This window comes from Ictalurus furcatus, chromosome 13 (assembly GCF_023375685.1).
Source record: "Ictalurus furcatus strain D&B chromosome 13, Billie_1.0, whole genome shotgun sequence".
NCBI classification, from domain to species: domain Eukaryota; kingdom Metazoa; phylum Chordata; class Actinopteri; order Siluriformes; family Ictaluridae; genus Ictalurus; species Ictalurus furcatus.
This window is the reverse complement of record NC_071267.1, coordinates 20,561,468-20,633,556: the sequence shown is the minus strand read 5'-3', so window position 1 is coordinate 20,633,556 and position 72,089 is coordinate 20,561,468. Positions and strand designations below refer to the sequence as shown.

The following is a 72,089-nucleotide window of genomic DNA, read 5'->3' as shown; positions in this document are numbered from 1 at the left end:
ACAGTATGTTAGTGAACTAGAGTTGCTGACAGAAGGGATGGGAGACTGGTTTCAGTATTGACAGAGTTCGTAAGTGAATAATCAATATATGGCCTGTTATGTCCAAGCCCTCCAGGATCCCATGATCACATGGATCCTCTCCTGCTCTCTTCTGCTTGTTAAGTAGGTCATGTACTTTCTTAAATTCACTGAGGGTTACATCAACACTGCATGAAAGAGCCTCCAGAAAAGAACTGACTTTGACTTCTGTTCATGAAGCTTGAACTCATGTCCACACAGACTGGAAATAAGCTTTACACTGCATGCCAGCACACTCTACACTTTTAATTCATCTGCAAATTAGTTTTTGTTGAGACTTATTTGAAATGATTTATTATTGGCCTAATAGTACATTAAAACAGGGCAAACTGCAGCGTTAACTTGCAGTGCACTTCATTCTTCTATATACCTGCAATATCATCTTTTAGTTCAGATTGTATACATCCTACAGGTCATAATTTACCTGTGCAGCGCAGCCAATATTGTAACCATGTTAGGATGCATTGTCCTTTTAGCCATTGTTTGCCAGCTGTATAGGAGGTGAAAGTCAATCATTGATCATCTATCCCACACCTTATCCTAAACTGCTGGGTTAAAAAAAAAAAAAACAAAACAAAAAAAAACAGACACTATATAAGCAAATATATAGACACATAGAAACTATATAGACACAAAATAAACAGACACTGGGTCCAATATGGAATACCCCACCAGGGCTGGGTTAGGATGTTAACCCCCACTTGTTGATTTTTTATTATACCTAACTTGTGAGTAAAAATCACTACACGGCTGGGTTGTATACACCTAGGTTGTTGTGGTTCAGTGTGCATGTCACATGAGCAGCCTTTTTTTCCCCATATCAAGCAGTTTCTTTTTTTCTCTACAAAAACACTTGACTAAAACATGATGATGCAATATCATATCTGTGGACATTTTGAAATCCTAAGCTATGAATATCAAATGCAGAATTAAAATAAATTTATCTCCAGTGCTAGCCAATAATCCAATATAACGCATCAGAGAAAACTACCCAACAACTAAACCCAGCAACTAACCCAGCGTTTTGTAAGTGTACACTAGTATTGTATGGAAATCTTGATGCATGGGGACTGATTGGCCTATTTGTTTTGCTTTCAAGTCATATGGTACATACAAATGGCTCATTTGCACAGGCTGACTGAAACTGAAAATTGAAGATTGGAGAAAGACAATGTTTTTTTTTTTGTTATTTTTTTTCAATATTTTAGCTGTACAGTTTTCCTGTTCTTGGCTGACAGGTGCAGAACCTGATGTGGTCTTCTGCTCTTGTAACCCATCCGCCTCAAGCATCCAAGATGCTTTTCAGTTCACCTTGGTTGTAAAGAGCAGCTATGTGAGTTACCATAGCCTTCCTATCAGCTTAAACCAGTCTGGCCTCTGAGCTCTCTCAACAACAACACGTTTCCAACTGCCTCTCACTGGATGTTCTTTGTTTTTCACACCATTACGTGTAAACTCTGGAGACATAATTCTAGAGAGTTGTGTGTGTGTGTGTGTGAAATATTCAAACCAGACCGTCTGGCACCAACAGCCATGCCACAGTCAAAGTCATTTTGCAAAAACTTGCAAAACCTTATGGGTGATTCCAATATTATTGTTTTGCTCCAAAATACTGTATACTGATTGTAAATGATGTTTAAGAAAAGAGGCTCAGAAATAGATTAGGACATTTATTCAGACACAAGGCTTTACTCAGCATTTTTTTTAATTTAAAATAGGTACAATGAAGTTAAAATTTAAAATCATACAATATATCGCATATATAAGGGAGCAGCTCTTCGAATATAGAGAGACAAATGTATCAGCTTACAGGGAGGATGAAATAAAAGCGGTAGTGACAGTGCTGTCTTAAGGCTACCACTACAACATTATTGCTTTTAAAGCTGCCTCCATGTGGCCTTCAAGCAAAACACATAACAGGGCTGAACATTGAGCCTGACAATAAACATAGAATCAATTGCAGTGTGTAGAAAATCTTAGTTTATCTCTACTTTCACGTCTGTATCCTGTGTTTCTGTTTTTTTTCTCAAGAATAAGATTTCAGGGAAGAGAGGACAAAGGAATGACCTCACCTCTGTGTTATTTACTACACTTAATGCAACGGTGTGTGGTTCATTGGCCAAGGGTTCTGACGTTATTTTTCATTTGACAGAAGAAGTCTGTGTTGAATAGAGTCATAAGACCACTTCTTCACTCAGAAAACAAACTAATCTACAAAGCTATCATTTTTTGACTTCATGTGTTACAATAAGAACATTACACTCCTTATGTAACCGCTTCTAATCCTTCATACAGTGAATTTAACATGCTACTTTTTTCATTAATGCATTGCTAGAGCTGTATAAGTGTTGGATATTTTGTCACATTTACTTCTGTTTAATTTTGTTATGGCTACAACATTACCCTCAGATTTAAAAAAAATCATTTCTGGCAGGGAAATCATTAATATATTTAATAATCACACAGTGTTAATAAATGTAGGATGCCATAAGTATGACACTCCTGTTTTACAGGTGGATTTATTTGTAAATCATTTGTAGGAGAATTTACACAGGAAATTTGGTATTCATGAAAATCTCTCGATTGATCGGTTTCAAATCATATAGTTTGCATAGGAGTTGCATTTTAAGATACATGTTCATGTTTAAGCCACTTATTTGTTTCAGTGTCACACACACACACACACACACAAAACACTGAACAATATACAGTGAATATATTTTTAATCCTGTCATTTCATAATGGGGGGGGGGGGGGTTCAGGTGTGTCTCTGCAAAGCAGGCAAAAAAAAGAGATGTTAAGCTTGTCTGTGTTTGTCTTGGTTGGCTTAAATGAGATTAAAGCCAAAAAAAAAGTTTATGATTATAATTATATGTACCTTATGGGAGTAATGCAATTGCTCTATGCACATTGGAAAATGCTGCGCAAAAATAAATAAATAAATAAATAAAGTAAAAATAATAAATAAAAAAACAGGGTTGCTGGAAGTAGTCATTTTTTTAAATTTTTTTTTTTGGTCACAAAACTTAACAGCAAATAGCAATTTGCATAACTATTTTATACTCCTAAAAGTCTACAGTTCTTCAACCTCAGCTACATCACTCAAGTTTATAATTGGTCTCAACTAGGCATCATGTGGCATTTTCTGAAAAGTTTTGTCTAACATGACTGAGTAAGCTCAGGAACCATTTTTCAAAACAACCTCATTCTCAAATCAGAGACCTTTTGCTTACAGTTCAATTCAATTTTATTTGTATAGCACTTTTTACAATGGACATTGTCTCAAAGCAGCTTTACAGAAACATATAGACACGGGATACAGATTTTAAATGTGTGAATTTATCCCAATTGTGCAAGCCGGTGGCGAAGGAAAACTCCCTAAGATGTTAAGAGGAAGAAACCTTGAGAGGAACCAGACTCAGAAGGAAACCCGTCCTCATCTGGAAAACAGAGTGTAAAATCCAACTTACCCAAGGCAAGATTTACAGTGGAGGAAATATTATTAATTATTGAACACGTCGACATTTTTTTCAGTAAATACATTTCCAATGAGGCTATCCATATGAAATTTTCACCAAACATCAGTATTAACTCAAGAAATCTGGAAATATAAAGAATTCACAACATTAAAGTCCATAAATGAAGTTATGTATAATCAAGTGGAAGGACACAGGAAAAAAGTATTGAACACAGTCATATCACAGCAAAACAGTGACTACATTTCCTATCCTGCACTGCGGCCTACAAACATGGCCGCCATGGACTGCAATTCCCAGAACACTCATTCATTCTAATCACGTACACCCGCATCCAATCTCACACACGCACTCCACAGTATAAAGAGACTGTTTTCTAACAATGTCTTTGTCATGTGAATGTCTGTGTCATGTGACTAGCCTCATAGGAAATATATTTACTGAAAAAAATGTTGATGTGTTCAATACTTATTTTCCCCACTGTATGTTGCCTGAAATACCCAGAGGTATAAACACTATAATCTCAGTTTTACTCTCGTTAAGATTTTAAAAAATTTAAAGACATCCATCCTTTAATATCTGATAGACAAGCAGGTAAAAACCTTAAACCATTATTGTCATTTTGCTTCGGGGGCAAATAAATTTGTGTGTCAATGGAACGACACTGCATATTTATCGAAAATTTATCCCAATGGAAGCATGTATAATGAAAATAACAGGGGGGCAAGAATGGAGCCTTGAGGGACCCCTCAATTTGGGATACTTTGATAGATATTGCGACTACATTTTGACAAGATAACATAACCTGTCATCTTCACCTGAAAGGAACATGTTCTTTCCCTAAGCCATCAATGTCATAGAATGTATCCAGATATGACACACGTCAGCACAATTATTGCTAATCAGGAACATGTTGGTTCAAAATATTTTTTTGTGGGTGTTCATCTGCTATTTTCGGCTGTTTTTGAGTATAATGGGTGAGTTCAACCCCTGTGAAGTGATGATTTCTTAAATCTCCACACACTTGTGATAAACAGATTGACCTCAAGTTCCCTTCACACAGCTTTCCTCTTGTGATTAACCTCAACATAACCAAGTTTTCTGGGCCGTTGTTTAGCCAAAAACACATGATAAAAAGGCATTAACAGTGATCTAAAATGTCTTTGTGCCACCATCTTCCCAATTAAATGTAATTTGCGCATGTTGTACCTACTTTGGCTAGATGCATGTGTGCTGTTTGGGTTTCCTGATCAATACAGTTGCATGTTCATTGATTTGCCTCATGGAAATTGGGAACCAGAGAATTATGTTAATTGGCTTTTTTGTCATTCATGTTGTGCTAACTGGTGCCTGCATCGATGAAATCTGTCACATCTGTCTGTGACAAGCCAGAACAAATAGGCAAAATGGGCTTGGCCTTGAACAACACTATCAATCACTGCTGTGTTTCCTACTGACAGCAGCTGGTTTAGCTCAAATCAATCACTTTTATGAGTAACTATGAAGTAAACATAAGCATAAATAAAAGTGCATCTCTGTATAATATAGCAGTTTATCAGCAGTTTATGGTTAATGAATTTCTGATAAGTCCACAATTAAACGGAGATGTACTATTGAAAACTGTGTGCAATATTTTTAAACAGAGCCTAGGAGCTGTTAAATAGCTGAGTTGTAGTGCATGGTGAGACCACACCCTAACAGGCTTATAATTTTTCCTATACTCTAGAATTTAGATCATTCTAATTCAAATATCAGCATTTAGCCTAATGTATTGAACCCATATATCAATACAAAAGTTTTTATTGTGATTTTACTTTAAAACATTCAAATAAGGAAATAGATGATTACATATGCACATTTTCAACTCTGCTGCTGAACTGTATTGTGATAGCATTTTCAATGGTTGTAATTTGCATTGTATTACATCTAACATAAACTACTCACTCGATATTAGGAATTATGAAATCAAGACAGATTCTAACAGTGTAGGAATTTATGTAGCTGTATCTCTTTTGAAGTTTGAGAAAAGTGACTTGGCTCAGGGGGGAAACAGATCATCTTGATTAAACGGCTAATGACCATAGTGACATATGCTCATTAGTAACCATAGAATCAAAGGAAACAACTTTGGCATGAATAATTAGGCTATACCATCTAAGGCCATGTCTGTACATATACTACACAACATTATGGCTTATTGGAGAAAGTTCAAGAAGCTATTAATTGTTTTTAAGTGTCAGTAATGGACCTAAGAGTGTAAAAAGCACAAATATGAATTATTTGCATCAAAAATTGGCAAGTTATTTTGACATATTGTAGAGGTGGTAGGATCTAATGAAAGTTATCCCTAATTCAGTCCTTCGTTTATCTTGTTTTTAAATCGTGATTCATTTTTAATTAGTTGCTGTGTAATTCATACTGTATGTATTAAGGGTGTAATGATACACCATATTGTTGCGTATTATTCGATACAAGGCTCTTGATTTGATATGGATGTATATCGAACGCATCATCCATCACAAAATTCCAAATATTACATGGGGTAAATATAATCAAGCCTACACTCCTTATTTGGAAAATGAAAAAGCAGCTTCTTCTGTCTCGAATCAGGAGTGGCCTTGAGATCTCTTTCCTTAATGATGCCGTTTTTCTCAAGCTCATAACATTCTAGCATGCTAATATACTAGCAAGCACTAATACCGTTGCATCTGTGCTGCCATTACCTAGATGAAAGCTTGAAGATGCACACAGTCTTGCTCTCTATCTGCTGGTTTAAGACAGTGTTTCCCAGATGATTCAATCCAGGTTAAAGAAATCAGCACAGGAATTAGGAAATTCATAGTAGTAGATGAGACTCGCTAGTGGAGAAGGCAAGATTCAAAAACACATTTGAGTTACAGAGAGTTGTCTGAATTCAGACACACCCCCTTGAGAGTCACAACAGCAGGATTGCCAGGGTCATGTTTTATTGTGATGATTGCCACATTTTAACAAGGTGGTGGGAGGAAATTTAAGCCAGTTACTGCATAGACTTAATACTTAGGAATAGAAGAAAATGTGTTTTCTTAAATGACTGGTTTGTAGTTTCAGGTTAGGGGTGGAAATTTTGCTGAGACCTGGCAACCGCACACCAACCAAAGCCTGGCCTGAGAGCTAATGATTCTAATGCACAGCTTTTGTTTTGTTATAAATTGTTGTATATAAAATGTACTTTTATAATGTTGAATGTTTTAATAAGTTGAAAATGGAAAACTAAGGCACATATTCAGACAATGCCTATTTTGGCTGTATTGAAAATGTATTCTAGCAAGACACCAACATATATCATATCATATCATATCAAATTTCCCAGTCTTTCCAGTCCTCCAGTCCAATATCTTGTACAGCACAATCCGGATGTGTGCACATCTCTGTTTGTGTCTAGGAGTTTGTGTGTGTGTGCCTGTGGGAGGGATGCTATGGGACAGGGTTATTTTGGGATTCATCTATATTAAAATCCCATCTCCCTGTTTTCATAATAATCCCCCATCACTATAAATCTCACATATTCAGAGGAGCTTTAGTGAATTGAAATCTCAGAGCCAACAGCAAGCTTAAGTGATGGTGCTTTCTTCTGCCTCTTAGGTGAAATCTATTTCATGCCTTTTCTAATCCAAATCAACAGAATACCTGTAAACACAAATAAACAGTGCAGAAAATTCCACTCTTAGAGAAAGTCGGGCCACTTGTTGATGCATGCCAAGGAATGCTGCTGGATTAAGAACAGGTATCTTGAAATGGGGTTGGTTTAAATAATTAGACCATAAACACTGAGTCAATAAAACCTAGAATGGACGCACCTAGAAAGTTGACCTATATTTATTTGGAATGTAAACCAACTTTTTGAATAAAGCATTGATAAGTTTATACCACAGTACTGTTGAATGATCAGGTCTGATTGGACAGAAGGTGTAACAACAGTTCTAACAATAGTGCCAGCTGCAAGGTTTATTTTAATGCACTTTTTCTAATTGATCAGGCTGGCATACATACAATTGTATGTAAAGTGTTGGGAAACCTTGCCAAAATTACATATTTTATGAAAAATGTAAACAGAACATATAGAGCTATTTTTTAAAAAGACTATTTTCTGAAATGTTTATGCGCAGATCATGTAAAAAAATATATATAATTATTTAGGCATCTGCAAAAGTTTGGACACCCTTCTTGTTGTATCTAGAAACGCCTGGGACATTTTGGAAAATTGGAAGTGTTGTGGACTGATGAAGTAAATGCAACTATTTGGCCAACTGTTAATCATGAGGATGGTATTATTATGCTTTGGGGTTGTGTGGCCGTTAATGGCACAGGATACATCGCAAGGGTAGATGAAAGAATGGATTCCAGTAAATATCAGGAAATTCTAGAAAGCAAATGTGATGCTGGAAAATGGACAATGATCCAAAACACATTTCAAAATCCACTTTGAACTTCTTCAAGAAATGCAAGCTGAAGCTTTTGGAATGGTCTTCACATACCCCTAAGTTAAACGTCTGTGGGTCGAACTTAAACATGCTGTGCATGGAAGACGGCTCAAGAAAGATTCTACAAGGGAGTGTGAATGAAAATTTATTAAACAAGAATAGATAGATACCTAGCAATTCCTAGCTAGTTTGTCAAAATAAAAAGTAACTCTGCATTAATATTTGCAAAAAAAACAAACCTTATATAGTTTGCTACAGATCTTGTGTTTACTTTAAAAAATGAACAAGATGTGTCATTTGGCCAGGGGTGGCCAAACATTTGCATATAACAGTAAAAACAATGGTGCTTGAAAGAATTTTTTATATATCTGCATAAATATGACCTAAAACATCATCAGATTTTCACACGAGTCTTAAAAGTAGACAAAGAGAACTCAATTAAACAAATGAGACAAAAATATTACACTTGCTTATTATACGTTTATTTATTGAGGAAAATGATCCAATATTACGTATCTGTGAGTGGCAAAAATATGTGAACCTCATTAGCAGTTAATTTGAAGGTGAAATTAGAGTCAGGTGTTTTCAATCAATGGGATGACAATCAGGTGTGAGTGAGCACCCTGTTTTATTTAAAGAACAGGGCTCTATCAGAGTCTGATCTACACAACACATATTTGTGGAAGTGTATCATGGCATGAAAAATTAGATTTTTGAGGACCCCCGAAAAAGACTTGTTGAAGTTCATGAGGCTGGGAAAGGTTACAAAACCAGAAAAGAGTTTGGATTCCACCAATCAACAGTCAGACAGATTGTGTACAAATGGAGGAAATTTAAGACCATTGTTACCCTCCACAGGAGTGGTCCACCAACAAAGATCACTCCAAGAGCAAGATGTGTAATAGTCCGCGAGGTCACAAAGGAACCAGGGTAAGTCTAAGCAACTAAAGGCCTCTCTCACATTGACTGATGTTAATTTTCATGAGTCCACTATCAGGAGAACACTGAACACCAATGGTGTGTAGGGCAAGGGTGCAAGGAGAAAACCCCTGCTCTCCAAAAAGAACATTGCTGCCCATCTGCAGTTTGCTAACAATCACGTGGACAAGCCAGAAAGCTATTGGAAAAATGTTTTGTGGATGGATGAGACCAAAAGAGAATTTTTTGTTTAAATGAGAAGGGTTATTTTTGGAAAGGACTACACTGCATTCCAGCATAATAACCTTATCCCATCTGTGAAACATGGTGGTGGTAGTATCATGATTTGGGCCTGTTTTGCTGCATCTGGGCCAGGACTACTTGTCATCATTGATGGAACATTGAAATCTGAATTATACCAGTGAATTCTAAAGGAAAATGTCAGGACATCTGTCCATGAACTGAATCTCAAGGGAAAGTGGGTCATGCAGCAAGACAACGACCCTAAGCTTACAAGATGTTCTACCAAAGAATGGTTAAAAATGAATAAAGGTAATGTTTTGGAATGGCCAAGTCAATGTCCTGACCTTAATCCAAATGTCATGGAAGAACCTGAAGCAAGCAGTTCATGTGAGGAAACCCACAAACATCCCAGAGTTGAAGCTGTTCTGTACTGAGGAATGAGCTAAAATTCCTCCAAGCCGATGTGCAGTACTGATCAATAGTTACCGGAAACGTTTAGTTGCAGTTATTGCTGCACAAGGCGGTCACACCAGATACTGAAAGCAAAGGTTCACATACTTTTGCCACTCACAGATATGTAATATTGGATCATTTTCCTCAATAAATAAATGACCAAGTATAATATATTTGTCTATTGTTTGTAAATTGGGTTCTCGTTATCTACTTTTAGGACTGAAAATTTGATGATGTTTTATGTCATATTTATGCAGAAATATAGAAATTTCACAAACTTTCAAACACCACTGTATATGGTATGAGAAGTATGGTAACTATCATATTTTACAGTAGCCAGTTGTTTTTTTTTTTTTTTACATTTGTTTTCCTAGCATATAAATTGGTGATTATTTAATCTGTTATACAAAATATGAAATATCTGATATTTATACAGACACAGGTGCCCCGTGGGTAGGCAGCTCCAATGAGTCCCTAAGAATGGCTTCCAGAAATGGCCAGCTCAGCTGATTCAACTGACTGTGGCTTTGAATGTTCACAATAAATATGCATAATCCTGATTTAGCCAATGTACTACTGGGTTAGCCAATGGTGATCTATTACATTTAGAGCCATCATATGTTGGATCTGGATCATTCTAATCAGAACTCAAGATTAAAAATTGGGATTCTTTTTCAAACCCTCTTTCTGGAACACACCCCTGGTAAATGTAAGGCAAATGGGTGCTCACAATGGCCTAAACATGTACTCTAATCTACTTTACTGTATTACAGTCTTTAATAGCAATGGAAAGCAATGGAATGCTTTAAACATATTGTGAGTCAGTTAATGAGCATCGTTTGTGCTACATTTAAACTAGTTTAAACACTGTCAAAAACATTAGTATTGAGAAGGAGACTTTAGTTCTTATTCTCTTTTAGGAAGCCACGCCACTTTCCCACAGAGGATTTATCAGTCCATAATCCTTTTGTTTTCCTCCACTGCATAACGAACACAAACTGTCATGTAATGAAGGTTGAGAAGGATGCAAGTGCAGATAAGAGCTTTATTAGAGGAGAAAGGCAGACAAATCCAAAACGTGAAACATGGGTGTGGTCAGAACAGGCAAAGGGTCAGACGAACGGCAAACGGACATAAAACAGGCAAGGCTAAGCACGAAACGAGAAACAAGAAATGAGATTCAAAACCAGACACGAGAACGATGATCAAAGGCTTGGTATGTTACAGAATGCAAACAATACTTTGCCCTGAACATAAACACATGAGGGGTTTAAATAACAAACGGAATCAAGGGTAAACACAAAACAGCTGAGACTAATGCTAACACATAAGGGAAACAACCAATGACAATACAGGGGTGGAGACAGGACATAAACCATAACAAAACACGTGTCAAAAGTAAACAAAGTCAATGTCACTGAAACCTGGAAGCGCACGCTCGCGCTTTGAGCTTCAGAGCACACTGCGTGCTCTAGCACTTTGCGCGAGGGGAAATCGTGACACAAACCAGCATTTAATGCAGAGTTATGACCTGAAGTTGTGCTATGTCATGTGGATGCCTTATCAAGGTCATGTGGGTCATTTAAATAAGTATTATATATATATACATACAATGATCAGTCCTAACATTAAAACCACTGACAGGTGACATGAATAACATTAATCTTGTTACAGTGGCACCTGTGAAGGGATAGGATATATTATAGGATATACCAGCCCAAGAGAACCCATGTCACACCTCTCTTCATCTCCCTCCACTGGCTTCCTTTAGCCGCCCGCATCAAATTCAAGGCCTTGATGCTCACCTACAAGACCTTGTCTGGATCAGCACCCTCCTACCTCAACTCTCCCCTGAAGGCTTACGTTCCCTCACGCAATCTGCGATCGATTAGCGACCAACGCTTAGTAGTTCCTACTCAGCATGGCTCAAGGTCCCTTTCAAAAACATTCAAACTAACTGTTCCTCAGTGGTGGAATGAACTTCCAACCTCAATCCGGACCGCAGAATCTCTCACTATCTTCAAAAATCAGCTAAAGACCCACCTCTTCCGTGAACACCTAACCAACTCATAAATAAATTTAAAAAAAATAAATAAAATGGCACTTACAGCTCTACTCTTCGCACTTTGCTTCTTCTGGAACTCAATTAATGGATCTTGTATGGTAGCACTACTTGTATTGTTCTCTGCTTGATATATCGTTTTGCTTGTATTTTCTCATTTGTAAGTCGCTTCGGATAAAAGCGTCTGCTAAATGAATAAATGTAAATGTAAGTATTAGGCAGCAAGTGAACAGTCTGTTCTTGAGGTCGATGTGTTGGAAGCAGGAAAAATGGGCAAGCGTAAGGATCTCAGTGACTTTGACAAGGGACAAATTGTGATGGCTAGACAACTGGGTCAGAGCATCTCCAAAACAGCAGGTCATGTGGGGTGTAACTGGTATGCTGTGGTTAGTACCTACCAAAATTCATCTAAGGAAGGACAACCAGTGAACTGGAGACAGGGCCATGGGCACACAAGGCTTATTGATGCATGTGGAGAGTGAAGTCTAGCCTGTTTGGTCTGATCCCACAGAAGAGCTACTGTAACAAAAATTGCTGAAAAGGTTAATGCTGGCTATGATAGAAAGGTGTCAGAACATGCTGACCCCTGTCCACCACCAAAAGCACCTACAATGGGAACATGAGCATCATAACTGGACTATGGAGCAATTGAAGAAGGTGGCCTGGTCTGATGAATCATGTTTTCTTTTACATCATGAGGACGGCCAGGTGTGCGTGTGTGTCGCTTACCTGGGGAAAAGATGTCACCAAGATGCACTATGGGAAGAAGGCAAACTGGCAGAGGCAGTGTAATGCTCTGAGCAATGTTCTGCTGGGAAACTTTGGGTTACTTTGACACGTACCACCTACCTAAACATTGCAGACCAAGTACACCCCTTCATGGCAAAGGTATTCACTAATGGCAGTGGCCTCTTTCAGCAGGATAATGCACTCTGCCACACTGCAAAAATTGTTCAGGAATGTTTTATGGAACATGACAAAGAATTCAAGGTGTTGACTCAGCCTTCAAATTCCCCAGATCTCAATCTGATCAAGCATCTGTGGGATGTGCTGGACAAACAAGTCCGATCCATGGAGGCCCCACCAGGCAGCTTACAATATGCTGCTAATGTCTTGGTGCCAGATACCAGAGCACACCTTCAGAGGTCTTCTGATGTCCATGCCTCAACCGGTCAGAGCACAAGGGGGACCTACACAATATTAGCAGGTTGGTGTAATATTATGGCTGATCGGTGTATATTTCAGAAGCCTAGTTAGCACCATCAGTTAAAGTCTGTCAGTGACTTTGACTTTTCTATCATCAGTGTGATGTGGTTGCTTGGTAACCATATTCACATGCTGTATGCTTTGCATGGTGAGTGACCTGCTTATTTCACGAGTTTAAATCCAACAGCAAACAAGTTATTAAGAGGAAATAAAGATCACAAAAACATATGATGTACGCAGCACTAACCGAACAGCGTTTTTCATGTCTGCTATTCTTTGACCTTTCGTTTCTTTGGAATTTTCAGAGCATAAAATCATGCAAATTGAGCCCTACCCACTTGTCAACATTTTCATAATGATGATTACTGACATCATTGGCATTTAAATGTGGATGGTTGGACACTGTAAACACTTGTGTCATGAGGTATCATATAGTATGAGCAGCTTTGTGATGCAATTTCCCCCTCTACATCAAGATTTCAAGTCACACAGTGTGAGCTTTGTCTTATGACAAGATTTCTCATTGTACAGTGAAAGTCCAGCTTAAAGGTCTGTGCACAGCCTTGATTCAGTTGGTTATTAGCAGCTATAATCATGCATTCTATAATATAGAAACAAATTTAACAGTTAATGGAGGTTCATATTTTTGATCACACACACACACACACACACACACACACACACACACACACACACACACACACACACGTCAGCTTTTGTGTCCATGCTTTTTAAATGTTTCTTATTTTAAATGAGTCATTCAAGTTATGAAATCATACTTCAAGGCTACATCAGGTATGTACTGTTGTGATCATCAGTTGACAAGGACAGGATTCAGAAGCAAGATCCGTGTGTGTGTGCGTGCTTGCGTGCGTGCTTGCATGTGTGTACATGAGATCCACTTCAGCCCTAACCCGGATAAAGCAGTTGCTGAAAATCAATTAATGAAATCAGGGTTGAGTCAAGTGAGTGAATGTGAACTGTTATTATCATTATTATTATTATTGCCATACTATTTCCCACAAGTTAGAAAGGGTCTTATATAAGGAATATATTTCTACATTGAGAGAGTAACTTTTCTCAGCTTGTGTGACACAAAAGGAAACCTGAATTATCAGCACTAACTCTGAGCAGTCACTTAGCTTGAGCAAGAAGAAATAAACTGAATATGTCATCATTGTGCCATCATGGTGTCTAGTCACAAGTATAGAAGTAATAGCCAATTTAATGCATTCAGTCACGGTAGTGAATACAAGGTGGACTTCGGCTCTAATGTTTCATTTAATTAACCCTTTCATGCAAGAATTATGAAATCCTGATCAAGGATTTTTTTCTCTGTGTGTTTTTACTCTTCTTTAGGCATAAAAAATAATTTTACTTTTACATCCATTTTTCAAAAAGTTATTGAAGTGTCCTTTCCAGTGGACTGCAAGCATTCAAACGAATAAAACTAGTGTCCACTCTAGTTATTATATTGAAAACTTTGCAATAGCCAGAAAACGGTTTTTGAATAGCTGTCCACTGTAGTGACCACTATGAATGAAAGGGTTAAATAAGACAAGTACAGTACTTGCATACAAGTACAGGTTTTATGATCTGGCAAAGCAGACAAATCCAAATGGTAGAGATGGTTCAAGCAATCAATAGACAGGCTAGAACAGGCAAGGCAAACTCGATAAATGAAATAGACAGGGTCAATTCCAGAACTGAATGCACTCAATAGTAAAGGCTTGATAACCTCACTAGTGATTAGCTAGAAGCAATACTTCGCAATGAACTGAGGTTTCTGGTGTGTATATGAGCAGTTATATGCATTATATGAGCAATTGTGGTTCAACGGTTAAGGCTCTGGGTTCCTTATCAGGTCAAGGGTTCAAGTGACGGCAAGCTGACACTGTTGGGCTCTTGAGCAAGGGGTGTTATATCACGGCTGACCCTGTGCTCTGACCCCAACTTCCTAACAAGCTGGGATATGCGAAGAAAATAATTTCACTGTGCTGTAGTGTATATGTGACAAATAAAAGCTTCTTCTTCTGTCTTTGTCAGTGGGATAATTAAAGCACTCTCATGGTGATTATGCATATTTTAAGACATTAGGTATTACCTTAACAGTTTTATAAGTGCTGTTCACAAAGTGGCTGGTTTACTAACAAGATTACTGAGCTCTGTAGCGCACAGCCTTGAGCAGAGTGGATTATTCGAAGCTTAACTTGATGTGGCACAGAGCATGAAGACTGGTGTCCTGGGAAACTTTGTGCTAATGTAACTACGTTTACTTTTACAGTATAATATTCACTTGGCAGAACCAGGATTCAAACCCACAGTAATCCTGAGCCCTACCAACTGAGCCCTCACAGCTTTATTATCATAGTCCCAATCAACTGACTTTTCCTGTGTTCTTTATGTGTTCTGTAACACTTGTCACATGTAAAACAGCAGGTTTTTCAGTGTTGTTCCAACAACATTATCCAGCCATAATCTCCTCTCTTCAATCTCTCTTCTCCAACAGAGACACACGACAATCCAAACCAATACCTTCAAGGACTTCCCCACTGCTTTCACACAGGTTCTAGAAAGTTCTCAGTTCTAACTGCAAATCCTTACATCACATTTCTAGTACCTTCTACAAAGACAGAAATCCAAACTAGCTTGACAATTTAGACATTTTTAAATACAAGTTTACACATTAACAGCAATCACGGGTGTTAATCAGGTAGCATTACCTCACAGGCTCACATCTTCAAGGTCTGTTTAACTATCTGCACTTGCATCTGCTTTTGCCTCCATAATGTGACAACAGTCCCACAGCATAAAGAGTGTGATTAGTAACACTGCAGAGACATTCGAGACATTTGAAACAGCTATGTCTGCCTGTGGTTATATTAACCTTGGTGCCACTGTTACCGCAACCTAAACATTTGCTTTTTTCACTGCCTTCATCCTACATAATAGTTGAGTGAAGTGCTAAAGATCTGCTTATTTATTGTTCACATTGTCATTATGCTCTTGACCTGGTAACCTCAGTCACTGCAGAAGACATTGTGATGGAACGATTGGCTAAAATAAATTTCCACTAGGTGGAATAAGCGTGAGAATGTGTGTGTGTGTGTGTGTGTGTGTGTGTGTGTGTGTGTGCATGGTGCCTTACAATGGACTCGTGTTCCATTTAGGGTGTATTTCTACCATTATGGATCCCAAAGCAGGTGTCTCGAGTGCTCGTGATGTAGTTTGACATGAAGAATACCAAACCCTGTGTTCACACTAACAGGCAACAGGTGAAAATAGATTTTCTATGGATTTTTCATGACACAGTGCCACGATTTCAATGACAGCAGCAAGTGAGAATGTGACAACACGACGAAGCACATACGAACTGAGATTTTCTCCAATCTATGCAATTAAGTATTGTCACGATTCCAAGGTGGAGACGGATGCAAGTGCAGAATTTCTTTAATTACTAGCACAACCAAACACAAATCAAGAACTGTGAATCAGCATCCAAAACACTATAGCTAAGAATAAACATACACCAAAGATCAAAACACAGTAACAGGGACAATGGCAAAGAAAGACAAACGTAAGACAAAGAATGCAGTGCAAACTGTGGCTATATACACAAGTCCGGTGCAGGTGGTCATGTGACTGTGATGGAGTGGCTGCTGGGAACTGCAGTTCAGAGTTCCTTCTCTGATTACATGACAGGTATGATATAGCAACATGAGCAATCCTATGGTATGTGAAGTTCAACTATCAGAAATTAGTTCCCATTTACTGTTTGTTGCATGAAAATGGAAAGAATGGAAAAATGGAAGAAAATCTTTGGTTTCTTTTCTTGTCATGTATGACCTCTATATGAGTAGTACAGTCAGCTTGCTTTGCTAATGAAGAGCTAGTATGAAGTCTAACATGTAACATGAAAATCCATCTTCAATACATTCTGAACAAAAATGGTGACTGTATATGTATGTAACATGTAGCTTATACATTTTAGTAAATACAGTTTCTTATCAGAACTAAGAAAAAATGCTGCATTAACATTAGTGGTTGCTACATGCACACAAGAAACAAACTACTAATGTGTAGGGTAGGGTAATACGGCTGAAGTGATCTGATAAGTAAATATCAAGAACAGAATTAGAAAATCAGTAATATACATTATTTTAAGTTATATAATAACATGAATCCAAAGGGCATGAAAAAACCCAGGGAATGGCAGCACAATGGTGCAACAGGTAGTGTTGATTCTTCACAGTGACAGGGTAAATGGTTTGTTCCTGAGCTCCTGTTACTGTTTGTACCTTGTTTTACCTGTTCTCCCCATGCCCACATACATTTCTGGTTGCTGGAATGGTAGCCACTTGCATCTATCTCAAACCAAACCCCAGATTGGGGACAGGAGCTGTTCCATCCCCTGTTCAGGATCACACTGCTGAGGCTCAGCATCCTATCCTACTGCCAACCTCTTAACTCGCAACCTGCAAACATTTACTACATCCACATTGGGCCATCTTCTGTAATGTATACACATGAACACTGAAAGGTTCTGTACAATTTAGTACTTTACATATGAATTTATATTTTGTTTGAGCAGCTAAGTCACTCTTAATAATTCTGTTCTCACCCCTCTGGGTTTTCCCACAGCTTTATCCTAATACTGTACTAATACTTTGTACTAATACTTATAACCTTATGACAGCTAAGGGGGAAAAAATGGGGGGGGGGGGGGGAGATAGAGGATACGTTTTGAGGAAACACTGAATAGCATCTGATTCTCCAATATCTTATGCTACATTTCAGAGTACACAAGACCAACAAAAGCCCTTCTGTGATTCGGCAGACTCTCACTCTACTTGTGTCATGTTCCCACATTCAGTACATAACCGCCTTCAAGCTCAGATGTTCCATCATATTTCTTATCTAGACAGACAGATAGATAAATAGTATGGGTGCACAATGCCACTATCTGTATCTGTTTCAGTTTAGGGTGCCAAATATCCATATCCACATTTGACTTTTAAACCCAAATTGGAAGTGTCCTAAATCTTTTATTTTTATTTTTATTAACCCTAGCTGGGCATGGAGGTATAGTGGTTAGCATGTTTGACTCACACCTATGGGGTTGGGGGTTCGAATCCTTCCTTCACCCTGTGTGCATGAAGATTACATGTTCTCCTTGTGCTTCAGGGGTTTCCTTTTGGTACTCTGGTTCCAAATTTTCCATTCTGTCCCCCGCCTTGTGCCCTGAGTTCCTTGGGATAGTCTTCAGGCTCCCCCGTGCCCCTGTGGAGGATAAGCGGTATGGAAAATGGATGGATGGATGGATATTAACCCTAACACTGTGTCTTTGGAAAATAAGTAGAAATGCCAACACTGTCAGCATGGTCTGTTCAATATAAGTCTCAAATAGCACTGTGCACAGGACTGTTTATTTATACTGTTATATATATTTTTGTACCTACCCTACATGATCTATTTACCCTATTTACACACAGATTTCTGCTTTACTGGGTAGAGTAGCAATTAGTGTAGAACATTTTAGGATGTTTGAGCTGAGACAGCTTTACCCCAAAGCAGTGAGGGTTTTGGAGAGTTACCCTGCATTGCCCTGTTACACATGATCTCTGTATTCATAATGTCCGTTTGTATTCAGTAAAAAGGCAACAATTCCAGGAATTCTGAGCCAGAAATAAATGAAGAGTTGAACCAAGGTGAAACAGTGAATCATTTATAAGGACAGGGTTAGAATGTGTAGCTTTTCTTAATTCTTTTCCGAATCTCCCTTGTTTTTGTTGTTGGAATTCATCAGCATGTCCTCACACTTGCAAATTCACAATAATTCTCACTACTCAAGTCAAATGACAAGTTAGGAAGGCATTGGGATTAGAGGTGGAATGTAGTGTGTGATTTAATCACTTTAAAACCCCCAAAGCACGGGGAGAACATGCAAACGCCACACACACACATAGCCATGGCAGGAATCGACCCCGCAACTCTGGAGGTGTGAGGCTAACCACTAAGCCTCTGTGCGCTCCTGAGACACACCACATGACACTTTTTCTTAAAGGAAAGACTTCAGTTGTCAGGTTTAATGTAAAATAATGTAAACACCCCACCCCCCAGGAAAACTGTTGTTTTATTCGTTGTTGTTGTTTTTATAAAGAAAATATCAATTTTATAAAGAAAATAAAAACTAAAAGTGCTAAAGTGTTTCTTTTTGGTTGCCGAGATGAACTTTAGGGTTAGATTTATGTGTAGTAGTGTAGAATTTACTGTATTAATAATTACGTCAGTGGAAGGTCCTTACAAAGATAGCAAGACAAACATGTATGTATGTATGTGTGTGTGTGTGTGTGAGAGAGAGAGAGAGAGAGAGAGAGAGAGAGAGAGCGAGCGAGCATGTGCAGCTTTCTAAGCTCTGTCCATGTACTGGTCCATGCACATAGAGTTTGCTGTCTGATTATACACTATTATATGAAGGATTCTGAAGTCCTGTTGTACTCTGCGCGTGCTCACTCTTACACCTGCTTTACACACCTTGCCTCCAGTAAACTTCCTGCTACAGGCAGAGAGGGATCTCTATTCCCCTTTTGCTTTATAGGGAACAACCCGTGATGCTCATCTCTCACTAAGCTACACAGTGACATTTTCTCCTCGCTGAACTTTTTTGTGCGGGGTTCCCCATCAGCATGGCGGGTAGCGGACACACCGACGAGCCTTGGAACTACAGCAGCGCGGAGCTGCTCGCGCGCACCACTTCGGTAAGACCGTGCTCATACTTGAATAACTTCTGCCTTAAAGTGAACTTGTCTTCGTGTGATTTCTTGAGTGTGGGGGTGAATAAACGTGCTATGTAACGGAATACCCAGCACTTTTAAAATAATAATAATAATAATAATAATAATAATAATAATAATAATAAATAAATCGGAAGAGTGTAAGATCTCAGAGCGCGCGCGTGAATGAACGAGCGCGGAGTTTGGGGAAATGCCTGCGGTCCGTCACGCGCTGTAATTCAAACTCATTCATGCTGATGAGGTGATGTTTAACAGGAGCACGTGTGTGGGTTCTACATAGTTTGCATAATAGATTTAATTTGATTTGATTGATGGTTGCACTTTTTAGTACCCTGTGCATTTCTGTTTAACTTTATGCGATTAAATCAGTGGTCCCCAACCCTGTTCCTGGAGATCTACCTCCCTGAAGACCTTAATCGTGCCCACCTAACCATCTAATCATTGCGTTAAGAAGTTCTTCTTAGATCAACTAAAACTAGAAGGTGTGTTAGATTTTGGTTGGAGATGAAAACTACAGGAAGGTAGATCTCAAAGAAGAGGGTTGGTGAACACTGGAATGAATTGTTCGTGTGTTAAATGTTGAGCAAATACAGTAGGGGGAAAACACTGCAATTACGCATAGATGTAGTGTCACATGGAGGTGATTTAACACGTGTCCCTTTGCTCCATCAAACCAATAAAAGAGCAGCTGGAAAAACAGTACTCTGTATGTGATGAAATGTGCATTCATTTTTCCCATAACAGCTGTTCTGCCTATAACTCTCTCTCTCTCTATACATTACCTACAGTACTGTACAAAAGTTTTAAGCACATGCAAAGAAATGCTGTAGAGCAAAGATGCCTTCAAAAATAATGAAATGAAATATTTATACATTTTTTAAAAAAAATACTGTGAAGAGTAGTAAACAGTAGTAAATGAAACAAAGTCAGTATTTGGTGTGACATAGAAATAAAAATAGTAGTCGCCAGAACAATTAATGCAGTTTTATAAGGAAATGAGATGTAAGTTTTATTGAGCGTCTTGCAGAACCAGACACGGTTCTTCTGGAGATTTTGACTGTCGCACTTGCTGCTTATATTTGCACAGTGAAACTAAAGGTTTTGCACAGTACTGTATATAACGTCTATGTGTACTAAAAATTCGCAATATTGTATTGTTCTACTGATTAATTACCTATAGATTGATCCATACCACTTTAGATCGTTCTAGGACATTGAGAGGAGTCACACATACAAACACAAACACAGCTCAAATCATAAGCGCAGTATAAGGATGTAATGTTATGCTGTATCAGAAGTTTATGCAGAATTTTGAAATAAATGTTAGAAACATTAGTTAAGCCACGTTGGAGAGATGACTTGCGCACAACATATGCAGCACGCCGCATCTGGATTAAGGAAGAGAATCTTTCTTAGTTTAATTATCTAAAAGAAAAACATTAAACTCTATTTGATGGTAAACTGCAGCATATAAACAGGACAGAGTCTTGTAATCTCATGTGCCCCGGTGCCGAGCCGACATTATGGATGATTTTCACTGTGGAGTTCTCTGTGGAGACACAGTATAATGATAAGAAACCGGTCGATATGAATCAATGCACTTTAGACCAGAGCTCTATAGATTCTGCCCCTAATGTTTTCTCACTCTCATCAGGTGGTGAGGAGGAAAGTCAGGGAAGTCTTGATGAAAACGTGTTGAATATGTACCCCGGCAGCTGTGTTGCAAGCCATTTTCAGGGAAAAGTCACTAATGCATGTTGAAAAAGTGGCTAAGTCACCCGACGACGTCATATACGTTTGCATATTCCATCAGATTTGGGCCAAGATGTGTCATGTGACGTCATCACAATGCGCATTCAGCCTAAGCCCTCTTCGATTCACGTTCGTCAAACATGATCACAGCTAAAAGGTCTCATTTACCAACACACATCACTGTGAAAGACAAAACAGTGCATTGCAAATTTAGAAAAAAAGCCACAGCAAAATCAAGCATTTTTGCCAGCAACAATCACGAAACACTCTGCGAAATCCTGTATGGACTACATAATATAGAAGAATTTAGGGGTTTTATCAGAATATAGAATAGATGAATAGAATTGACATATGTACAAAACAGACTCATACTAGCTATTTGTTTATTTATAAAATACTATAACTTCATATCAAGAATGCAGATGAGTAAGGAATAAGACTGTACTGTTACATGAAAATAATGCATGCCGGGATAATAATAATAATAAATATAGCTGCAAACAGCAATGGCAGATTCCTCCTCAAGATTGCAAACCCACAAATACAACATTTCAACGCATTTGGATCAATGGCAGATTTTAAGTTCATTTTTGTAGTTTTCCACAAATTATCATTGTAGAGAAAAATCAGGAGTCTTTGAGAATTTTGGAGAATTACTTTGTGCTGCTACAATGCTATTTTAACATTATTTTTAATTTATTCCTGCTGATATACCATTAATTTGATTTGATCTGTGCTGCTATAACATTAATCTGAATAATTTCCTGCTGCTATAATATTAATTAGATTTACTCTGTGCTGCTATAACATTATTTTGAATGACTTTATGCTGCTATAACCCTACCTTGCAACACTGAGAATGCATAATACAAATGCACTTTTTTTTCCTGAGCAGTGCTACAACCCTGTTTATATTTACTCAACTCTGCATTTAGCAGACTACTATACTTACACAAAAGACTAAACATTCAGGGGAGACAGCACATCAAAAGTCCCCCCTCCCCTCCACCACACACACACACACACACACACACACACACACACACACACACACACAGAGCAACTTTGCAACTGTCACTGTGACAGTTAAAGCGTTTACAACCGCGACTCTTTCCATAAATATCAAATAAACATCATTACATCAACGATTATAGGTTTTACTTTGTTACAACGCATTTTTAAAAAATCTGTTTATTATTAGTCTTACATTATGTGGAGCATCTGCCATACAAGTCCTTCTGTATGAGCTGTTACTATAGAAACAATATCATATTTGAACAAGCACATTAATATTAACCTATTGTTCATGTTCCAGACAGAACTTCATTCTGAGCTGTGTTGCTATACAAAAAAAATGCACAACTTCTGACCAATCAGATTCGAGCATATAAATAGATGTCGTAGTGACCAATCAGGAAATATACACAATGGAAACTTTTGGAATACTTCGCTTTTATTACTATTTATTATTTTACTTTATTATGTATTATTTTATTTTTATGATTATGTAAATCACTGTTCATTAGTGATTGGTCATTGGGAAGAGAGGTTTGTGCAAGCACTGATCAGTCAGATGTATCACTCTAGTAGTGAGAGACCAATCAGTAATTGGTCACTGGAACAATAGTCATCAGTGAAAGATTTTGGGAACAGTTGTGATTAGTGTTTGGACATTGAGAACAGATGTTCATGCAAGTGCAACTCAGTTAGATTTTACACACTGGTAGCAACAAAATTGCTAAGTTGTCAAAACTGGACAGCAGGTTGCTACAGGAAGTGATGTCTATGCCTCACAATAGGGTACACCAAGGTCAGACGCCAGCTGTATTTTACTTTTAATTATTTAATTAATTATTAATTATTTTTAAATGAAAATGCATTTGTTAAACAGATTCCTCTGAATCCTGCCCAACTATGTCTTCTAGGATTAATATGTTGTGACTATAGGCACATTTGTAAGCATGTTTAACTGTAAGGACACAAACACAACCCAAATGATTTTGACTTCTGCACTGCTTCACATTTACATTTACACATCATCTGTTCGTGCAAACTCAAGGGACAGTTCAGATTATTTGGGCATGTCTTTGTGGTCAGTAAAGCACACCAGTCTGAGCAGGTGTCCGTCTTCAGCCTAGGCATGATTCATCATCATCAAGGTGTGTGCTTTTCATTAGTGTTAGGAGTGTTTGAAATCAGCACATATATCCCACACTTCAATGGACGTCTGACCTGTACCTCATTGAAAGTGCTGCATTAATTCATCTAAGGTCACTGATTAGGTGGACAATCACAGTGCTAAAACACCTCATTGGCAAGATCTTTGGAAGACTTTGGAAGATGTGCTCTAGCTAGTTAAAGGAGAAGGGAGGGACAACAAGAGTGCGCGTTTATGAATACTCCTAGCTAGAACAGCTTAACTAAACAGTAAAAGGCTGAATGTAACACAGTCATGTGGGTACCATGAGACATCAGCACCCCTCCAGTCCACCTTTCAAAGATCCGGGTGCTTCCATAAGACTGGTATAATGACAGCCTCAACATCTCATTTTATCTCAATTCTCCACCAACTTCTCTAGAGTCTAAATACCAAAGTCCTGACTAAACATGGAAATTTTACCCTTTAAACTTTCTGTCTGCTTGTGTAGTGTTGGTAAAATACTGCTAATATGGTAAATCCTTTTTGTTTGTTTGTTTTGTTTTGTTTTGGGTCATTCTACAATTGTGGTGGTAAATACTGTCCTCCAGCTTCCAACTGTGCATGAGCAACACAGAAAAAATGTAATGACACTTAAAGATATTTTGACGGTACACATGTCACAGTATTAACATTTGCTGAAACATTAAAGTATTTAATTGGGAACAAGATTAAAATAATAATAATAATAATAATAATAATAATAATAATAATAAATGAAAAGAATGTGAATTGAAAAAGTGTATTGTTTATTGATACTTAAATTATTATAATATTGCAAACCATATCACCACATGCTTCTTTTTAAGGTGGCTTTATGCTTACTGTTTCTCCGGTTGTTACTACAATTTTCCCAAAACCTCATTTGACTGTACAATGGTGTAAGCTATTGCTAAAATATTTTATTAAAATTGTATGCAATATAATATAATATACGGGGCCACAGTGGCTTATTGGTTAGTGGCTTAGCGGTTGGGGGTTCGAATCCCATCTCCGCTCTGTGTGCGTGGAGTTTGCATGTTCTCCCCGTGCTACGGGGGTGTCCTCCGGGTACTCTGGTTTCCTCCACCAGTCCAAAGGCATAGGTGGTTGGATGATTGGCATTTCCAAATTGTCCGTAGTCTGTGAATGTGTGTGTGATTGTGCCCTGTGATGGGTTGGCACCCTGTCAAGCGTGTTATCCACCTTGTGTTGGAAAAGCGGTATGGAAAATTGATGGATGATATAATATAATATAATATAATATAATATAATATAATATAATAATATAACAGAAGTATGAAATCATTTAATGTTCTTTAATTTTGTGTCAGTTTTGTTTGAAATCTCGCCTTTTAAAAAATATGACTGTCTTTTTGAGCTTCTTCAAGTGTGCAAAGTTCAAGGCAATAATAATATCAAGAAGACAGTCAAACTTAAAAGCTTAAATTGAATGATTAAATTAAGTTAAACATTTGAGATGTCAAATGATTGGTTTATTATATTGCCAGTGCGGATACCATTGAGAGGCTATCAGTGGTGTTACTGGTAGACAGCATTATCACATCATAATTGGTATAAAACCATTGTTCCAGAAATCTGTGAGTAGCCTATATGTTTATGTCATGATGGACAGATATATTGATTGGGCTGCAGTAGGGGCCTTTTTTATAGATGGCTTTCTGTCCATGTAGTTATTAATAATACCAGTTAAATGCCATTCACATTCTAGCTTTTGAACTGAGCCTAAGGCACTGGTTTGAATAGTTTCTCTTCTGTTCTCGAGCACTTATATTAGTGCTTGTGTACAGTCAAAGCCTGGAGGTAGACTCAGTTAAAGTCAGTTATTCTTTGATGCTTACTTACATTTATGTGAAACATCAATACTCCAATAAAAAGAAAAGTAACCTACAGTAATGCGTTTTGATGTCAGGGCAAATTTAGCTGTCCTGGTTTCAGATCAGATATCCAGGCAGAAAAAAAGGAAAATCTAATTTAATATTAATTTGTTTGTTGGAACAGACACAGTCTCAACTGGATGGAATCAATGTGGTATTGTAGTCAGCTTCCAGGCCCACACTGATGATGTTAAAGACTGGCCTGACTTCAGTGTAGCCCAATGAGTGATTATAAGATTGACAGTTCATATTCTATGATGGCTCAATAATTTCATTGTTAGCCCTTTGTGTAAGGCCCTTAAACCTCAACTCAGAATTTTGCTCTCTTTGGCTAACATTCTTTTACAAATGAGAATGTAAAATCGAAATATTTTTATACAGGGTCACCTTCCACAGTCACAGAGCTCCACCCTTTATTTGATGTGAGCGCAGCAGCTCTCCTGGTGTGCTCAAAGATCTTTGGTTGTTTTATAGTATTGCAGGATAATAAAAAGATATCAAACAAAAGGGCTTCCTAACTGATTTTTTACTTCAATTTGGATCTGCAAAGTCAGATTTGCATGCTAATTATAGTATAGATATTTCTTAATCTCTGAACAGCAGGAATTACTGACTGAACACTAAGTGATTTGGAAAGACAAAGCAAGACAGAAGGAAAAAAGATTTGTGTTCCTAAGCCTGTTATATGGACACTCAGTGTCTGACTTCAATCTGGCAGAGAAAAAAAACAGCAGAACTGGGCAGGTCTGTCCCTCAAAAAGGAAAATAAATGAACAAACACATGATCGTACAAATAACCTGAATAATAACTGAATTTGTATTAGTGAAAATTGAAATTTGTATGTATCAAAGCAAAAGTAAAAGGGATAATAAATGTAGCTACTTCCTACTTGCCAGCTGCATCAAATGCTATTATTTGGACAACTTCGTACTACCTACTACATACATCAAAATCAACACACAAATGGTTTACTGACCACAAAATCAAGGTCCTGCCATGGTCATGACAGCCCCTTGACATGAAACCCATGTACCCAGGAGAGATTCTATATGGAGGAATGGTCTCGGATCCCTTGCCATGTATTCTCAACCTCATCAGGCATTATAGGAGAAAACTCAGAGCTGTTATCTTGGCAAAGGGAGGTAGCACAAAGTATTGACTAAAAGGGTGCCAATAATTGTTGCACACATATATGTAACAAAGATATTTATATTTTGGATAAAATTGTGTTTTGTTTGCAATTGTTTGATATCTATGAAGGCAGAGAATTTCTGTGAATTTTTTTTAACAAAAGATCAAAAGGTTGAACAATAAAGACCATTTTTCATAGCCTTCTTTGCTCATATTTACCAAGGGTGCCAATATTACTGGAGGGCATTGTAGAGAAAATCACTCAAAAAAAATTAGGAAAATTAAAAACAGTCGAGATGGAATTATCCTATTAATAATAGGATAATTCTTATTGATATTGGTTCTTATGGTTCATGTTGGTTCTAGTATGGCAAAGTAAAATCTGTTCTTTAAACCTTATCATTAGAAGTGGGCCAGTTAAATTATTGAATGATCTGGCCAAATTTCTTGGACTTGATCAGATTAGTTATACCCACAAGATTTAGACAGACAGTTATTATTTACCTCCATAAGACATCTTTCTGTAAGTAACCATCTGACATCTCTTACAGCAAGTACTGAAGCTGATCAGGCATTTCTCACAGTCACAATCTTACTACAGCACCCTTCACACCATAAGACTGGCAATTTGGTGACTTGAGCATTTAAAGTAGGTGCAACTTTCACCTACTTTGTAGACAAAGTCACAGTTAAACCTTCAGATGTTGGCAAAATGTTCCTAATTCGAAATCCAATCCTTTGTATTCGAGTGCACATTAAACAGTATGAGAGAGGCAATATAAATTCAAATGGAGGATTTTTTTAAAAACACATCCTGTATGTTATCACACCCATATGTTGGACTAAAGCCCAAACATTTTTCCTTGGTTATAATTGTTAGAGAAATAATATTAGTATTGTTTTATTATTATAATAGATAAGTCAGTTTATGTGTGAGTGCAGAATGGATAAACAGCTAGAGAAAGCAGGTAATCTGAGAAACTGATCGTGCTGCTTTTGAGCTGTGGTTATGTAGAGGAGCAACTTGGAGTCTACCTACAGAGATGGGCTTTTTACTAATAGTTGCCTCAAAGTCTTAAAAGCATTTGACCAGTCTGTGCATAAAGTCTGTCTCTTCAACACAAGTACTGTGTGCATGTTCCAGTAAAAAAAAAAATACAAATAAGCAAATCAGTTAATTAATAATTATAAACTAATAATAAAAATAAAACTAATAATATTTATTTTCTTTTACTTGCACCAGTTTTAGACTTATTACATGACACATTGTATGAGATGATCCCAGTAAAATGTTGGCCAAATCCTATAAAAGAATTTGTGATAACATTTTCTCCATGTCAGATTATACGATGAAGATCCTCTAAGGACCTGCGACTAAAGAAAACTTGTTCAGCTTATGTCATCAATCAGCGCGCATGTAAAACAAAGCAGCACGGATTTGTAACTGTTCAAATGGGAAGCATGAAATAGTTTGTATTGATGGTAAATAAAGTTGACGAAGCAACATCTGTCCATGCCGCATACCTTTTTGCACTGTCATGACTGAACTGTAATGAGACGTGTTTTGTTTACTGACTGCCTTTGCCATTACTGTATTTGTAGTTGTCCATGAATTTTTTGTAATCCTATGCCATCTTCCTATTGGTCGATTTTAGACAAGCATCGTAGCAGCGGTCACACATTGAGAGTTTAATTTTAAAAAATTTGACACTGCCAGAACTTTTGTCGCAGCTGCATTACATCAGTCACCATTGATTGGGTCCCATTATGCCAATTTTAATTCGCAACCAAAGAATTCTTTTATGTATGATTTTTGCCATACAAAAGCAAAATCAAGCCAAAAGTATGCAGAGTTTTCACATTCTTACAGGCTTTATTTATTTACTTACAATAGCATCTTCCCAAAGCTGCCTCTAAAAAGGTCAATGAATCAAATGTTCTAACTCTGCCTTTATGTCTAGGTTCAGTACCCTTGTAAGAAATTTAACCAAAATCAGGACATGTAGTGAAGTTTGGTACAAATAACTTGGCAATGGAAATGGCAACAAAATGTGTCATTGCGCTGTCTAGTGTAAAAGCATTATTAGACTTCCCATTTGAAAGCAATAGAACCCCTCATAGAATTTGTAATGGTTTTAATGGTTATAATGGAAATTGTATTCATTTTAATGGAAACTGTAATGGTTCCTTTGGGCCTTTACTGGTCATTTGTTACCTTCTACTGGTGGCATTTTATGTCTAGTGGATACCGTTAAGGACCAATAATGGTAATGGTTTAATGGGTAGTTGATAGTTTGTAATGGTATTTGTAGTGGAAACCATTAGAATTTCTGTGATGGTTTCTATTGTTTTTTTTTTCAGCATGGTTATCTAGTGCTTCCCTTGACCTGTTATTTGCTTGTCTCACTTCACAGGTGTCTATGATTCAAACTCCTCGCTATCCTTTTCCCACTGTGGATGTTCCAGACCATGCTCACTATACTATCGGCACATTTATCTTAATCATTGGCATCACTGGCATGGTGGGCAACTTTCTGGTCATGTACGCCTTCTGCAAGTAAGGGACTCCACCCTTTTCTTACCGATGTACGTCTACTGTAAATAATAATGTATACAAAGCCGAGCTTATGGAATAAACAGTCTCCTGAACTGATGCGCAACACAGTACTAGTGGAAAGACAGAAGTGTGAGATCACTGCAGTAGTAGAGCGTGAGGTGGGGTTGGTGTTCCTTCATCTGATCATGATGAAGGTTAGCAGGCTGCTGACATAACATTTACACTTGTAGCAAGCAACCATGTACTGTAAATACCAAGAGGAAGAGAATGTCTTTGCAGTCTAAAGTCTTCTAATCACACGGGTCAAAGTTTTGGACAACATAGCTTAAATTTCTACATAAAAAAAAAGTAGCGACAATCCTTGCCAGTATCCTGTCACTGGTGTACAATGGGTTTCTGAGGCTTATACTAATTGTTCAGTCACATTAATGTACTAATAGTAGACATTTTAAAACCAGTAACTGAGACACTCTCGCCCCTGGCCACATTCCCAAAATTCTAATCAACATCTACCAATGCAAAAACCAAAATTATATGTAACTAAACCATAGAGATTGCAATTTTAACTTTCTGTCTGTCTCTCTCTCATCTGCATGTGCGTTTGTAGGAGTCGAAGCCTAAGAACACCAGCCAACATGTTCATTATTAATCTGGCCATAACTGATTTCCTGATGTGTGTAACTCAAACACCCACCTTCTTCATTACCAGCATGCACAGGAGATGGATCTTTGGAGAGAAAGGTAATCCAGCAGTCAGCAATGGGTCCGGTTTGTTTAATCCCTTCATCTTATTTAATCGCTCAGTTCCAGGCCATCAAAAATGGGGATAAAGTGTGTAAAATCACATCAGGTTTAGAGGCTGTCCTTGAACATCAAGTACTTTGTGTACGATTCATTCATTCGTTATATACAGAGGATATTTGCTATACCTAGTATTGCCTTCTTTCTTTTTTTAAACAACGACTGCAGTAAGCATGCAGTGTTGAGAATTTAAGGAAATAAAAGTATTAAAACAATGTTGAGGAAGCCACTAACACAGATGAATTTATGTGTTTGATAAAGATTAAGGCTTGAATTGCTTTGATTAGGCCTTTGAATTTAATAGCATGTCATATAAAAAATTGCTGCCATATTTATATCAAAAAAATATCCTAATCATGAGGATATGCGCACAGTATCAAGAGCATGTTGGCTAACTATTATCATGTTATAGCAATTTCAACAAGATTTCTTTATAGGAATAGGTAACACATATAAAGTATAGATGCACTATACAGCCAAAAATATGTGAACACCTGAGCATCACACGCATATGTGCCTGTTGAACATCCCATTCCAAAACCATGGTTATTAATATGGAGTTGGGCCCCCTTTTTCTGCTAAAACCGCCTCCACTCTTCTGGGAAGGATTTCCACTACACATTTGGAGCGTGATTGTGGGAATTTTTCCATTGAGCCACAAGAGCATTAGAAAGGTTGGGGCACTGATGTTGGGTGAGAAGGCCTGGGGTGCAATCGATGTTCCAATTCATCCCAGTGTTCAGTGGGGTTGAGGTCAGGGCTCTGTTCAGGCCACTCAATGGAGACATTGGAGCTCGCATTGTGCACAGGGGCATTGTCATACAGGAACAGCTTTGGGTCCCTTAGGTCCAATGAAGGAAAATCTTAAAGCTACAGCATACAAAGACATTCTATTCAATTGTGTGTTTACAATTTTGGGAAAAGGCCGCAAATGGGTGTGATAGTCAGGTGTCCTTTTTTTGGCCATATAGACTAGTTTAGTGTATTAATTGTTGCTTAGTAATCCTGCAGCATTAATAAAGGACTGTACATCATATAGATTCATACTGCAGAATACTGCCCTCCTCCACACTGCTCCTCAGACAGAGAGTTGCAAAATCTATCATAATACACTACTTTCAGTAGTTGTTTGTTAGGGTTGGACTATTGAAACCCTTCAAAAAGGCACAAAATGCAACACCTGAAGTTCACCAAGTTCCACTGGAGTTACAACTGGAATCACTTTTTGTGAGACCAAAATTAAATGTGCAAAACATTGGCATGTTTGGTGAAAAAAGTGGAGTGCATAATAGTAAAACCCTCTGATACTCAGTGTAAAATATAGTGGTGGATTACTCATGTCTTCTTCTGCCTCTGCCAAGAGGTTAGGTCTTAGCCATAGACGAATCTGTAATAATTTAGCATAATATTTAATTTAGCACGAAAAATGACACTACTTTATGTACAAAAAAATGGTGTTCTCAGAAAATGTAGCAATGTTCCGAAATTTCTGACAAGCAGGGTACATCAGTCTTTACTTGGATAGACTCGGAAGCCTTTGATCGCTAATGAAAGTTTGTTTTTAAACCTTTTTCTTTTTGAAGCAGAGCAGTTACTGGATGACTGAATAAGTCGAAGCACATTGAGCTTGTTTCCTGGTCAATTGAAAAAAAGATTAAATCTCTCCCTCGCATTATGTCTCGTCCTCAGTTTCCCAGCCTTTCCCTTTTATTTGTTCTTCATAATTTGGAAATAATATTTAAGTTGTGTATTTACTTGTATTTGTGTATTTATTATTGTGTATTCATTTATTGCAGTCTACATTGATTATATGTGGTGTGAATGGCTGGTGTGAATGGCTTTCTTTGTATAAGCTACAATAGCATTTTCAGCAAGTGTGTATGCAGCACTGAAGGTGAAAGTGTAATGCTGAAATCCCAGTGGGACAAGTGTGTCCATGGCAATGGTACAATACCAGCTACTACCAATTACACATATATATTTTTTGCTGATTATATAGCTTGCTTCTTATTGAATGAAATTGCTAATGATCCATGCATTAATAGGTGTTGGACAAATATCTCAAATCTGGGTTATATACCTTTCCTTTCTTCCTTCTTTCTTATCCATCTATCCGTCTTACTTTCTTTCTGATATGTTGGCAAATCTCTTGGCTTGATGATGCCTGCTTATTCCTGGAGTGTTTAATTCACTTTCTGAACCTCTAACTGTGTGTTCTTCTTCAGTGTATGTCACTGACTGAGCTCTCAGCTGAGCTCTCATTATGTTGATTGCTTTTTCAGTCATGCGCAGAATCCAGCGAATGCTACTGAGCAGTGCAACACAACTGTACAGCTTTTCTATGACTAATCCAAAGAGAGGGTATAGAAGCTACGTGTGCCACGCAGATCAGGGACGACTCTTTTGTAAATCTTCTGTTCCAAGGGCACATTCACAATAACCTAAATCTTTATTTCATTTTTTTCTTAACTTAGCAGTATATTTCTAATTACGTTCTAACCGTGACCCCTGACCTGGATTGTAGATGTTACAGGACGCTGGCAAATGTAATCATGGCTGTCAGCGTGAAATTGTGTTTATTCATGTTTGTTTTTTTCCCTTTATTTAGCACTGTAACTATAATTACATAAATTATGTGCTTGTTAGTTTGACATTGCTTGCCTGATTGAAGTGACATTTCCATAGTGACAGAAAATAAATGTGATGGAGAGAGTTGAAAGAGCGGATGGAGGTGGTAGAGGTTTGGCATTTGAAGTGTAAATAGTGTTGAAGTGTTAACTATAACTTTCTTTCTTTTCTTTCTCTCTGTAGGCTGTGAGATGTATGCATTTTGTGGTGCTCTCTTTGGGATGTGCTCTATGATCACACTAATGATCATTGCTGTGGATAGATATATTGTTATCACTCGCCCTCTGGCCTCCATCGGCAAGATGTCACATAAGCGTGCATTTTGCATCCTCGCCCTAGGCTGGCTGTATACCTTGTTCTGGAGCCTTCCTCCTTTTTTTGGATGGAGTGAGTGGACACTGTTTCTCTTTCTGTCTTGATCACACCCACACAAAAACACACACACACACACACACAAAATGGCTTTAACTATGTTGTATTGTTTCCTAGGTGCATATGTTCCTGAGGGCTTGATGACCTCCTGCACATGGGACTATATGACGTTTACCCCATCTGTTCGTGCCTACACAATGCTACTCTTCGTCTGTGTGTTCTTCATCCCTCTGTTTGTCATTATGTACTGCTATTTCTGCATCTTCCGTGCTATTCGCAGCACCACCAGGTTGGTTTCGTTATGACTGTTAGCCTACATGAATTATCCAGATAAAGGATGCAATGACTAAAGAACACCTAAACTCAAAAATGTCATTATTAAACTGTTTAAAAGATACCTCTATATATAAATATATATATATATATATATATATATATATATATATATATATATATATATAAACATGTTGGTCAGCTTTGTTAGAATAATGCGAAAGTCAAATTTTCTATTTAAAAACTTTCTCAGGTATTTCTGTAAAAATCTGTGCTATAAAATAAGCTCACAGTGATTTTACAAATCTGCTCAACTATCTAACTTAACTCATGTTAGGGATAAACAAAATAGTATTGATAGTTATGGGACACTTTGAAAGTTTTTACTATTATGAATACCCAATACAGTGCCTTGCATAAGTATTCACCCTTCTTGTGTTTTTCTTGTGTTTTTTTGTTTTGTTTGAGGTGTTATAACCTGGAACCGCAATGTACCTAAGTGGTCGTTATTGAAAAAAAGCCACATTAAGTCCCATTTAGAGTTTACCAAAAGGCATCTTAGACACTCAGAAAACGTGGAAAAACATTCTCTGGTATGATGGCATAAAGTGCTACATTTGGCAGAAACCCAACACTGCTCATCACACTGAGAACACCATCCTAACAGTGACTCATGGTGGTGGTAGCATCATGTTGTGAGGAATGCTTTTTATCAGCAGGGACTGGGAAACTTGAGTGCAAGATGGATAGAGCCAAATACATGGCAAAAATAGAAAATTTTCACTTTCAAATAGGATGACCCTAACCATGCTGTCCATAATGACTCCATTCAAAGCCCAGGTCTTCCTCTAACTTAGAATCTATGGTAAGACTTGGAAAACTGCTCTTCCCCAACAGACACCATCCAGTTTGTCAGAGCTTTAGCAATTTGCCAAGAAGAATGGGCAAACATATCAGGATCCGGATGTACAAAGCTGGTAGAGTCATATCCCAGAAGACTTGTAGCTGTAATTGCAGCTAAGGGTTGTTCCATGAATTATTGACTCCAGGAAATGAACCAACAAAAGTCTGCTATAATTAACCTTTGTGACATAATAAGAAAATATATATATTTCGCACCTTCAAATATTAGCTGTATGTTGCACATAAGTTGGTAAAATTCCAAATAAGTCCATTTCAATTCCAGGTTTAACACTACAGTATATGGAGTTTAAGCTCACTTAATAATAACCCTTAGTGAATAAATATGAAAGGCACTGAATTAAACCATTTATTATCCTATGGCTTTAGGAAAGTGATATTTGCTTTAGTTCTTATCACTATGTTCTTATCAGTATTGTTGATACAGTTTGTGAATTGAATTGAATGTCTGTGTTAAAGTGCTGTGGGTAAAATTAGTGAGGAAGGAGGAATCACCAAAGACTCAATCAAAAAGTTCCATCGATTGAAGAGTGAATGGAAGATGGCAAAGGTGGCTCTCATAGTCATTCTGTTGTACGTGATCTCCTGGTCTCCATATTCCTGTGTGGCTCTGACGGCATTTGCAGGGTGAGGAGCAATATTTATGTCATCTACTGTTTTAATTTAAAATTATCAATTGGACCAAACTCTGTACTGTGAATTATTCTGGGGATGGGCACATTCATTCGTCAAATGATAGTTCTGTTAGGTTTCACTAAATGTTCGATTATATAAGTATTTTAAATGATATAGAAATGATCCCAGCAGTGAAAAGTGTTTTTATTCAAACAGCTGAACACTTGTAAAATATGAAACTATAAAGCCTATAGAGTCTTCGGCATAAACTGCTTTTGGGAAGGGTTTCCATGTGCAAAATCCAAATGAGCAGAGATCTTAATGTGAGTTGGGTCCAAACCAAACAGACAAGCAAGTAAAAACAGCTCAGTAACATCACAGACAAGATGCTGGATCGAGACTGAGAGTCTGGTGACTGAGAGTGTGGATAGGTTGACCATGATCACATGATGGAGCATGCTGTCCAGCAGCTGACATGGAGGTTGACTTCATGGATGAAATCATGGATGAAAGTAGAACTTGGAAGTAGAACAGGAAGTGGGCAAAGTGACTCTAAAAATGTGAAAATCATCACAGTTATTACAATACTGCAGCTGTTTTAGTACACACTATGCATTATTACTCTCTGATTATAGCTAGGCTCTCTGGAAATAAACAGGCTAAGAATGTCCCAGATGGTGCATCCCTGAGAAATCCATGTTTTCAATCCCAACAAGGCTTCTAAAGCTTAACATAACACAAATACCATAATCCTTTTCTATAACAAGCTTCTCAGAAGCACACCAAAGTAACACAACGAGCTTGAATTTGAAAGCATTTCTATATAGAAAACCAGGATGTCATTTTCATGCTGTAATATGTCTTTTAACTCCAAGTTAAAATACCAGAACAATGCAACATTAGATTAGGAACAACTGGATGCATCAATATGCTGAGTTTCACAGTGGACCGGGTCCATGTGTAGGTTACAAAGGATTTATTAAATTGTCTGTAATGTTTATATTTTTAATAGTGTCATTAAATTATAACAATTTAAAGTAGCTGATAGCTAAAGAAAGGAGAGATAATATACTGTAATTGTGGAAAAAATCTGCCCCAGTTGTGATAATAGATAATAGCTAGAGCGGAAAATAGGCAAAAGTCTTGAAAGAGTCTTTATTTGTTTGTTTGTTTTGTTTCGTTAATGTATTCATATGGCAAACAGCAAAGTAACAAGTTCGAGCCAAAATCTAATTTAAGTATATAGGCAAGGCTTAAGGGTAATTCTCAAAAAGTCCTGGGCAGGGCTGGGATTTGAACTTACAACCTTCTAGTTAGTAGCAAAGAATCTTAGCTGCTAAGTTACCTTTGCTCATATACAGTGGCTATAAAAGTATACACAGCACTGTTAAAATTGATTAAAATTTAAATGCGGGGTGCACGGTGGCTTAATGGTTAGCATTCGCCTCACACCTCCAGGGTCCAGGGTTTGAGTCCCGCTGGGGTCATGTGTGTGCGGAGTTTGAATGTTCTCCCAGTGCTGCAGGGGCTTCCTCCAGGTACTCCGGTTTCCTCCCCGAGTCCAAAGACATGCATGGTAAGCTGATTGGCATGTCCAAAGTGTCCGTAGTGTATGAAATGGGGGTGTGAGTGTGTATGTGATTGTGCCCTGCGATGGATTGGCACCCTGTCCAGGGTGTACCCCGCCTTGTGCCCGATGCTCCCTGGGATAGGCTCCAGGTTCCCCGTGACCCTGAAAAGGAGTAAGTGGTAGAAAATGGATGGATGTAAAAATGTTTTCCATGTTTAATGTGATATAGCAACCAACAAAATTCAAGTGAAAAACAAAGAAACATTTTAGGAAAACAAATAGAACATTTCTAATGGGGCATGTGACTGTGCTTAGAATGAATCAAATCACATTTAAACTCTTATTTAAAAGTAATTATCATACACCTGTCATCAGTGAAATGATTCTGATTGACTGCAACAAAATGTGTTATGGTCTGATGAGACCAAGGTAGAACTTTTTAGGCATAATTATAAAATATTGGTGCAAAAACACGACAGCTTATCATCCAGAGATCACTATACCTACAGTGAAGCATGGTGGTGGGAGCATCAAGTTATGGAACTGCTTCTCTTCAGCTGGGACTGGGGCTCTAATCAAGATCGAAGGAATTATAGATAGAAAGCTCCATGATGAAGAAAGATTTCACCTTCTTGCATTATAACAACCCAAAGCACAAATCCAAATCAACAAAGCTATGGCTTCAACATTTTTTGAATGGTCCAGTCAGAGCTCAAATCTAAATCCTACTAAAATCCTGTGGAATAATTTGAAGAGGGCTGAGCATAGGAGACCGCCTCGCAATTTCATCGATTTGGAGCATTTTTGCAAGGAAGTATAATAATAATAATAAGCCAATAATAGATGTGCTAAGTTGCTATACTCTTACCCAAAAAGACAGAGTGTGTGTTTTCACCTTTTGCCTCATCTTTTGGTCTGACTCATTTTTGTGATTTTGACTTCTCTGCCTTGCTTTACGATTACCTATTGTGTTTGTTCCTCTGATTTAATTAACTCTGCACTTGGATCCTACCATCTGTCTCCATGTAGCGTGTTTATGCTCTCTCAAAGAATTTAAATGCATTTTAAAAATTCAGTTCTTAGAAAATACAATATTGAAATGTTATAACTTTGCTGTCATGATTAATACTAAATGAATTAAATCTATTAGGCCACTAATGCAGATGTGAATTTATTTTTTTTTTTTAAAAAATCTGCAATACTTATTAACTTCTTAAACTCCCATGACCTTTTGGCAGGTCCAGACTTGCAGTCCTCTCTGTAGTTACTGAATAATTCATAGTAGGTACTGAATATTGTTCTTTAATTTGAATAACTGAATAACAAATTCTGACTTTAAGAGGTTAACACTTCCTCTTGTAAAGGATAACTAGAATTAGTTGTCTAAATCTTTAATGTAATGTTAACCGTAATGTGAATATTATAGTCTCTCATTCAAATCTTTTCATTTTTTCATATATATATATATATATATATATATATACACACACACACACACACATATATATATATATATATATATATATATATATATATATATATATATATATACACACACACACACACATTTATTTATTTATTTATTTATTTGCTGAATGTCACTGGCAAGTAGAATGCACATGTGAATATTTGTGGTTTTACTCATTTTTTTCACCTCTGTTGTGTTGAAGTGTTTATACTACAATGATTTGATCGAATTCTCTCCATGTAGTTACGCTGACTTGCTCACCCCATACATGAACTCTGTTCCTGCTGTGATTGCCAAGGCTTCAGCTATCCACAACCCCATCATTTATGCCATCACGCATCCAAAATACAGGTATTTCACTGCACTGCTTGTTGTCCACATCTTAAGTGATGCTGCTGAGTGAAGCGGGCAAGAACAAAAATCCATAGGATTGATTGTGTTGGTGAGGCGAGTGACTGCTGACTGCAATCTTGTCACACTTGTATTAGGAAGTGCCAAGCCTTGACTCGTTATGATTGTCTTGAGGGTACTGAAAAGTTTAATTGAATAAAATTGAATTAATAGGAGCTAGGGTGCACGGTGGCTTAGTGGTTAGCACATTCTCCTCACACCTCCAGGGTCGGGGGTTTGATTCCCACCGTGGCCCTGTGTGTGTGGAATTTACATGTTCTCATGTCCTCCGAGTACTCCGGTTTCCTCCCCCAGTCCAAAGACATGCATGGTAGGCTGATTGGCATGTCCAAAGTGTCCGTAGTGTATGAATGGGTGTGTATGTGATTGTGCCCTGTGATGGATTGGCACCCTGTCCAGGTGCCCGATGCTCCCTGGAATAGGCTTCAGGTTCCTACTTTTTAGGGTAAATGCATTAATATTTAGAAACTTTTTATTTTGTATTTTTATTGTTTTCATTTTTGAGGCATCTTTGCTTTACATTATATTTTCCATGTGTATACAACTTTTGCACAGTACTATATGAAAAGACAGTTTTTGTCAAATTACAATTTTCAAACAGAAGTTATACTTTTCAAACAAGTCAAAAACTATACTCAGGCGTTAAAGGTTATAGAGAACATCAATGAACAATGAACAAAGTGTTCATTCTGTATCATTAGAATGAAGTATGGGGTTTTACATGAATTAAAAAATGAGCCAATGGTGTGCTTCTCCTCAGTAAAATTTGTTATAATAACAACACAATATATTGTGCACGAGTGCTTTATGTATTGTCTATCTATACTGTATGTTGTGTCTATATGTCATGTCTTTTTACAGCTAAAGTCTGTAGATTTTACAGAAGATATTTAATATCTAAGAAATATTTTGACATCCCACCATTGATTTTTTGTTGTCTCATAAAGTTGCATGTTGGGAAAATATACGAAAAGTAGAAAAAGTCTGAAAATGCTGTCATTCAGAATTATAATCTGTATTACTGTTTTAACCATAAATTATTATTTTTTAACTAAATGAACCTACAAAACAATATTTATGGCATATTTTTAGGAATCTAACATTTAATATAAATTTTGCCGAGTCACTCTTGTGATATGCTTCATCTCAGACTACAATTTTCCCTGATCTCAAAGAAAATATTATTCAAGTTCGTCCAAAATTTGCTCTTGTGTTCTGTGTTTTAAATTTCCTTCCCCTCCACTCGTTTTCCTGTGTTGGGTCAGATCTGCTTTAGCGAGGTATATTCCATGTCTGGGTGTGCTACTGTGTGTTCCTCATGGAGAACGCTTGACTAGCAGCAGTTTTATGTCCACACGGCGCTCCACTGTGACCAGCCAGGTTTCAGAAGCCAGCGTCAGTGTGCGTCAAACCAGCAAGACGCGCCTGTCCTCGATGTCCGACAGCGAGTCTGTATGAACACATCTTTACCCATTCATCACAGTTTTTCTTTCACTGAGTATTTGATTCAGTCAGTGTGAGGTTGAGACCATCACTGCTACTCTATTTCTCTGTATCTATCTCAGGCTTTGACGGACACAGAGGTGGACATGGCAGGTGCTCTTTCCCGTCAGGTGTCGTACGAGGGCCGTAAAGAGCTGTCTGACTATAAGTACTGCAGCTCTCTAAAGGTGAAGGTGAGGGGCCGAGACTCAGGCAGCATCAACAGAAGTCCTGGTGATACAGGTCTAAACCTCACCGGCTATACTTATATCAGCGTGAGTAAGAGTCCACATTATTGTTTGTGCATTTGTGATAGTTCAGATCACCTGGATCTGTGAAATTAGGAGCATAGTTATGCAAGTTATTTCCAGCAGTTCCAGAGAAATTTCCTTTGACCTTGTAGAATTTTATTGTCAGGATGACAGTTAAAACCACATGTTTTCATCAGTCAGAGCTGTGTGACAGATAATAATAATATTCTTGTCATAGTGTGGCTGAATTTCGAGAACCCATGTTTACCTGCAAAGCCTTTCTTGTTCATATTGACTACACAATATCTAAAGCACAATTTTTCTGATATAGCTGTCAATATTTACTTCTCAAATGAAAATTAAATTAAACCACCTATTACCTGTTAATCATGTCAATCATATCTAATTGTAGCTTAGTTTGTAAATCAATAACGACTCATTATCTCAGATGCTTGGATCTCATGCTGCGCTCATGACGAGTGGGAACTCAGGATTTTCCAAATCAGAACCTGCTACTTCCCTCATTAGTGTTCACTCCTTCAAGCATCTGAAGTGGGAAATGGTGGTGCATTAAGGGGTTTCAAGAGAGCAAAAATTGGCCATGCTCTCAGGGAGGGGTGGTATACTCCCCTATCAATCACAGCAACACTAGCCAATCACGGGCATCTGTGAGCTCATGATGTGGAAATAGGCGGATAGCACTTTCCTCCAAGAGTGTTACTCCGCCCCCCGATGTTATATGAGCAGAATTTGATAGGAAGCATGGGATAGCCTTTGCCCTTTCTGGTTGGTAGTTGTCGCATGAGAGGGGAGACCTAACTAGAGGATGGGAATTGGCCATGACTAAATTAGGGAGAAAATGTTGGGGGGGATAATAATAAATCTTGCAAAAAGCAAAATACCATTTAAATAATTAAAGTATCGTTCCTAATGGGAAGTCAAAAACTTCCCACTTCTCACTTGGTCATGAACACAGCATCACTCACTTACAGTACTGCAGTAATACAACCCAAGACATTATTATAACATCAAGTATTGTAGACAACATAATCTTGGTTCTGCTGTTTTTATATTCAAGGTTAACTTAAGGGCTAGAAAATTACAACACCCAGAGGCCCCCATCTAATTCATTGTAACTAGTTCTGTTTAAGTATAAGTATCCTTATTATTTTCTACTCTTAATGGATTGAATACATGAATTGTTCCTCTCCCCTAATTTACCTGAGAAATAAATAACCACTATTTGTTTATTCCCAGGCACATATTTAATTGTATTATATGGGAAAAGAAATAAATGACTTAGTTATTAAAATTAGACCAAAATATTGATTTTGGTCTCTTTCTGCCCCAATAACTTCTGAAGGGAATGTAATCTGGTCAGATCAGTATGTGGCCTGAAAGAGCAGCTTGATTTAGGTCACGTGCTGTGTATCATTAGAACTGAGTGATTATGACAGGGTGTATAGTTCTCTGCGTCTAATCTGTTGATCTTTGAGATAATCCCCAGAAACAGCCTCGTGTTCACAAGACTTGTGTCAGAGAAATGTGACTAATGTGTCCACTAAGTGGCACTCTTCTCAGACATGCCACATTTACTATCACCTGCCAAAAGCCCACTGGCAAACAGGCTGAGCAAAGCAGGAGTAAAGATTATGACAGACGGGTGGGTTGAAATACATGCATAATAACCTATAATTAAATTAATTAATGTAATATGCATTCGTTATACACAGTTATAATTATTTATGAAAAGGCTTTACATTTTATAGCAATGTTTATAATGCATTTATAAACTGTTAACAGACTTATATTGATGTTTGAAACACATTATATGACAATTTAATTTAAATAATAATAATAATAATAATAAGCTCCATACTGAGAACTACCCTGATTTTCATTTCTGAGTATAGATTATTAATACTTTATACATTGCATTTGTGAGTGAAGTGAGATTTCTCACAATTTTATCAAGACCAAAACTAAACTGCAATATTAATTGCAATAACTTCTGTCAGTATAGTTTTTTAGTTTGATAATCCATCTGGTAAAATATATGTATTAGTGAGAAAAATCAAGACAGGTCTCATGGTATTAGTGATGTAATATGCTATGAACCCTACTTATAATGCATCGTCTTAATTTATACCACACAATAAAGACAGCTATAAAGTGTAATGCATTTTTATAAATAATTATAACATTAAGATAAGACTTTCATTGAGATATTGTTTGGAGCAAGCCAGCAGATGCCATCAAAATGTAAGTGTAAGGCAATAGCATTTAAAATATAGAATACAATAAAAACATTAAAATGCTGGTGGACATAACATTATAATTGTCATGATTTCCACTCGTGCTAGCATTGTAGCATGCAGCGCGCTCCGAAGCTCGAAGCACAAGCGTGCGCTTACTGGTTTTACAATGACATTGACTTTGTTTACTTTTGACACGTGTGCATTTGTTATGATTTTTGTCCTGTCTACGCCCCTGTATTGCCATTGGTTGGTTCCCGTATGTGTCATCATTGTATTCAGCTGTTCTGTGTTTTCCCCCTGATTACGTTTAGTATTTAAACCCCTTATGTCTCATTGTTCATGGTATAGTATTGAGTGTTATCACCATGCCAAACTTTTGTTCCATGTGTTTTGTGTCATGGTTTTGATCTTGTTTATTGCCTAGCTTTCTTTGATTCTAGTTTAGCCTCGTTTGTGCCCGTTTGCTGATTGCCTGACCCATTGCCTATTTTTGACTACGATATTGATTCATGATTTGGATTTGTCTGCATTTCTCTAATAAAGCTCTAATCTGCATTTGCATCTGTCCCAACCTCCATTACGTGACAGAATACTTTGCCCCAACATGGGCACTACGGAAACTAAGCAAACCGTCCCAGCTTTGGATTCAATCCAGTTTCCCCAGTGGACTGTCATAGATCTCCCAGATCTATATGATGGGTTTTTTGGCTACCCTGATTATTTTCTTCTTGACTGCCAGTTCTATTTTTCTAGCCTAGCAGACCCCAAGCCCGACGAGAAACAATGGCTCAAGTTCATGTGGTCCTAGCTCTTCGGCCCAGCCCGCCAGTGGGTGCAGCTCCTAGTGGCCAAGAGATCCAGGGAACTTGAGAATGTAACTCAGTTTGTGGGATTATTTGTAATCACATTTGGGAGTCTAGGATCCAAGGATGACCTAGAACATCTTTTTTTGGGAGGCAAGGGGTGTCAGCCTGGCAGATAAACCTGCCCTTCCGATCACCACCTATTATGAGCAGTCAAACAGGGTGACCTCCTCCCCAAAGCTCCAGCCTGAGATCCACAAGGTGGTCTCACCTGCAGTGCTCCAGCCGGAGGTCAACATAGCGACCTCAGCTACAGCCCGTGACCTATAAGATGGCCTCAATCCCAGAGCTCCTGCCTGAGACCCACAAGGTGGTCTCACCCGTAGAGTTCCAGCCGGAGTTCAATGTGCCGCCCTTGTCTCCAGAGCTCCAACCTAAGACCCACATGGTGGTCTCACCTGCAGAGCTCCAGCGGGAGGTTAACATGGCGACCTCATTGCAAGAGCTCCAGCCTGAGACCTACAAGGTAGTCTCATATGCAGAGCTCCAGCCAGAGGTCAATGTGGCAACCTCATCTCCAGAGCTCCAACCTGAGACCCACGAGGTGGTCTCACCCGCAGAGCTCCAGCCAGTGGTCAACGTGGCGACCTTGTCTCCAGCGCTCCAACCTGAGACCCAAGTGGTGGTCTCAGCTGCAGAGCTCCAGCCGGAGGTCAACGTGGCGACCTCATCTCAAGACCTCCCGCCAGAGACTCACGAGGTGGTCTCACCTGCAGAGCTCCAGCCAAAGGGCCAGGACCACTGGGGGAGGGAGTGTTTTTTAGCGCTCGCGGAGTAGGGTTTAGTGGGGGTTAGTGGGCTCTATCACAATTTCCCCTCGCACTACCACTGTAGCACGCAGTGCGCCCCTTAAAGTGCGAGCGTGCGCTTCCGGGTTTTAAGATGACATTGACTTTGTTTACTTTTGACACGTGTGCATTTGTTATGATTTCTGTCCTGTCTCCACCCCTGTATTGTCATTGGTTGGTTCCCATATGTTTCATCACGGTAATCAGCTGCTCTGTGTTTTCCCTCTGATTACGTTTAGTATTTAAACCCCTCGTGTCTCATTGTTCATGGCGAAGTATTGAGTGCTATCACCGTGCCAAACCTTTGTTCCTCGTGTTTCATGTCATGGTTTTGATCTTGTTTATAGCTTAGCTTTCTTTGATTCTAGTTTAGCCTCGTTTGTGCCCGTTTGTTGATCGCCTGACCCATTGCCTATTTTTGACTACGATATTGATTCACGATTCGGATTTGTCTGCTTTTCTCTAATAAAGCTCTTATCTGCATTTGCATCCGTCCCAACCTCCATTACATGACAATAATGCAGTATAACATTATAACATGTTAGGAATGTGTTCATAATTTATAATGGATCTGATCTACACTGAAAGTGTTACCAAGCAATATTTTAGTGGCATGGAAAAAATATATGCTGCATGTAGGTATTAGTAAGTGTAAGTCTGAGTAAGTAGTACTGAAGCAATTTATTCTGGTCTGTGGCTTTATAGACCGTGTTGGACAAGGATGACATCTCCATGACTGAGTCCGTCCAGTCCAATCATCTGCTCTCCAGTGTAAGTGCAAAGCCATTGATTTAGTGACTGCATTGTAATCTGTTCAGTGTATATGTGACTTGCAGTAATGCAGTAAGAAAGCTCGACTTCTTGAATAATATACACACAAGCAGGATTTAATTTCAGGCGAAAAAATGACAGCGTCTCTACTGTTGGTAGATATTAATCTTGTGAAATCTACAGGGACAGCGACTGTGTTTGATCAATAAACCATTCATAAGCCTCAATAGTTTGTCTTGAAGAGATTCAGTACAACATTTTTAATTCCTGGTGCCTGAAACTGCTTTCCCGATCACTGTTAAGAGTTTCAAAGTAAATGTAAGCCTTTATTAGTTCATCCTAATCCAAGCATATTTTATTTGATCACATATCCTTCACTGAGTAAATCAACTCTTGCATGTGTGTAAGGGGTTATACACCAGTATGGCCTCATTTCTAGACGGAAACATATTACTTGAATCTCCCTTACTTGTAACTGCAAAAGAGGGGAGGATCTAGAGGGAACAAACAGTAGAAAGAGATTATGATAAAATGCTCAGTTATGGCTTGGGGCCCACAGGGTTAACTAGTTTAGCTACTACAGTGCTGTTGTATTCTCAATTCTGATTGGTCAGAAGGTGTTGATTAATTTTCTATGACAGTTTCTATGAAGGTTATGGGCACATCACACGTTTATATTAATGCACGTGTTCTAATACTTGATCGTTCATCTTGACTGGTATAGAAAGTGTTCAACCATTTATCAATGCCTTGGCAGCAATTTCTTCTGTGCTTATCGTTTATGCAATGTACATTTCCCCCCGCAGTTTTATTTCGATATCATCAGTCAGTCTTGAAATTAAATTTAAAACTAGGTCAGAAAAGTTGTCTAAGGTAAACATATAATGACACAATTTTTCCTCTGTCTCTTAGCCGTGTGAGATCTCAGATCAGGCTGAGCACAAGAAGCTGACAGCTCCTATTCCCTCCATTGTTGTAACCTCTGAGTCCCATCCTGCCCTCTTCTCTGATGGGACCAATAGCCACCCTTCTAAATGCCTCCCCAGCATTTCTCCGGTGGCCTCTGTCAGCATGGAGCCTCTTCTGATGGATCAAGTGAACACGTCACAGGCCTGCAATAATACTACTAACATCACCATTCCTCAGCATAAAATCTGAAAAACAACTGCCCTGTCCATGAAAATAACCAGTATGCATTTTCATTTTAAAATGTTATAACATCTGTCATCTTGCTGTGCAGGTTTTGAAACGGTGCATTCACCCTGTTTCATTCTGTGTGTATGTACATGTGTGATCTCCAGAGATAAGAGAGTGTCGAGGTACAGCTCAAGGTTTCTGCAGTGCAGAGAGTCTTCCCTTAGCAGGTTTCAGGAAGACAGAACTGCCTGCAGAAATTTAACTACAACGTCTGGGCAAAGCTTTCTGCTATCTGCTGCTGACAAGGGAAGCAGCACACCACGTCTAGCCAATTCGGAACAAATACTATGCTTTTACAGAAATACAATGGACAAAATCACTTGTACGGCAGGGCAATAAATCCTCAAATAAAATCCTCAAATTCCAACCTGGGACAATGAATCACATGGAGCCTGATTTTCAGCAAAATGCTGTTTGTTCCCAATATAAGTTTTATTTCATCATCAACTGCTGTTCACTGTTACGCAGGAGAATAAAGTTTCAGTGAACTACTGTTTGTTCACAGTATACGTTTTATTTTATCAACCACTGCTATTTAGTGTTACTGAATATATTTTTGCAATAATATAGAACGAAAATGTTCACAGATATTTAGTCAGTCACTTTTAATTTCACTGAGTATTTTTGTTCATTTTATTTGTTTGATTTGCTTTATTTCTTATAACTTATAATGCTACATTTCTTATGTGTTGTAAATATTCCAGTTATTCTATCAAGATATGATCCAATATTGTATATCCACTAACATACGAGCCACTGCACAGACTGGTGGGTGTTTATTTTTGCTTATTTTGGCAGTTACTTACAGTTACAATTACATTTCTCTTAGGATTTCTTATTAAATTATATTATAGTATGGAAAGCAAACGTGGTATTTACTAGTGAAAATAAGTTCATCAAAAAGATATTCAGGAAGAAGAAAAAAACAGTTATTTTCCTTGGATTCTCCCAGATATTACATTTATACTTTGCTCCATGAGTTACAAGATGAACTTAAATAACTGAGTCTTGATATTTGTGAAAGTAGAATATATGTAAAAGTCATGTGTTGAATACCTCACTAGTGATATGTTTCTCTAGGTTCCAGTGAATACATTTTCAACACTCAAGCAGTGTAATGTTGTGACATAATCCAAAAAGTCTTGTTTATATAGTTTTCAGCATTGGTTTCTTTTAAATCATACCACCATTACCCGATACTGCTCATCAGATGTGAATCATTTATTTACAGTAAATGAAATAACTGCTGCTAGACTTTAAGCACACTATACCCATCAGAGGAAGGATTTTCTTTTTGACTGCATTATTGGAAATACTTTAGTGGGATTAATATGGCAGCCTTACGGGTTCCTGGAGGATTACTAGAGAATGCTTTTAACAAGATTAGTTTTTGTCGAAAGGCTGATCCACTTAATGTTCTTTTCACACATGGTGTATCAGGTGGTGGGCTTTAGTACCATTCAGGTCACGCTCAACTATATTTTGCATTGTTCCTTTTTAGGAATGAGAGGATGTGCTCACCTTGTTTTGATCTGAAAATATTTTTGGATTGATACAGTAGGTTTTGATGGTGAGAACATTCAAGTGATTGGCTGGAATTCACTCAATGTAATGCTGACCTTTATGCTAACACATGGTTTATAACTTATCAGTCATGGTTATGCGTTACGTCAGCCACATGCCGTGCTTGTCGACCCAGGTCTTGATGTCGGATATCCATTAGAACCAATCTCCATGGCTTAATCAGGTGCTAGATGTATCATTAGTTATAAATGATTCATTTATTCCCAGTGAGAAATTAAATTCCATGCACCATTCTGTGTTACCTTTATCATTACTTCTCATCGGTCTCTTCTCCATTAAAATTTTTACATACACTACCAATCATAGATTTGCCCAGACCTGCACATTAAAGGCTTTTCTTTTGTTTTTGTTTTTTTGTTTTTTACTACAACCCCAATTCCGAAAAAGTTGGGACAGTATGGAAAATGCTAATAAAAACAAAGAGAAGTGAATTGTAAATGTACTTTGACTTGTTGGCCTATTTAAACAAAAAACGTATAAAGACAAGCTATTTGATGTTTTACCTAATCAACTGCATAGTTGGTTTTTTTTTAAGATAAACTTTTATTTTGAAATTGATGCATGCAACACGTTCCAAAAAAATCGGGATGGGGCAATTTAGGACTAATAGTGTTGTGGCAAGTTGAAATAAGAAGGTTATGTGAAACACGTTAGGCAATCAGGTTTGAGCTCAAAAGAGCTTAACATTTCAGCTTTCAGTTCGTCATATTTACATCTAGATGTGTTAAACTTAGAACATGGCACCTTTTGTTTGAACCCACCCATTTTTTCAACTGGTCAAAAATATTGGAACATGTGACTGATAGGTCACTTCATAAACCCATATAGAACGGGCCTTGCTGTTCCAGTACTTTCAGAGAGGACTGTATGTCCTGGACATTGATGTTACTAATCTGATCCTCAGCTATCTGCTCTATGAGGTTCTATGAGGAAAAAAAAAGTTTGACAATCAGTGATCTGTCTCTAGCGCCACTCTTATATCTCTGTTCAGTATTCAAAGTAGCCTTGCAAAAAGAACAGCCAAATTGTACTGTGTCAGGTGGAAAAGTACCAAGGGCTATCATATGCTAAGTGAGATACAGCCAGGTCCATAAATATTTGGACTAAGTTTTTGTTATTGTAGCTGTCTACCACGGCTGTCTCCAAGCCCCCACCCCCTACCCCGACTTCCTTTTTAAGGACCAAAATGTAATTGGACAAACTAACAATAATAAATTAAATTGTCATTTTTAATGCTTGGCTGCAAATCCTGCCTGAAGTAAGGAACCCATCATCATAACCAGACACTGGGTTTCTTACTTAGTGATGCTCTGCCAGGACTTTACCGCTGCTGTCTTCATTTCCTGCTGGGTTTCTTCCCTGGTTCTTCCTGCTGGTTTTGCGGGGGTACTGTCATCCATTTTGCCTACAGCAAGTGAAATGCATGCTCAGTTGGATTCAGGTCAGCTGATTGACTTGGCCATTGCAGAACAATCAACTTCTTTGCCTTAAAAAAGTCTAGTACTTTCGCAGTATGTGTCACATCATTGTCCTATGGCTTTTGAAGCATTTGGCTGAATCTAAGCACAAAATATAGCCCTGTACACTTCAGCCAATTCATTCTGTTGCTGTTGTTAGTAGTCACTTCATTAATAAATACAAAGGAACTAGTTACACTGGCAGCCATACATGCCTGCACCATCTTCTCTTTCCATCATTCATTGTTTCATTTTACGAAAGTAACAAATACTTGATTTGGCCACACCTAATGTCTTTGCTATCTCTCTGATGGGATGTCGTCCCACTGAATCAAACTGATAAAAGGCTGGAGATATTGTGTTTTGTGTAAATTTTGTTGCTTTAATCTCTCTTTCTGAACAGTGTGTTGTAGATGGTAAAGTCTAAAAGAATGGTTTGTCTTTGTTGTAACTTGTCCTTTCATTTATTTATTGTCTGTGTATATATTTGTGTCATTTCCCTTAATTATACTAGTCTAAATACTAAGTTATTATTGCTTCCAGAACATAAATGTAAAACAAGGTGGCTTGTTATGTCATAAGAATGTGTCTTTGCATTTTGTTTTTATTGTTGACAAACCAATTAATTATCCAGAAAGAACTGTTGTATACCTCAATGAATCAACTTGTCTGATTCCAATTCCTGTCTGAGGCTTGTGTATGCTGTTTTTCTCACATCCTGACAATACCCAAGACTCAATATTTCATTTTTTTAATGTGTATTATTTAACCTTTGCATCCTAGATTACATGGTATGACCATTCAAGTGTCTATGTTTTAATGATCCAAAAGTATCTAAGTTTCTATGTTTTAAGTGTAAATCTGATACAATGTTATTTATGCTGTAAATTGTTTGTATTGTTTATTAAACAAACCCTATTCAGCACTGGAATTGTTCCAACCAAAGTTAGGTTGTTGGCTGGTTCTCAATGTCAGATTAGTTTCTCACTGCAACTAGTGTTTGATTGGAAATGGACCAGGATCACCTTCCTCAGACAGTCTCACACGGTTACTCTGCTCCACAGTCGAGTGTGTCTGCTGTGTTCTCACCTGCCCAAACAAACCTCACCAAGGGAACACACAGTGCTCAATTCAAACAGACTAAACACTATATATGTGAAAGCACCATCACACACATTCTACATGTTAATTAGTTGTTCCTGGTCTTCAAACTGCTATAAAATTATGTATACTAGTTGGATGGGAAGGAAACCTGGAGCCACGATGGCAGATAAGACAGTAGAAATAAGATGTAAATTAAAAAAATAAAGATATGCTAATGGATTCAGTGGAGCAGAGGACAGTGTACCTGAAGAATTATTTTATGGATTCCCAGTCCACTTCCCTGGTTCTTCCTTCTTGTTTTGGGGATGTACTGCCTTCAGTTTTGCTTATAGCAAGTGAAATGTATGCTCAATTGTATTCAGGTCAGGTGATTGTCTTCGCCATTAGAGAACGTTCCACTTCTTTGCCTTAAAAAAGTCGGTTTTCTTTCGAGGTATTTTTCACGTCATTGTCCATCTGCACTGTGATGCGCCGTCCAATGGGTTTTGAAGCATTTGGCTGAATCTGAGCAGATAATATAGCCCCATACACTTCATCAATAAATACAAAGGAACCCGTTCCACCGGCAGCCATACATGGATAAGATAAGGTGATATGCAGTTCCTTCCCTTCTTTGTACAGCACAGGACAGAGTAAAATTATTCTGTGACTGACAAGTGGCACAAGAAAAACAGTCGCTTTGTGCTCTCTTTTTGGTGTCTCTATTAGTGTGCTGCCTCTACATGACCCTAAAGTTCACATATGTTTAAATTGATTAATTCCAGGAATTCTGGGCCAACTAAGATTTTGTGATTGGACACCCTGCTGATTGGACACTTACAGTAACAAGGACAGTGGGACTACCACTAACTGTGATTAAAATCAATAAAGTTAGCAATTTAAAGCCTAAAAAAATATGCTCAAGAACAGAGCCCTTGCCCTTTTACCCACAAACTTTGACTCTTTATCAGTGTGTGTAAGTATTGTATTTTATGCTGCCTCCACTTGAAGTAAAAATGTGTACCTTGTGTGCACTGTGACCGATTTTGATGCTTCCTCTTGGGTAAACCATCGCAGAATCGGCAGATGGAAGTTTTGCTTTAGTTACCTTAAATCTGTCACTGATGCCAGTGTAGAATAAACTACTCAGGTATGACTTTTAAAATACCTCTACGTTTGTATTTAAGCAACAAAGGTGTAGGGTTCCTCCAACTGTCTACAATCATTCATGCAGATGCAGTGTGAATGAATAAGTTAATGCGTAAAGCATCGTGTCTGTTTTCATGACTATTGATATGTGTTTAATGTGGCAGACTTAAACTGGACAATGAACTTTTATATTGCGTTACCAAACTTTAGTCACCCCACTGCAATCTGCAACATTAGACAGTTACAGTGCCTTGCATAAGTATTCACCTCCACTGAAATGCTCCACATTTTGTATCCTGTGATACAACCTAGAAAGTAATTGGATTTGGAATGCAATATGGAATATGTCATTACAATTTATCTGCTTATTTATGTATTATTACAGGTACATCTAAAAAAAAATTAATACCATGAAAAAGTTAGGTTTTTTTTTTCCATAATTTAATTCAAGGAGTGGAACTTTCATATATTCTAGATTCATTAAACATAAAGTGAAATATTTCAAGCTTTTTTGTTTTAATCTTGATGATTACGGCTTACAGCTCATGGAAATCAAAAATTCAGTATCTTAAAATATTAGAACAAAGGATTTATAATACAGAAATGTCAACCTTCAGAAAAGTATGTTAATTTATGCACTCAGTACTTGGTCAGGGCGAACTACTGCATGAATGCAGTGTGGCATGGAGGCAATCAGTCTGTGGCACTGCTGAGGTGTTCTGGAAGTCCAGGTTGCTTTGATAGCGGCCTTCAGCTCGTCTGTATTGTCGGGTCTGGTGTCTCTCATAGATTCTCTATGGGGTTCAGGTCAGGCGAGTTGGTTGGCCAGTCAAGCACAATAATACCACGATCAGTAAACCAGTTACTAGTAGTTTTGGCACTGTGGGCAGGTTCACAGTGCTGCTGGAAAAGGAAATCAGCATCTCCATAAAGCTTGTCAGCACATTGAATTATGAAGTGGTCTAAAATCTCCTGGTAGACGCAGCATTGACTCTCAACTCGAGAAAACACAGTGGACCAGCACCAGCAGATGACATGGCACCCCAAATCATCACTGACTGTGGAAACTTCACACTGGACTTCAAGCACCTTGGATTCTGTGCCTCTCCACTCTTCCTCCAGACTCTGGGACCTTGATTTCCAAATGAAATGCAAAATTTACTTTCATCTGAAAACAGGACTTTGGGCCACTGAGCAATGGTCCAGTTCTTTTTCTCCTTAGCCCAGTTAAGATGCTTCTGATGTTGTCTCTGGTTCAGGAGTGGCTTGACACTAGGAATGCAACACTGCAACATTTCTGTATTATGAATTCTTTATTTTAATATTTTGAGATACTGGAGATGAGCTGTAAGCTGTAGTCATCAAAATTAAAACAAAAAAAATGATTGAAATATTTCACTTCATGTGTAATGAATCTAGAATATATGAAAGTTTCACTTTTTGAATTAAATTATGGAAAAATACAAACTTTTCCATGATATTCAAATTTTTTGAGATGCACCTGTATACCACACTAGTCCACAAACTTGATGATAAATCTATTAAAGCAATAATAACAGTCAAAAACTGAATATGTTTTTGCAATTAATCACAATCCAAACAAATTTATTTTAGAAACTTTATGAAAACGTTATGAAATTCATGGGATATTTCTCTAAATTACTACTGAATATGGTGTGCTTTGTTGAATCAACTTATTTTTGATAAGGTTTCATGATCAGGAAATTCAGTTTGTGTGTGTGTTTTTTTTTTTGTTTTGTTTTTTTTTTTAAATAATAATAACTCAATTACATAATCAAACAATATATGAAAGCATCTGATGAGGCCTTCTGCTTGTACCGGCATCATTTAATTACCTGGTTTTCCGTGGATCAGCTGTCAGGAGGCAGCACTGTATAATATTGAGAGCCACAACATAATGTGGAACCTTGAGATGGGATCAATTTAACAATGTCAAAGCTGAATGTCAAGCAGACAAGTATAACTAGAATGCCATAAAATATCTAGATTAACTAGAAAACCATTTACAGGCAGGCGTGTGCTTGCCAGCCACTTCCCATCCCACTTACATCAACAAATGCCCTTTTGTTGTTAACAAGTTTCTTCCCACCACTCTGGGGTGCACTTTGCTCACTGGATGGCCACAGAGGCAGAGCAAAAAAAAAAAGGTGTTGGCCTAAGAAGAGGCTATATTCGCCCTGTGAATCATAGGGGTTTGGTATCTCAGGGTGTCCCCTTACACACCAAATATGGACCCTGAGGACTTGAGTGCTATCGCTTTTTGCAGTGGATGGCTATTCTTAGGCTGTCTGTCCAGGCCATCCGTACAGGCAAGATCTCTGCTCTTTCTGCTTTACAACAGTTTTTTTCTCACTTATTTTGATCATATAGTCAAAAGTGCCGTTAAAATCAGAGTTTGCTCTACTTTAAGAAGAGATGGGTTCTGGGTTCTGAGTTCTGGGTTCTGGGTTGTGTCCTGTCTGTACAGATGTTTCTTGACTAGCTATGTGTTGCCCTACTCATTCCTGCATTGTTGTTATTGTGTTGTAGAGGCTCCTCATTGCCTGCCCGTCCCCGGGTGTTTGTCCTGACTGCAGGGTGGAGAACTAACAAGGGAAGACATAGGAATTACTTGTCCCAAGGCGAGGCTTTCCATCTAAACTCTCCCACAAAATGAGCAATTACACAGTAACTCTGTGTGGACCTGCACCATGGGGCTTCAGACTGCAGGGAGGCAAAGACTTCAACATGCCCCTTACAATCTCAAGGGTAAGAAAGACATTTCATATATAAAATGCAAAAAAAAATTCTTGATAATTTAATTATCTGACAGTTTATTAAGCCACGTTTATGTTAGACATCCATTCAAATTAACAACCATTTAAAAAGAATAACCAAACCTAATTTTCATCTTTCGTGATGTCAAAATCCTACATTCTATCGTTCATATGTTGCACTGATTTTAATATGCAACCAGACATGTGCAACATATACTTTACATAGGACAGGATTACATAACTATGCACCGCAGCTGTTCATCCTTACTCACATAGTCCAACTTGACATTATTTTTCCAGTGTTGGGTCTAAAAGCAGTGAGAAGCACCATAGAGTTAAAGCTCTATGAATAGTCTATGTCAGGTGAGGTTGACAAAATGGATTTGTGCAAGTGTAGCTTTGGCTAGCTGAGGAGAAAACTGAAGCTTAGACACTGTATTTGGTTTGTGCTTGTATGATCCTTTAGGGCCCTGTGTTTTATCAGCTTGTCTGGCCAGATTACACATGCTTTTTTCAACTGCCAGCTGTTATTTGCTTACAGAAAATCGGCTTAATCGTCACAAGAAGCTTTGTGATCCTGTGCAACTGATTTTAGCAGCACAAACAAAACTATTGTCTCTAAAACACCTGAATATGGAATGACTCCTTCTCCATATTTAGGTTAGTTAGGTAGAAGTATATTTTCTCTCTGATGCTCTGGAGAGTTTTCTGTTAATTAATGCTATGTTTCACAGAAAGACGTTTCAGACCTCGTTAATCACACATGACGGACCTTGTTTTAGCTCAGGGCTGGTAACTGCTAACATAGCTGCCATTTTCCGGGAAATCAGATACCGACACTAATACAGAAGACTTTTTTAGCATGCAGTGTTATGTGCTTGATAGGGCCAACATGAGGAAGAAATGAAGTAATATATGAAGTAATGGGAGCTAGATGTAAGCTTGCGTAATTACTCTGCGTGCCAGTGTGAAAAGGACACACGTCATGAAAGACATTCTGAACAGTGTACACGCTAAACAATATCACGTTACGTCATCCAATGCAGCAGGGGCTGTGAGGTATGTTTCCCCTCCTCCTGGATTTATAGGCTGTGTGGACATGACAGGCGAATTACAGTATCCCTTACCAAAAAGAAAAGTTCGTTCAAGTATACTACAAATTTATCTTAGTTTACTACAAGTATACTTGAAGAGAGAAGTTTTGAAATATACTCTAAAATTCTAATGAGTATTAGCATTAATAATATTCTAATACTTGCAAATATGTACACTGTAACAAGTATACATACAGATGACTTTTCATATACTAGCTTTTTTTTATTTAACATTAAATATCTATAATATATAGAGTGCACATATTATTGTGCAGTTTGGGGCTTCTGAGCACAGTGCCAGTGGAAACATATTGAATTCTATTTACATAATAAGGGGCATAATAAGATGTTCGATCTGTAAATCCAGGCAAAGTCATTAGCCTGCTGGATTGAGGAGTTAGTAAAAAGAACAAGCAGACGTTTCCAGCCTTTTTTATTATTATTATTTGTAGTTGGTTGGCAGACAAGTAGGTTCATCCTAGTGAATGTTCCAAAACAAAAAGTTTTCATTTGGAATGTATGTTTAATAGTGGTGTACACTGATACTATAACTATAGCACATGCTACTGTACTCGCTCTGAATTCCACCTGCTGCACTACACATGGGCCAAGGCTTGCACCACATTCAGTTATTACACGGTTAAACATATCAAGAGAAAATAAATGTGCTAACCAGACTTGAATAAAATCTTTTACAAGGACTGAACACCACAGCTCAGTCAAAACGTTGGCCAATAACTTTTAAACTTTTTGCTGTGGGTGCAAACATGATGTGATACATGATCATATATTTCTTCATTTTTATATACTCATATATATATTTAATGTAATGCACTTGCCATATATTATATTATACTAGCTATCACTTTTTAGCTTAGTCAGTTAGGGTTCGGGGCAAACAAAGCATATTACCTGTTATTGTACAACCCCAATTCCAAAAAAGTTGGGAGGCTGGGTAAAATGTAAATAAAAACAGAATGCAATGATTTCCAAATCTCATAAACCCATATGTTATTCACAATAGAACATAGAAAACATATCAAATGTTTAAACTGAGGAAATGGACCATTTTAAAGCAAAAATAAGAGCATTTTGAATTGGATAGTCGTAACACGTCTCAAAAAAGTTGGGACGGGGCAACAAAAGGCTGGAAGAGTAAGTCTTACTAAAAAGAAACAGCTGGAGGTTAATTAGCAACAGGTCAGTAACATGATTGGGTATAAAAAGAGTATCTTAGAGAGGTAGAGTCTTTCAGAAGTAAAGATGGGATGGAATCTGGATGGAAGCATATGTTGCTCAAAAACCTGTAAATAGCTTTCAGCATTATTTTTTCCTTAAAATGGTCTATTTCCTCAGTTTAAACATTTGATATGTTTTCTATGTTCTATTGTGAGTAACATATGGGTTTATGAGATTTGCAAATCACTGCATTCTGTTTTTATTTACATTTTACACAGTGTCCCAACTTTTTGGGAATTGGGGTTGTAGAAACCTGAGAGTAGACTTTTTGCATAATTCCAGATTTATTCATTTATTTTGTCCTGAACACTGATTCCAAGTGGACTCCAGACAAGAAGTCTCTGCAGCAGACTGTCCTACTTGTAAGTCATTTCTGTATGCAGGCACATGAAAAGTGGTTATGACGATGTAATACAATTGTATGAAAAAGACCCTTTCAGGTCTTTTCAGATATTTTCAGAACAGAAAAATAACGTATGTACAATTTGCTAACAAATAAATTTGCTGTAGAGAAGTGACCTTTCTAAATGTCAGAAGCATCTGCTTTCTGTTTTACTATTTTACTTTTGTTCAAATGTATTACTACTGTTTTTTTGGTTGTTGTACTATTATCCACTTTTAATTAAAAAGTGCCAAATGGCTCCATCTCAAAACTATTACAAATTGTCCAACTAAATAAAGGTTCTTAGCGAAGTGTGTGTATTTTGACATAGTTGTCATTTGTCACTTTTTGATTTTATTTATAAAAATTATAATGATAACTGGGGAGTCTTTGTTGGTCACATATACATTACAGCATGGTGAAATTCTTTTTGTCACATACTCCAGCATGTCAGGAAGCTGGGGTCAGAGCACAGGGTCAGCTATGATACAGTGCCCCTGGACTGCAGAGAGGGTTAAGGGCCTTGCTGAAGGGCTGACCTGCTGATCAGTAACCCAGAGCCTGGCAGTGCTGGGGCTTGAACCCCTGATCTTCCAATCAGTAATCCAGAGCCTTAACCGCCAAGCCACCACTGTCCCCTGCCAAGCCACCACTGCATTTATAAAAATGACTTGACTTAAGCAGTGATAGAGACCAACAAAGAATTTAGCATAAATATGAATGGCACATAGACAATAGTTTGTACAGGACAATAGACTGGTGATCCTCTCCAAAATAGCTACAGCAAGACTGAATTCAGACTGGCACATTTTCTCTTGGCTGGTGATGTGTACATAAATTTTTTCAGGCAAAATGAGACGAGAAATTACTTCAAGAAACGAAACTTTAACTTTCACAGCAATGATAGGAACTACTGGATGTTTTAAGAAACTGTTTCAGCAGCCGTTTGTAAAGTGTTGGTATGAAATATCTTCTTAAAGAAAACATCTAGCACAATAAAATTGAAGGTATGCAAAGTGTTAATATTTATTTGGACTGTGTTCTTAGGAGAATATATGGAGGGCATAATAAATCATAGCAGATATAACAAATGTGCTATGTACTGACATACAAGCCTAAAAGTGCAATTTCAACACATGCACACAGAAACACAAACTATGTTGGCACCTTCGTGTGTGTATATATATGCATTGAACAAAAAGTGCAGCTGATTACATATTCCATTTAACACTCTAAACACTTATGAATTACTTTAGTAATATATACACCGATCAGCCATAACATTAGAAGCACTGATAGGTGATGTGATTAACATTGATTATCTCGCTACATTGGCACCTGTCAAGGGGTCGGGATATATTAGGCAGCAAGTGAACAGTCAGTTCTCAAAGTTGATGTGTTGGAAGCAGGAAAAATGGGCACGTGAGCATTAGAACTGGAGCTTGGCACAATGGAAGAAGGTGGCCTGGTCTGATGAATCACGTTTTCTTTTGCATCATGTGGATGGCTGGGTGCATGTCCGTTGCTTACATGGGGATGAGGCAAGAAGGTTTTTCTGCTGGGAATTTTCTGCTGGGAAGCCTTTGGAGCTAGCATTCATGTGGATGTTATTTTGACACGTACCACCTACCTAAATATTGTTGTAGACCAAGTACACCACTTCATGGCAATGGTATTCCCATATGGCAGCTGCCTCATTCAACAGGATAATGCGCTCTGACACGCTGCAAAAATTGTTCAGTTCGAGGTGTTGACTTGGCCTCCAAATTCTCCAGATCTCAATCAAAGCACCTGTGGAATGTGCTGGAAAAACAAGTTCGATCCATGGAGGCCCAACCTCACAACTTACAGGGTATAAAGCATCTTCAGAGGTCTTGTGGAGTCCATGCTTTAATGGGTCAGAGATGTTTTGACAGCACAAGGGAGACCTATGCAATACTAGGCAGGTGGTTTTAAAGTTATGGCTGATCAGTGTATGTCTACGGTGAACAATTAAAATAGCTCATAATGCAAAATGTATCCCAATGCAAGGCGCTGCGTTTCATTATAAAAGGCATGAGAAGGCATGACCTAGGCGTATATGTGATCATGTTCTACACAGAGTGCCCAATCCAATATGCTGCATCTCAAAAGAAGATTTATACTAATAAGCCATGAGCTGTACAGCTTTAGATTTTATTCTGAGAGGAATCTTTATGTATCCTGCTGCAAGCACTATGGAGGGATTTTGGACATCATTCAGCATTGCTACGTTATTTGTCCAAAGAACATAGATGTACTTTTTATGCCATGTGTCATGGACCCTTCAAATGGCCTGCATGATAGAAGTTTTAATGAAGGATCAGTCTGCACCTATGCCCTTTAAGCACTAATTACGGTTTCAGTGTATCTCTTATCCTATTGATAAATGATCCTGCATATTGGAGATATACACCATTTTATGGAAGTCAAGCACTTAGCATTCTCTTTGAAGAGTGTTGAAGCTCTCAGCAAAGCTGATTGTCACTTGAATCTTGTGTGCCAAATCTTCCAGCAATGCAGTTCAGCCACTGCAAAGTATCAGCTAACAGGGCTACAAAATAACTCTGCCTTCTTTTATAGGGTGGTTTTTCTTTTGTCCCAACTGATTAACTAGTCTTATTTGTCTTAATGTATGGATTTTGTATTTGATTGCTTTTTTTTTCTTTAATATGAAATATTTTCATTAAAAATGTCGTGTAATATATATAAAAATAAGCAATTTAAACTTGATAGTGTAGTCTGTATATAAAACTGCAGTAAATGATGCTAATTCAATTTCACATTAGTAAGTCTGCTTATATGTAAATGTACACAATCAAGAGCTTCCATAGGAAGCGAACGTTTTTCCCAACTTTCATGAATCACATCAGATTTCTTGTGTAAATGCCCCTGAAAACTCTTTATGAATCAATCCATTTGTATGCCACTTGATAAATAAGGCTCAACCTGAGGCCTCAGGCTTGTAGTGCACTACTATGAACTGTAATTTTTGTTTTAAAATTAAAATGCGTATGATCAGATAAAGTGTAAAAAGTGTGAATGTTTCTTAATCAGCAAATTTTAAATCAATGTTTTTGGTGGTCGCTTGCAACCGGGTTACCTCTGGGTGTGTGTTGAGTAGCGGCAGCAGGTGGGACTGCACTGTTTATTTTTAACATTTTAATGAGGTGCCTGTTAGCCAAGCTACCACCTCACAGCAGGATGGTGTTTCGCTCTCTGTTTGATACTGAACATTTGAAAACGATTACAGCAAGGGTGTAAGAAATGCCAAACCTTTTATCATAATAAAAAGTTACAAAATTGTAATGGCAATGGCAGAAATTGCACAGCAGCTCGAAATGATATTTTGTGTACTGATGGATTTGAAATGGACATGAAACTAAGAAATGCTCCCTTGTTCTCAGATACCCCATTGGAAATAGTGTCAAATTCCTTTTTAAATTTGTGTTTGTCCACAGATCACACCGGGCAGCAAGGCAGCCAATGGAAACCTGGCCCAAGGTGACATCATCACAGCCATTGATGGGGTCAGCACTGAAGGCATGACCCACCTGGAGGCCCAGAACAAGATCAAATTAGCCACTATCAAACTGAGCCTCAGCATGCAAAAGTAAATATTAAAACACACACACACACACACACACACACACACACACACACACACACACTTGGTGACCCTATTTTTTACTGTAGCTGTTCAACAGGGACACCAGTAATCCATCATATCCACCTTCATTTTGATTACTTTGTTCTGCTGAGTGGATGCAAGCATTCTGCAATTAAACACCTCCCATCTAGGGAATGAACACAGACACAGATGACCTGGCACAAAAACAAGGCACACATGCGCCCTGTCAACTTGATATAATTCCTAAATGCAGCTTTTTCAGTTTTTTAATCAAGGTAGAGACACACAGTCAGTTTCCACTAATGAAGATTAAGCATGACAATGTAACAGCATGAGATGAAGTAAAAGCGAATGCTTGTTTAAATACAGATGCTAATCACTATAAGAGCGTCTAACTATTTTTGCAGAGTCTTCCTTAGTGATGAAAATCTCATCAATGTATGCATTCCCTTTGACAGAAACAGAGAGGGATGTCAAAGCATCTGTAGCATTTCACTGAGTAGTTTTCATTAGTCGTGCATTAATCTTCTATCAATTCCCCTCTCTCTCCCCCTATCTCTCTCACTCTCTCTCTCTCTCTCTCTCTCTCTCTGTCTCTCTCGCTCTCTCTCTCGTTTTCACTACTAATAATCCAGCCCATTTTCTCAGAGTTCTCCAACTTTTTACATTTCCATAAACATATTTCTTGTCATTTGGTTGAGCACGTGGTCTGAACGTTACGACTGACCTTAAGAACACGAGCCCATACTGAAAGAGCCAGGACATGACTGTAAGCATTTTCATAAATCTAGTGTGTTCACATTAGACCATGAAGACCATAAAAGACATTTTAATGAAGCAAGCTCAGGTTTATTGCATTTTGGCAAGCCAAACAGGGACAATGTCGTCCTAAGGCATTTCAGGTTGAGAGTTTTATAGCAAGATTCATTTTTAAAAAGCCTTGTCCATTCCTCACAAATCCAGTCTGCCTATTTCTTATGTTTCTTTATTTTCTCTGACCAAAGGACCATAGGAAGAGAGGGATATACTAGAGCTGTTAGTTTATTTCTTTTTCATTATTTAATCCTTGATGATGTATTACAACAAACAGAAAATATTTTAGAGTACAATATTACCAAATACACATTAACATCCAATACTGCATGAAACAAAAATCCATCCATCCATCCATCCATCCATCCATCTATCGGTTTATTAATCTGACCTTCTACTTTCAAAAGATCATGATCTGTCCTTAGTTGAAGTTAAATAGCAGCAAATGACAGATCAGCAAGAGCCATGAGAGGCAAGAATAAACCGCTCCTCTGGTCTGATTATTATGTTCTTATTATGGAGACAGGTCAAAATAGTCACAATGCTATTGTTAATGTTAAATGTGTTAATAAAACACTTTTACCACGACACTCCTGACCTACCCAGTTCATTCACAATAGCGACAATCACAATAGCCCACTCTGGACCACACTTATGACCACCACCTGAAAGGAAATCTGTAAAAAAAAAAAAAAAAGAAGAAGAAGAAAGAAAGAAAGAAAGGCAATCACTGCCTCGGCAGACTTCATTCCCTGTTAAAAAATCAAGTACATGGTGAGCTGTGAACCTTATCCATGAAATTGCTTGTTTTTGTCACAGACTATGTGTAAATCCTTAGTCCTGTCCAAGCTTACATAAAGCTTATGTCTGTGTTTCTTTGTGTGTTCTGGGTTACATGGTGGAGGCTTGTACCTTTCTCATTCAGACTATTATATGCCTGTGCAGACACAGTCAATGACTACGAGCAACCATTACCTTAAATATATCCAACAGATAAATCAATTTTTACTATTCAATTACAGATATTTTTGCAGCGAAAACAAATTGGTCAGTTTCTTAATACCACTGCGCTCTTGAATGCTTGATTCTGAAGGTGTTTATTTTCTATAACAGTAGCTCTGACAGTAGTTCCAGTTGCAAGATTTATATCAATGCACTCAATCAAATATGTTATATTTTCTATAGTAGAAACTTACACAGGGACTTTTATACTGGATGTTTTTAAAAACATATGTGATGTGGTGAAATTTTCTGTGAGGAGGTGTGTATTTAGCAATTTTGGAAGAAGTCTCCAGTATGCGTGCTTTGTAATAGTCAGAGATAAGGCTGTAACTATGTTTTCTGCTATAGGCAGAAAAGGCTTTGCAGTTTCTTGGTAGCTTAAGCTGTTTTTCTTGTCTTATTAACTTGTCTTATTAACAAGGGGAAACTATTTATACATCATAACACAAGTCATAACAGGAACTAATTTGTTTCATGGATATTCCACATCATTAAAATGTAACTATAAACGGATAAAATGTATAGTGTGTCGTTCTTTATTAAATAAAGAATTGTTAGAATAAAAAAGCTTCTGCAAATTGCTGTGGTATAAAGGGGGGGGGGGGGGGGGCGTTGGGTAGCACTTCAGAATGTACATTTATTAGAAAATAATCACACCATCCTAATAACAGCATTTGTGTTTTATTCCTTACTTAAAAGACAGGGTTTCATTAATGACTGATTTAACTGTTTTGGACCCATCAGATCAAGACGTCCAGCCCCTGTGCCCACAGCTACGCCAAGAATGGACTCGCCCATGCCAGTTATTCCTCACCAGAAGGTAATATTATTCCTACCACTCTCCTTCTCTCAACAGTGAGTTTTAGGTGGCATCTTTTGCTGCCTTTTCAAAGGGAATACAGCAATGGCTTCAGATCTATGCTACTTAATAAGTAATGTTATCTACTTAATAAGCCATGTGAGCTCTCTAGCTTGGAAAATCTTGTGGTTGAAATGAGAATCTGCAATATGCTTTAAATCTAATCGGGTTTTTCATTTGAGTGCAGGCTCCCTCTAAAGTGCCTTACTGTTAATACAATAAGGTCTGAAACAAGCCCATATACACTTTAAAAAATAAAGTTTTTCTTTGGTTTGTTCCTCTAGAAGAATCCTACCATATTTCCCTCAACTACACAAAGAACCATTGAGGAATACTTCTTTCTAACTGGCTGATCTTTCAGAGTTTTCTGTCCTGTCGCTTCATCAGCTATTCTCTCATTCAGCTAGCTTAATCAAATCTTTTGCCTATTGTACTCTTAGTTCATATTGCTTAATAATTTCTTAATCGTGAAAGAAAATGTTAACGTTAGACATTTGCTTGATTTTTAAAAAAATTTAAAAATCCCTCTGGAAAACTCTGCTCATAACAAACATTCAGGTATCAGCTCCAAAGAAGAAAAATATGTTGCAACGAGTTAAACACCTGTCTCTGCATACTTTTTTCTCCTGCGTATGGGGTAAAAATAACTCTCAACCAGAGATGTAACTGTCCTGTTGGCGTGTATTTTGCAATGACTCTCTGGATGGCCACACATAGTGCCTTTAATGTAACGCCATGGTCTTGATTAACCTTATTAAATTTGATAACATTCAAATAGCAGAGCACTGGGGAGGTGGTTGTGTGACGTTACTGAAAAGCAATACTCAGAACATTCTCTTACTTGCTTTGGAACATTACATGTGATCTCACAGGCACATTTTGCCCACCTGGTCCTCTTAATTTTCCTCGTGACTGGATTCTGAACAAGTCCTAGTGGATCCTTTTCTCCATTTACAAACTCTGTCTCTCAAAGTGTTTGCTTTTGTAATGATGTGCTATAAGTGCAGAGATGTGTTTGGTGAAACTGCAGCTGATAAAGGTCTCACAAACATAGAAGCAGACAGATGTCCATCTATTTTCAGATACAATGTCTCTCCCCTTTGTTATTGGTGCAAAGGTTTTTTTCTAATTCTGGACAGTACTAGAACATGAGGGCACATTCATGTGTTGTGTCCCAAGCCTGGCACAGAGTTGAGCGCTGTGCCATGAGGGATGTTCTCATCATGACTTAATAGAGGTGTGACCTACCGACAAGCTTTTTTAATGAACCCAGAATACCACAGCTCGTGTAACACCATATCCCAAATAACTGCACTTATCCTGTCATATATCTGTTTTATTTGCAGGGCACACGACTGGAAATCTTACAGTTTATCTTACATACCCGTTTCACATTGCACTTTTTTAATCTCAGGTTTATTTTTGTTCATTGGTTCATGCTTAATGTTTGACATAATCAGGACTATTTAAAGCTCTGATACTCATGCAGTTAATACTGATAAATCAATATGAAATCACTGTTCATATCCTTTTCTCTTTTTTTTTACACAGAGTGTGTAATTCTTTTTGTGGTCACAATATTCTACGTGATTTGAATATATGATTATTTATATGTAAACCTGGCTTGTTTTTACCAGAAGGCTTACATCTCAGTGTTCCTGTTCTTTGGCTAAGTTGCAGGAACAGGAACTTCTGTTGCAGTCAATCATTCTGTACCCATTAGCAAACTGGAATGTCTCTCGTATGAGACACGTACACCAATAATAAGCAATATTTTCATCATGTGACCTGGGGAAAGGCTATTTGAATACATATGGGTTGTCATGTGTGGTCAGATTACTGTTGCTCTTTTTCTAGAAACAGAAAAAGACCGGAATAACATTTGTTTGGTCCTTGGTGAACTTGTTTTTATCTAGAAGAAATTATATTCTATTATGTGGCATTATTGTTACAGCAAAGGTAACACTGATTCTTCTGTTTCTCCCTGTCTATGTCTAATTTTTATATGTTACTCCAGGTCATTGCCAACACAGCTGCCAAGTCAGTAAAATTCTTGAGTGCAGAAAAATGTGTCTGTGAGAATGTGTTTGTGTGTTTACAAGCATGTTTCTTGAACAATTTGGTTGTAGGTTGCTTGTTACTTATTTTAATCACAAATAACAAGATCAATCTTTTATGAGAAATCTAAACACTGGAGAGAAACTACTAGACTTTTAATACAGGCTTGACTATTTGAGGAAGAATCTTGCATGTAAGTTTCCCCATCTTTAGTATCAAACACTGAAAGAATGGACACTTTTTTAGGAACACTATACTAATACTGGCCTCCCATTGCTCTCAAACAGCCACAATTCTTCATCGCATGGATTCCACAAGATGTTGGAAACATTTGTTTGAGATTCTGGTCCATGTTGATATGATTGATTGCATCACACAATTCCTGCAGATGTTTCAGCTGCACTTTCATGCTGCTAATCTCCCATTCTACCACATCCCAAATACGTTCTAATGGATTCAGATCTAATGACTGGGAAGGCCACTGAAGAACACTGAACTGATTGGCATGTTCATGAAACCAGTTAGAGATGACTTTTGCTTTGTGACATGGTGCATTATCATGAAGTAGCTGTTAGAAGATGGGTAAACTGTTGCCATGAATGTATACGCATTACTCTGATAGACTGTAACATTCAAGCGATGCTTGATTCGTATTAACAGGCATTATACCACCTCCACCAGCCTGGACTGTTGATACGAGGTAGGTTGGGTCCCTGCTTGGATTCATGCTGTTGGCACCACAATTTTACAGAGTGGTTATCTGAATTACTGTAGCCTTTCTGTCAGCTGGAACCAGTCTGGCCATTCTCCATTGGCCTATCTCATCAACAAGGCATTTCCGTCTGCAGAACAACCCCCTCACTGGATGTTTTTTCTTAATTGCACCATTCTGAGTAAACTCTAGAGGCCGCTGTGCATGAAAATCCCAGGAGCTCAGGAGTTATAGAAATACTCAAACCAGCCTGTCTGGCACCAACAATCATGTCACAGTCAAAATTACTGAGATCACATTTTTCCCCATTCTGATGGTTGACGTGAATATTACCCAAAGCTGCTGGCCCGTACCTGCATGATTTTATGTATCAATTAGATTATTGCATGAATGTTTAGGTGTACAGGTGTTCCTAATAAAATGTACGGTGAGTTCATTTGACTCATAATTAATGTTGAACCACAGTACAAGTAATCAGAAATTCACCATAATTTCTGTATACCTTTCCGTTCTAATTTATATCAATTACAAGAATTGTATGTTGGTTTGCTAAGAACAAATCTCAGTAGTTGATTATACTCAGTAGTCTGATTCAAATAATAACTTGACTCCATGTTTTGGCCCAACTGTTGTTGTTTTTTTCTGGCTATAACTTACTCTGACACCCCAATAATAAGAAACTATAAATATATTCAAAGGTTTTTCAATTTACTTTTTAACCTTGCCATGGCAGACTGCCTGTAAAGATCATGTTAGGTAAAGAGTTGGTTTCATAACTAGTTTCAGAACTCTCTCTCTCTCTCTCTCTCTCTCTCTCTCTCTCTCTCTCTCTCTCTCTCTCTATATATATATATATATATATATATATATATATATATATATTTTAATAGGTAAGTAGCACTTGGTCACTTCATCCTTACAAAAGGAGTCATCAATTCCAGTCTTAGAGAGCCATGGTTGAGCACTTGTTGGTGATTTTCCTGCTCTAAGACACCTGATTGAACTCACCAGTTAATAAGCACGTTTTGTAGTTGTATTAAAGCCTGCAAATCACCGAACTGCACCCTACTATGAGCACCAGGACTGGCGATAACTGCCCTGTAATAATGTTGTCTGCACTAACCATTACTCACATGTTCTCTGACAGCCAAGAATATGTTCCCAGCTTCAACCCTACTGCACTGAAGGACTCTGCTCTATCCACTCACAAGCCTATTGAGGTAAAGGGCCCAGGAGGCAAAGCCACCATCATCCATGCTCAATACAACACTCCCATCAGCATGTACTCACAGGATGCCATCATGGATGCCATTGCTGGCCAGGCTCATGCAAGAGGCAGCGATCTGAGGCAAGTTCCCTCAGTAGCACTTTCAATCCCTAGTACTCAGATGTGTAAAAACTGCACCCAAAAGTGCTTCTCAGTGTTGTGTTTTGTCAGGTTATTATACATGGGATATTAGTCCACCAACCATTTGTGAATTAGGGCCAGAAAATGTAACTAAAATAATGAAAAATAATTTAGTAGTTTTGGGAATTTGATTAAGTTTCATGGACAAGCCTGATTATTTTATCTATTAATATGGAAGAATAATAATGCCAAATGTGCTCAAGGCAAAATGGCATGTTGAATTACATAAATTGAATAAAAATATATCGCAATAAAAGTACTTGAATTTTTCTGCCCAGCAATTTGACACAAATTGGAAAAACAACAACACGGCAATAACAGTGCTTGAAGTAGTTTCCTCTGCAATTCAGTGGGTTTGTATATTTTGATTGAAAACAAAATTCCAGCATTCAAAATTCAGTGCACACATATTCACCTTCCTAAAATACAGTTCCAAAATATTTAGTTGTTAAAATACCATCTTCATTATTCGTCAGGTTGTATTTCAACACATTATTTATGTAATTCATCATGCCATTTTGCCTTGAGGACATTTGGCGCTATTATACTTTTATAATTTTAAGCCTAGCAAACCCAACCTGAGATGCAAATGTTTTCCTTCATATGGGCACTAGGGGGAGTTATTGGTTGTTTTCAGCTGTAATGTTACAAGAGTAGGCCTATGTATTTACAAGAGAGTAAAGGGGAATAGGCGACAGGCTGTCCTGTGTCATGTCTGTCAACCTCATCTTTCGTCTTCCTCCCTTTCTTTTTCACTCATCAACAATCAACCACTCAACCTGTCAATCACTCAACCTCACGTTATACCTCATTATTGCCCCAACATTCTTGTCCATGGCCCCATATCCCTCCTGTCCATTCTGGCTCATCTCGTGATAATCAGTGGTGAAGATGCAGCTGGATCTCCACTGGGGTGAGTAGTCACAGTTCACCTCATACACTCAGTGTGTTCTCATCCCTAATGTGCTTTCATCATTGACAATGTTTGGTTGCAAAACCCATGTTATATATTATATCCTTGATCATTTAATTATACACTCATGAATAATGAACTAAGCAAAAAATGTCTGCGGTATAGGTTTAGTGGGTTCACTCTCCCGTTTGGACTATAAATACTAAGGAATGTTCTGAGTACCGTACATCTGAGCCCTGATGTAATGTAACATCTAATGTGTCATGATAGGTGCTCTAGACCAGGGGTTCCCAAACTTTTCCAGGGCAAGGCCCCCCAAATGGCATTAAAATTTGACCGAGGCCCCCCTTTTCCAAGATGTCTTTAAAATACATAAAAAATACAGACTTATGAATATATCCCTCTTTTTTTTTTTATTAATAATTACATCTTACATCTTTACATTACATTACATTAGGAATTGATTGTGTGTGTGTGTGTGTGTGTGTGTGTGTGTGTGTGTGTGTGTGTGTGTGTGTGTGGTTGTCTGACAGTGAGAAATAGAAAACATACATTTATTTATATTTTCACACCAAATTGTTGAGGCCCCCCGGGCGCCCCCTGGCAGCCCCCACTTTGAAAACCACTGCTCTAGACCACAATGGGCCTCATTCTATCTATCTGTTAGTAAAGTGATATGTAAATGTTTGTGTCAGCCAGACAGAAAGATTTTTTTTTTTTTTGCGAGATTTATAAAAGTTTCACAAAGTCTGGTTTTCTTTGTACTCATGTGCGTATGTTGATTGCCCGCACAGCACATTCCTGACACAGCTCATTTGCATTTAGCATAAAAGGTTGAGCACACAGAGGCCTAGGTGCACGAAATGACAACTAAATGGTGAAAGAAACGGTAGAAAGGCAGTGTAACAGCACATGAAAATGTCAAAATCTATAAACAAATTAGAAATAAACGTGAATTAGGTGTGAATTAAGTGAGATGAAAAGAAAATGGTGTGACGTGAAAATAGAGGAGAAAAAAAAGATCTACACTGTACCTAAGTGCCATTTAAAAATTGTTTTAAAACTGCATTAAAAGTGGATGCCATGGCAAATGGAACTGATTTATTAATCCATTTTTCAACAACATAAAAAAAAAACTTTATGCAGGACTTTAAAAATCCTTTCCCCCGATCCATCCTTCTTTATAGGGCAACATTTCTTTTGTCATAATTGAATAGTAGTTTTATTTGTCTTAATTTATATTTTTATTTTAGTTCACCATATTTATTTTTCATGTTCTTTAATAAAAGACAATAATATAAAACGACTGGGTTTCACAAAACTTTATCGATGGTATTCTTAGTCCCTGTGGAAGTGAACTAGCATGAGGATGTGTTTTGATAGCGATGTCTGTAAATTGCTCTGGATAAGCATGTCTGCTCGACAGTGTAATCCGTATATAAAAGTGCAGTAATCCATGCAAATTATATCATTTGAAGTCGATTGAGCTTTAGATTAATTAGTCTTCTTAGGTGTAACTTTACACACCCTCAGAAGCATGAGTAGGATATGAAAGTTTTTCCAAAATTGCAGGAATTTCATGAATACCAAATTTCTTGTGTAAAGTTTCCTATGAGCGATTTACGACTAAATCTTATCATATCCGGCTTGATAAATAAGGCCTAACGTGAGAATTTTGTGCTCTGATAGAAAGGCAAGTTCTGGTAAGTTAACTATGATAATTATGATACACTTTCAAAAAGCAGTTAGGGAGCACATGGCTATAGAAGACAACATACAATAGGGGAAAAAATATATTGTTTACACTTTTCCATGCATCTCAGGAATCTCCAAATCTCAGATTATGTCTTCCAGACCTCCGTCAGCCCTTTCAGCCTGTTCTACAATTACTTCTATTAATTTTACTCTTAGTTCTGTGCTTCTATGAGCTAGAAAGTGTGGTTTACCGTGGAGCATTCAGGCCTGGGGGGTCTAAAATGAACACACACTGACTTCATGCATGCTCACACAGACATCCCACTTTATTCATGCAGGGCAGAAGTATTTATACACATTGATAACGGCAGTGCGTGGACGGTTTCTACTGGTGCAGGGGCCAGCCAGATAGACAAAACAAAAACACACAGCACACTATGAAAATAAGTCTTTTCAAGAGACAGAAAATACATGTGGCAGCTATAATAAAGGGTGGCAGTTGATCAGCTTATTCAAAGAGGTAATTAAATATATACATTCATCATAGGTATTTAATAGCACAGAGACACACAAACAGAAACTACAACCCAGTATTCCCCATATCCAAGGTGTCTTAATACAGTTCAAAATATGAGAGTACATGATATAAGAGAATTTCCTTTCAAACTTTATTGTTAAAAATTTTTATTGTACACAATATTACTCTGAATCCCGGGATTAAACCCACATAAGAACGGTCTCATCACAACATTTTCAGGTTACGCAGCTGGAATATGTATCAACACCAAAGTATAAACCAGGCCTTAGTCATAACTCTCAATTCTCAAATCTCCATTAAAATTGTAATAACTCATTTGCCTTTGTACATCTGATTTCATCTCTGTTTTCACTGTCTGTTCTCTTTGTCTTCCGGAAACAGTTCACTCCTTGTCAAAGATCCTCTGGTGGACAGCGCCTCTCCAGTATACCAGGCTGTCATAAAGTCAGAGGATAAAGAGAACGAGCTTTCTGACTGGGCTCACCGTGCTGCCAACCTGCAGTCCAAATCTTTCCGTATCCTCGCGCACATCACAGGGACCGAATACAGTGAGTTCTGTCTGTTTTCCTTCACAGTCATGTCATCATTATACAGTATGAGCGCAATTTCAAGGTTACTTTGGGAACATTTATATGCTGAATCATTCCAGGCTTAGAGACTCATTTGTCTTTCTTTGCTTACAGTGCAAGATCCAGATGAGGACGCTCTTAGGAAATCAAGGTGTCTAATATTGTTTTTGCTATCTGTATTATGTCTCAGCTTAATTACATGAGGACAAGACAATAATATTCTTCTTTTATACTCCACTCCACTCTTTACAGGGAGAAGTTTGAATCAGAAGTCAAAGGCCCACGATTTGCCAAACTGAAAAACTGGCACCATGGCCTGTCTGCACAGATCCTGAACATCCAAGAGTAAAAACTTCCTAAAGCAAAGGAACAGGACAGCAACAACAAGAAGGTGAAGGAAAGGTGGAAGAGAAAAAAAGAGGGTAAAAGTGAAGAGTATTGTAGTGATGGCTTTATGAGTTAATGCAATAGATTTATATTTAGGATAAATTGCTCCCCTTGCTGCTATGTGGTCATATGTCATGTATGTTTCAAGTGTTTTCCTGCCAATAAGATAATATATTACTTTTCTTTTTCTTTTTCTTCTGTGTGTTTATTCTAAATTAAAATTCTTTATTGATGTACAAAGACAAAATCTTAGAGAAACTTAAATCCATGTATACTATGCATTGCACCACCATACGTCCTGCAAACATTAATTGAATGTACTGTTATTAATGTGAATAAAAACCTTATTCTTTTATCCAAACCAACAGAACAAGTTTTAACTGCTTCATTTCAGTTTTGGCAATGTGCCTCTGTGTCACTGGAGAATAATGTCACAAATGATCACTAACGGATTAAAAAAAAATTATTTTCACCTCAAAACGTCAGTTTTATGCATCAATTAAGACCCCATAGAAATCAAGAAAAGAACTCTAAGAGCTAGAAGACATATAGGGTTTAAGAAATACAGTATTCCTTCATTCTAGGTGTTACATACTGTATGGGAATTTTTCAATAGAAATAAGAAATATAAATGTTTCTAATATACATGTATATTTATAAAGTCTGCAATAGCTAGAATGTAGAACTTAATTCCAACTTGAACTCTCTTGTGTATCGTGTCCACACTTATGGGCACAGAGATCAAACTTCAAATCTCCAAACCTCCAAATCTAACATAAATTATTGTGACATAACACAGGGGGCACGGTGGGTTAGTGGTTATATGTGTACATTATTCTTCTAT

At 37.8% G+C, this 72,089-nt stretch overlaps 2 protein-coding genes across 3 annotated transcripts; both read left to right on the top strand.

Annotated features, from left to right (window-relative positions):
• The first annotated feature begins 18,394 nt into the window (after window positions 1-18,394).
• On the top strand, window positions 18,395-46,393 carry opn4b (opsin 4b). Its single transcript, XM_053640567.1, has 11 exons — window positions 18,395-19,657; window positions 29,066-29,208; window positions 29,816-29,949; window positions 32,821-33,024; window positions 33,127-33,298; window positions 34,663-34,830; window positions 38,100-38,207; window positions 39,533-39,719; window positions 39,833-40,024; window positions 44,615-44,680; window positions 45,593-46,393. The coding sequence occupies exons 1-11, from the start codon at window positions 19,586-19,588 to the stop codon at window positions 45,836-45,838; spliced, it is 1,692 nt and encodes a 563-aa protein (XP_053496542.1). The 5' UTR covers window positions 18,395-19,585; the 3' UTR covers window positions 45,839-46,393.
• A 7,053-nt stretch (window positions 46,394-53,446) lies between these two features.
• On the top strand, window positions 53,447-71,432 carry ldb3b (LIM domain binding 3b). Of its 2 annotated transcripts, none has more exons than XM_053640340.1 (10): window positions 53,447-53,480; window positions 53,701-53,919; window positions 60,122-60,273; window positions 62,851-62,926; window positions 64,983-65,005; window positions 66,883-67,083; window positions 68,027-68,056; window positions 70,671-70,837; window positions 70,973-71,009; window positions 71,111-71,432. In XM_053640340.1, the coding sequence occupies exons 2-10, from the start codon at window positions 53,824-53,826 to the stop codon at window positions 71,205-71,207; spliced, it is 879 nt and encodes a 292-aa protein (XP_053496315.1). In that variant the 5' UTR covers window positions 53,447-53,480; window positions 53,701-53,823; the 3' UTR covers window positions 71,208-71,432. The 2 variants fall into 2 exon arrangements, with proteins under 2 accessions (XP_053496315.1, XP_053496316.1); XM_053640341.1 differs by having other exon boundaries at window positions 53,452-53,480; window positions 66,901-67,083.
• Window positions 71,433-72,089: the final 657 nt, after the last annotated feature.

Coding starts and splice junctions, on each gene's coding strand:
- opn4b (XM_053640567.1), top strand. CDS start 19,586: ATGGCGGGTAGCGGACACACCGACGAGCCTTGGAACTACAGCAGCGCG. Junction 29,950..32,820: donor ATGGATCTTTGGAGAGAAAG/GTAATCCAGCAG, acceptor TTCTCTCTGTAG/GCTGTGAGATGTATGCATTT. Junction 33,299..34,662: donor GCTATTCGCAGCACCACCAG/GTTGGTTTCGTT, acceptor TCTGTGTTAAAG/TGCTGTGGGTAAAATTAGTG.
- ldb3b (XM_053640340.1), top strand. CDS start 53,824: ATGAGCAATTACACAGTAACTCTGTGTGGACCTGCACCATGGGGCTTC. Junction 62,927..64,982: donor CAGTTATTCCTCACCAGAAG/GTAATATTATTC, acceptor ATGTTACTCCAG/GTCATTGCCAACACAGCTGC. Junction 70,838..70,972: donor CATCACAGGGACCGAATACA/GTGAGTTCTGTC, acceptor CTTTGCTTACAG/TGCAAGATCCAGATGAGGAC.